This window comes from Chaetodon trifascialis, chromosome 5, assembly GCF_039877785.1.
Source record: "Chaetodon trifascialis isolate fChaTrf1 chromosome 5, fChaTrf1.hap1, whole genome shotgun sequence".
Taxonomy (NCBI): domain Eukaryota; kingdom Metazoa; phylum Chordata; class Actinopteri; order Chaetodontiformes; family Chaetodontidae; genus Chaetodon; species Chaetodon trifascialis.
Window position 1 is genome coordinate 23517242 of NC_092060.1, and position 63937 is coordinate 23581178.

The window sequence follows — 63937 nt, forward strand, 5'->3', positions numbered from 1 at the left end:
AAAAGACATTTTGCTTTGAAAGATAAAATGAAAGCATATGTAGATTTCTTGTCAAATTAAAATAGGTCACAGCTTTGCTAAATATGTAGGGGGAGGTCATTTTCTACACTTCAGCCAATCATGATGACTTCTACCTCTCAAACCTTGGTGATGTTGTGACTAAACTGTCACTTGGCTGAGAGGACGTCTGAGAGTTGTGCAAGACAAGCGTGCTGTGCAACAATGATGGCAGGACTGCCTGCTTTGATTCTTCTTGGAACCGTGCGTAAGTGCTACTCTTAACCATTGTGAGAAAAACACTAATGCAAAATACTGTATTTACTGCACTGTGTGTGAGAACACATTCTTAGGAATCAGACAAGGCGCAGTAATAATCTTTAAACACGTTTCATTGATTTTGTCCTCTCGTGTTGTATGTCTGTTATTGTTTGTCTCTTTTCGTCAGACTTGATTCAAAGCGCAGACGTTCCTCAGCAGACGTCTTTGGCTGTGGCTGAACTTGGTGGGAATGTTACTTTGCAATTTCAAGCTTCTGACGACAACGCAGAATTCTTTCATTTGTATAAGCAGTCTCTTGGATATTTGGTCCAATCAGTAGTTGCTGAGTATTATGGCAAAAGAACTATTAGTGAAGCATTTCGTGATTCACGCTTCACAGTCATAAAAAAGGATTCTCAGTATTTTTTCACCATCAGAAATGTCAGCAGAGAGGATGAAGCTACGTACCTCTTTCAAAATGGATCAGTGTATTCACAGAGTTTCAGTTCCGGTGTCTTCTTGGCTGTTAATGGTAAATTATCTTTCACTATTTGTTCCTATGTCAATGTTAATGCTGCATCCAGTGTGTAAGACAGAACACTACCACAGCTCCTTCATGCCTGTTTAACACCAGCATCATGTAATGTAGCTCTGTGTTGTGCATATACAGACTCAATGTCCTTTCTATGCAACAGTATTTCTCAAGTGCAACACAACATATGACAGTATTTTAATATAATAGTATTTTTATGGGCAGTAGTATTTTTATGGCATTTAGTATTTCCATAGTTGGTATATAATGTACATATACATGGTCGATTTTCTGTTCTGTATCCTGTACACTTTTTTTTTTTTTTTAATCTTGAGCTGCCTGTGCCACTGTTTTTGCTTTTTGTAATATTTGCTGCAGTAACGACTTAATCTGGTATCAGATCAATAAAGTCTTATCTGATCATTATGTATTTATGTCATATAGCTAATTTGGATAATTAATTCCTTTTTATGTTTTTTTTTTTTCTTTTCAACTGAATGACAGACCGTAATCAGCAGAAATCTGTCAACGTGAAGCAGAGTCCAGAGACAGCGTTAATCAAGCCAGGCGGCTCAGTGACTCTCAACTGTTCACTTCTCTCCAAGAACAAAGACAACAGAGTCCAGTGTCCAGGTGAACACAGCGTGTACTGGTTCAGACCTGGATCAGGAAAATCTCATCCAGCCATCATTTACACTCACAGGAACAGAAGTTATGAACAAAACGGGAGGAGCTGCCTCTACAGTCTGTCCCAAACTGTACGAGACTCCTCTGATACTGGGACTTACTACTGTGCTGTGGCCACATGTGGACAGATCCTGTTCGGTGAAGGAACTCAAGTGCAGACAAGTACGACTTTACGGTTGTGTTAAAATCAAACATTCATCTTGTATGCCTGCTTAAAGTGAACCTGAGTCTGGCAGATTATTAGTCTGTAGCTTTCTTCTGTTGGACTCACAGTTGTTCTTTCTCAGCAACGTTTTATAATTATTCCATGGACACCTTAAACGTTTATGTAATTCATTTACAAAAATTACTTTATGCTGACGTTGTCTTTGGCTCCATTTCAAGTTGCATTGATAAATCACACAGTGTTACACACACACACACACACACACACACACACACACACACACACACACACACACGATTATGTGTTGAGTCTTTGACCCAGAGCTTAAATAAAAGACGAGAATACTTCTGACTAAACATTAGAATCAAACACTGACTTATCAATTGCTCCTGTTGACAAAATGCCATTCATTTAGTAACTGATCATGCTTAATGTCTCTTAGGAATTGTCTGGGATTCAGGACCAGAGGTGGACCCAGTTGTCCTCGTGCTCGGAGCGCTGTTGGCCTGCTGTGTCACTGTGATTGTTGTCTTTATTTTTTACGTAAATCGAAGGAAAGTTTGCGATCAATGCAAAGGTGGGTTTCACCCTATTTTACTTTTCACTGCGGTTAAGCTTTTCGAGATGCCAGCATTATTTGGAAAATCCATCTGCATGTCTTCTTTGGGACATTTGTACTTCTGTCCAACAGCAGGCTAAATACTCTGAATGTAGAGGTATTGCACTTGAAAGAACGACACGACAGGAGGTGTCTTCTCAGCCTCTTTTTGTGGTTACATGTTGGTTTTTCTTGACTTGTATGGTGTTATGTCATTATGAACCTGAGGTCACTATACTCTTTGCTTAAATGTAAAATATTACTTTGTTAACATTCATATGTGAGAAATACAATATTCCCCAGCTGAGCTATGTCCCACCACAATATTTTACTGCAGCAGGAAATATTGTAAAGCTCTGGTGGAGTTCATCAGTGGTTATCAGTCGAGCACTGAAGCTGCACTGAGCACATGACAGGAGTGAGTGAGGGTTAGGGGGTTAGGGTTGAAAACTGAAAATGTTATTGAAGTCTTTTCTTTATCACACTGCTATGACTGCGGGAACCATCTCCCTCATGTGTACACACACTCTGAAAGCTCAGATTTTTCTTTAACAGGAGCAGTGAGTGCGTCCCATCATGTCGGACATGACAAGTCAACTGCGGATCAATCAAATGATCAGGTAAATACTGTATGCTCCTGGTAAATAAGCTTCTGGTAAATACAGTTTGCAGTGGTGTGTGGATAATCCTTTTTATTCATCAGATCTGGACAGAACACATCATGTTATACTTGTAACATGTAATAAACTGTTCAGTCAAAAGGTATAAAAACACTGATGATTGATTAGGAATATTTTAAATTATTACAGTGATATTAGAAAATACGTAAAATAAAGTATATTAAATTTACTGTAAAGTCGCTGGAAATCAGTCCTATCAACGTTTTAAGTCTTTCCTCTAGACTTGATCTTCATGCTCTTGGTGTGAATCTCTGAAATATTTCTCATCATATTACAATTTTTGCAGGACGGTGAAGCGCAGTCAGAGAACTACGCAGCTCTGAATTTATCTGCAAGGAAAGTGAAACGAGTGACGAAGAGGAGCGAGTCGCCACAAGAGTGTGTGTACTCTGTCGTCAGAGCAGATCACCACAGCCAGCAGCACCCCTCTCTACAGGCAGAGCACAGCCTGTGAACTGCTCCCCCGGCCTCTGCAAAGGGCCTCAGCGGACTGAGAGAGTGTTCACACGCAACACTTCACATATTTTATTCCCATCTGATGCCAGAGAGTGACACAAGGAGTTGAGTTTCAGTCAGAACGTGGACGTGGAATAACTGCATCTGTAATCATTCTTTTACTTGATAAACTTTGTTTTGTTTCCATGTCTGATTATGTAACTCTGGCACATCTTTGCACAGTGACAGATCATAGCAGTACAAATATTACAGTACACTTTTATTGACATAATTTGATGTAGTCAGCCTTGTGAATAAAAACAATAAAGGAAAAGCAGCAATATTCTAAAAGCAGTTATTTACAACAGGTTTACTGCCATATGGTGTGTGTCTGCAAATAAACTTTGAAATATCCTCTGATGTGACTTTCTTTCTCTTCCTGACACCAACAGGGCACTGTCTGTTACAGTACGCATTGTTTTTCTCTAATTTAAAATGTGTGAACTTCTCTCATATCTGAGCCACCTGTATTGATTCAGTGGACTGGATTGGTGTACCCCTAAAAACAATTCCAGGTGGGCCACAAATTTAACTGCATATATCCACAGTCAACAGCTAATGGCAATAAGCTGATTCCAACACCGTCCATGAAACCAAGACATTTTTCTTCTTGGTTTCCGAATTAAGAAAAACACAGTTACTGCATGAAAACATTACTTTTCCATGTTTTTGAGACCATTGGGGCTTTTTTTTTTAAATTTACCTTTATTATTGATCAGTGATGACAGCAAATGAAGGAGATCTCTGCATCTTAAGCCACGGGGCTCCTGCCATGTAATTACTCACATCTGCATGAAATAGACCCATTCAATCTAACACCTTTTAATCATATGGGCAAAATGTATTCAAATTATTTTTTCATCACCTGACTCAAAATGCCACAATCATGATTTGTATAAGATGCAAATGATCTTGCAAAATACACTTTGACTTTATCAGATCTAAGTTTGTCGACACAGTGCTCGATATCACAGATTATAATTGTGCGTTGTGGAATATTTGTTTTGCACCGATAGAATCAAATATGATCAATGACTGCAAATAATATGAAATCTCAGAGTTGTTTGGTCTGACACATACATCACGTTACATTGTGGTCGAGATTGGATTTTCGTGCATACTTGTTTTATAAGTTGCAGGCGGACAAAATTTCATCAATCTTACATCAAGAGGAGCTGATGAAAAAGATGACCTGGCAGTGATTTCAGGAAACTGAATTTTATGTTCACGTTTTGTAAAATTCAAGTAATAAAAAGTAAGCAATATATAACTTACGCTGTTTGAAGCTCCTGAAAGGTTGTTTTTTGTAGATGCTTCTTCTTACGATCACTCACACTTTTTACACTGAATGCTCCGAAAAAGTCAACTTGGACAGATGCATCATAAGCAGATTTACTGGAAAACTTTAATAATAAAATGCACACAGGACGAAAAAAAAAGTTAAAAGGATGTGATAAAATATCCTTTAGAATATCCAATATATATATATAATATTTGTGGCATTTTATGTCTTCTGATGTGCAATGAAAGCACCAGTGCTGACAAAGTGGTATATTTCCCTCCGAGTGTGGTGCATAAAAGTTATACACAGCCTCACTTATTAAATCCAGCATTTAGATTATTAATGCATTGCGAAGCTGTGAAATCACTGTAGATTGTCTCCTCCTTTCTTGGACTTCTTCTCCCTCTTCTCTGCCGGCTTCCCTCCTGGTAATGTATAGTGGTAATAAACCAAAGAATACTCAGTTCTCTAAGGGAATAAAGTGCAAAATCAAAAATGAGAGAGAGCTGATTTTAACACAAGCTGATAACTTTTCTAGCTACATCTTTGAAATCTTTACCTGCTGACTTTGCTGATCATCACTGGCTGCTGCAGCATTTGTTTGCAGAGTGGATTATTAAAAAAAGAAAAAAGAAAAAAGATAACAGACAGTAAAAAATTATGGATTTTACTGTGTTTAAGATGAAAAATTCTATAGGTTTGAATTATAGAAGGCACAAATCTGACTCAAGTGATTTTGGCTGTTGGGAAACAGTCTAATAGATTGTCTGAGTAACGTCTCTTACCTGTACAACAACAGGATTTTTTCCAGATGACATAAAAAAGGAAGACTACAAGAATCAGAATTATAGCCAAAGCAGCAAACAGAATCGGAGTCAGAATCAGAATCAGAATCAGAATCAGAATCAGAATCATACTTTGTCCAAAATCAAGTCTTTGTCTCAAAGATCTGATCGTTTGTGCTTCCTGAAAAAAATGAACACACATCAGAGAATCAAACTGTAACACCATGACAATACTTAAATATGTATCTGTAGTACATCTGAAACTTTTACTTACGCCCCACTCCGAGCATCAGCAGCAAATAAAACACGATCAGCGTTTTCTGGGTCATCCACTTGAGTCCACAGTTAAATGAAACATTATTAGAAGATGATTCACTTTAATATAACCATATGGAGAGGGAGGGAACTATGTCAGAGCAATCTGATTGGCCTCTCGTTATGTCGGTGTTTCACTGTGCACCGCAGTGGAAATAAACTGAAGCATCTTTCCAACGTGAACACATGAAAGAACAGCAGGCTATTGTTTCATGGTGGGTTTCTATAACTGACTCTGAAGTGAACGCCAAAGAGGAAATTTGATCTTAATCTGACTTTTCAGCTGATACTCACTCATATGATGAAGCTACTTAGGAAACATATAACATCTGAAGTGACATGTTGTTTTAACAACAAAGCTACAGTAAGCTAGTCACACAAGACTGGGAGAGAAAGTGCAGCCAAACTTTCAGTTCCAGCTCTGTGTGCAGGATGCACGTTCATGCCAGGCGTAAACAGGGTCTGAAAGCACTCGGCACACATGGCAAATTAACTATGGTGGACCTTTTTCAGAACTCTGTGGGCGTTTACAAACTGTGCTTGATTGACATGTCCTCACTCTTATGTTGCTTTTGTTGCACCTGTTAGCGAAATACAACATACACCATTATGATGCTTAATTGGACGGTGAGTTTGATGACATCACATAATTCCCAGCATACACCCAACTTCCACTTCACTGTGCCTCACAATGCAAAGCAAGTGCCGGAGTGGTTCCAACAACCAGCTGGGCCAACAACAGGAAGTCTGCCACAATCTTCATATGCTATTCCATCATTTGATCCACTTATGACACCTTTCTGAGGCAATAAATCAACCATGTCGATTTAGAATATGAGCAGTTTTACAAAAATCGCTGACAAATCTCGAAAGTGCTGCAACATTTTCAGAGCTGAGAAGCTCCATAGGCACTTGTGGTGGTATTGAGCTCGGCAGCCAGTCAGTCAGGCTCACAGACCCCACTGACCCCACAGTCACACAGACCACTGCAGCCAACACAGCAGACCTCAAAGCCAGGCCCTCGCACAAGTTGCAGGAAGTACTCTGCTCCCCTGAAGTTAGTAATACTTTGATTCACATTGCTGATTCCCTCACACCCCATTCCCTGTTCAACTCGCTGCTGCATGCTGTGGCCAACAGAGCACACGGCCCATCAATCTGGACAGTGAATTGTGGACAGTGACATGGCTGGATAGCACTATAGCACTTGAGTCTCGTTGTTAAACATACTGTCAAATTACATTTACAGTTTATCAACTGTACACCAGGTTATTAACTTTGAATCTCGCTAGCATAAAGTTAGCTTTCTGGCTCACAGCCAAAGGGTTCTTTGAGCTGAGTGAACTAGAAATATCTCTCGTTGCCAAGTGGCATCAAAGGTCAGTCAGTGTACTTGCATAGGAAAAAAGACATACAGCTCAAAGAGGACAAAAAAGACAAAATTGTCTTGATTGTTCCAGGTATTATTCATCCTCAGGTGTTCTTATGGAAACTTATTGGTTAACTTTAAAGTTACAGCTTGTGAAAAAAAATCTAAATGAATGGTTTTCATTTGCAAATGACCATAATGTAAGTGGGATAATGCCCTTCAGGGTGTCCCTTCACTGAGACGACACTGTGCATCAGATGGCTCTGTCCTCCCCATCGTCCATCAGTTCCTGATAATGAACACCTCATCTGACATTATCACTTACTCACACCAGTGTGTTGTGGTTTGTGGCCTTCATCAGGGTCAACATATTGTTGACCACAAGCCAAATCATGTTGGTTTGATGAGTGTGAACAGAGAGAAGCAACAAGTGTAAAATGTCATTTAAGACAGAAGCCCTGAATATACTTTGTGTCCTGCTTTGTGCTTTCACACACAGACACAAACAAACAAGCACTGACAGTCACCACCCACAAACAAGCGATGCATGGAAACTGAAGCACTGCTGCAACCGAGCTTCAGTGTGCGGTGTGAACACAAAGGCGCTTTCTACCTTTGTCATTCTGTCTGTATTAATAAAATCAACATGATATTATTTATTGCTATCACGACAACATACAGGTGCTAATCATTCACTGGTCCAGCCTTTTTGGTGAGAGCAGGAGTTTGAACTGTGATCTTAAAGTCTGCCTGATTATATAAGTTGGACAGTTTTGTTAAAGACACGCTGTGACAGACTGATAGCCTGTTCAAATGAAAGCTGAACGAATCAATAATCTGACATTAAAGTTTAAAGCAAATATGAAGTAGTATGAGGATTGTATATTTTAAGATTGCAGATGTCTTTGGGTGCATCTTTAAAAACACAACAATCATTTAAATGAGCACATTAAAAGGAAAGTAATACAACATAAATCATTTCAACTTCAACTAAAATTAGCCTGCTGAGACCTCATGTAGCTCTTCCCTCACTGCACATCCTGTTGCAGCCCATCATCAGGTCTGTTGTGAGTAAACAGCCTTGATGTTTGGTCAAAGCGTGGAGAAAAGGCCCACCGCAGCCTTTATCTGTCAGTGCAGCTTGTTGCTTGTGGCTTTGCTTGCTCTCACAGCAGAAATGCAGAAGGCCTTTATAAAGTGCTGTGAGATCAGAAAGTCGGAGGAGTTCATTAAATGGAGTCGCTGTCCTCTCACAGAAAACGCTCCCTGTGTGTTTCTGTTAGCTGTGCTTCTGTCTACAGTTGTGGGATGTTGTGGTGTCCAAGGACACAACAGTTCACTGTTTCAATGTGGGAGTTTCTTTATTATCAAAGGAAACAACACATATACACAGACATAAAGTCTAAGGAGTACAACTGTTTTGCATCACATTGATATAAAGATTGGAGCCTTGGGAGGATGTTAACAGCCATAAAACTACATAACAGATTCAATGGAGCCCTTGAAGAAGAGAAAACACAAAAAACTGAACCAAAATAATAGATATAAGATGCACAATGCAAGAGACTGATTACCATTATCATTAATTAGCATTTCCACTTAGATTATCAATCCATCACAAAGCCCTGACATCAGTGTAGATCGTCTCCTCCTTTCTTGGACTTCTTCTACCTGCTTTGCCGGTTTTACTCCTGATAAAGTTTGGTGGAGCATAAACCAAAGAATCTTCAGTTCTCTGAGGGAATAAAGTGCAAAATTGAAAATGGGAGAGAGCTGATTTTAACACAAGCTGATAACTTTTTAGCTACATCTTTAAATTATTTACCTGCTGACTTTGCTGATCATCACTGGCTGCTGCAGCATCTATTTGCAGAGTGACAACAGCTGTATTATTTAAAAAAGATGTGTATAATTATAGACAGGACAATCCTGAATCAAGTCAGTCTCACAGACTGTATGAGTAACGTCTCTTACCTTTACAACAACCACAGGATTTTTTCCTGATGACATAAAGAAGGGAGGCTGTAAGAATTAGACTTATAGCCAAAGCAGCAAACAGCAGACAGACAACTGTGTCGTCTTTCTGTGAATCACAAGTGCTGACAACTGGAACATGAAACAAACAAATAAATGAAGAAATAAATATAGATCACTGACTTGATAAGACTGTGACACCATAACCATTATAAAGAAATATTAAGAACTTACCTTCAACATCCAGTTTTGTTCCATTTCCAAATAACATCTGTCCACATGTGTCCACAGCACAGTAATAAGTCCCAGAATCAGAGGAGCTGATGTTCTCCTTGAAGAAGTTGTAGACACATTTCTGTGGAGAGCGATCCTCAGGACTCGTCTCACACTCATCACCACTGTTTCCATGAGCGTAAATGATACTGGGATGAGATTCATGTGATCCAGCTCTGAACCAGTACACACCGAGTCCTCCTGGACATGTTTTGTTCCCAGAGTCAGAGAGGACTGAACACTGCAGAGACACTGAGTCTCCTGGACGGACTGGATCAGATGGAGGGACTTCAATGACGGCAGTGATATCAGGTTCTGCTCCTGGAAATTAAACATAAGTCCACATGACTCAAATAAATACTGTGTGTATGATACTGTGGTTGAATGCTGCTGCACATTAACATAATAACACTGCTAGCAAATATTATGAATGTGTTTTTGATATATTTACCTTCAACTCTCAGAAACGCTCCTTTCAAAAACGCGATCTTGTAACGCTGTGAATTTGACTTTAAACAGTAGTAAAATGCGGTATCGCTCAGCTTCGTCTCTGTTATACTGAGGATGAATCTTTCAGGCTCTCGTGTGAAAGTAATGTGAGGAATTTCATTCACATCATCATAATCAAAGCTCAGTGCTCTTCCCAAGATTTCAGGCAACTTTCCAGGGATAAGCTTGATCCAGAAAAGGGTTTCAATGTCCCCAGATCTCTGGTGGGTACATGAGAGATTCACGCTTTGTCCAACACCAACAGTCTTTGTCACAAAGTTCTGATGGTCTGTGCATCCTGAAAGAAACACAGATGAGTGATTAATAACAGACACGTCTGTATATCTCTTCTAGATCACAGTCAGAATACAATGGATACATCTGACCTCTCCACAGATACTTACGTCCCACTCTGAGCATCAGCAGTATATAAAATATTATTGGCATTTTCTGTTCCTTCCACCAGAGAAACTACAGTAACTTCAGAGCGTATCATGAGACCATTTGCCTTAATGTAGGCATATCAAATGGGAGGGTCCAACTTTACAACAATCTGATTGGCCTCCTGTTACGTTGGCGTATCACTGTACTACCACAATGGAAATTAACCAAAAACTTTCCGACTGTAACACATGAAACACCAACAGCTCACCTTTGTCTTCTCACGGTGGTGTTTGGTTCCCATGGTGGGTTCCTACAGTCGACACAGACGGTCTGTTAGGTGAGACTTTGCAAACAAAAGATCTGTTGACATTATCTTTGTTCTGATTTTAAAAATTAAACTACAATCCATATTGACATGGTTTCAAAAATGGAAATATAATTATTAGTCTGAGACAGGATGCTGGCACTGCATCACACACACATTGACACTGAATATTAGCATTAATCACAACGGGCCTGTTGCAGAATTGCTCAATTGACCTCTTGCTTTTGAAGGTGCTTAATCATTATGTTTATTATTTCTGGTAGTGATTGTACTGCTGCTTTGATTTATGAATGTTATTACTTTTATTATTGGCCTGTTAGACAAGCAGGATGTGTTCACAAGCTCAAGATTCACTGAAGCCTTTAAGGTTTGATGGTGGGTCCACGGTGTAAAGAGGACGGAGATGGAGAATAATCTGATTCTGTAGAAGGGGTGAACTATAAATTGCAGACTTCTTGGCTTGTTGGCAGTGGTCGGCAAGTTAATCAACAATCCCTCTCTGGATGGACTGGGCCTCTGAGCAAGTTTTAAGAACGTATTTTCTGAATTCATTCATATTCTGCGGGTTGCATGGAAGCTTTGGCCCGCAGTCGACCAGCTGACAATGACAGATGTACAGTTTGTCATGTATTTAAAAATAAATAAAAACCATGTGTGTACCATCAATTGAAATTGGAATTTTGTCCATTTGATTTGTTCACATTTAAACAAGTCTAAGAGATGTTAACGACTCTGTGAGGTTGCATTTAGGCACAATATTGACTTAAGCTAAATGCTAATGTTGGCTTGCTAATATGCTGTTTAAAGCTGGTATACTGTTTACCATGTTTACCATCTCATTGCAGTTTAGCATGTTAGCATGTTAACAATTGTCAAATTAGCATTTAAGATACATTTCATCTGAGGCTGATGGGGATGTCATCACCAGGTTTTTGGTCATAAAATATTGGAGAAATTTATTTATTTATTTTAAATCTGCTGATGCTGTTAGATGAAAAGTCAGGAGCATCAACAGTTATTCCAATTCATGCTGAGGGGGACATGAAATGGTTATTGAGACTTTCCACTCAAAATCACATGCCAACCTGCTGGTGGCACTACAGAGAAGTCCGTAGATCACCATGCTAATTAGGATTCATCCTCTGGTCATGGCAATACATCTAATAGTTGCTGTTGCCATTGCGAAAGCCATTCTACGCTAGCACGGCTAAAAGTTAACCAGAGAAGTCACGACAACTTACAGGTGCTAATCATTCACTGGTCCATCCTTTTTGGTGAGAGCAGGAGTTTGAACTGTGATCTTAAAGTCTGCCTGATTATATAAGTTGGACAGTTTTGTTAAAGACACGCTGTGACAGACTGGTAGCCTGTTCAAACAAAAGCTGAATGAATCAATAATCTGACATTAAAGTTTCAAGCAAATATGAAGTAGTATGAGGATTGTATATTTTAAGATCGCAGATGTCTTTCGGTACATCTTTAGAAACATAAGAATCATTTTAATGAGCACATTAAAAGGAAAGTAATACAACATAAATCATTTCAACTTCAACTAAAATTAGCCTGCTGAGACCTCATGTAGCTCCTCCCTCACTGCACATCCTGTTGAAGCCCATCATCAAGTTTGTTGTGAGTAAACAGCCTTGATGTTTGGTCAAAGCGTGGAGAAAAGGCCCACTGCAGCCTTTATCTGTCAGTGCAGCTTGTTGCTTGTGGCTTTGCTTGCTCTCACAGCAGAAATGCAGAAGGCCTTTATAAAGTACTGTGAGATCTGAAAGATGGAGGAGTTCATTAAATGGAGTCGCTGTCCTCTCACAGAAAACGCTCCCTGTGTGTTTCTGTTAGCTGTGCTTCTGTCTACAGTTGTGGGATGTTGTGGTGTCCAAGGACACAACAGTTCACTGTTTCAATGTGGGAGTTTCTTTATTATCGAAGGAAACAACACATATACACAGACATAAATTCTGAGGAGTGCAATTGTTTTTCATCACATTGATAAAAAGATTGGAGCCTTGGGAGGACGTTAACAGCCTTAAAACTATATAACAGATTCAATGGAGCCCTTGAAGAAGAGAAAACACAAAAAAATTAAACAAAATGTATTAGATATATGATGCACAATGCAAGAGACTGATTACCATTATCATTAATTAGCATATCCACTGTTTAGATCATTAATCCATCACAAAGCCCTGACATCAGTGTAGATCGTCTCTTCCTTTCTTGGACTTCTTCTCCCTGATTTGCCGGCTTTCCTCCTGGTAAATTTTGGTGCAGCATAAACCAAAGAATCCTCATTTCTCTGAGGGAATAAAGTGCAAAATTGAAAATGAGAGAGAGCTGATTTTAACACAAGCTGATAACTTTTCTAGCTACATCTTTGAATTCTTTACCTGCTGACTTTGCTGATCATCACTGGCTGCTGCAGCATCTGTTTGCAGAGTGACAACAGCTGTATTATTTAAAAAAGATGTGTATAATTATAGACAGGACAATCCTGAATCAAGTCAGTCTAATAGACTGTATGAGTAACATCTCTTACCTTTACAACAACCACAGGATTTTTTCCTGATGACATAAAGAAGGGAGGCTGTAAGAATTAGACTTATAGCCAAAGCAGCAAACAGCAGACAGACAACTGTGTCGTCTTTCTGTGAATCACAAGTGCTGACAACTGAAACATGAAACAAACAAATAAATGAAGAAATAATTATAGATCGCTGACTTGAAAAGATGGTGATACTATAACCATTATAAAGAAATATGAAGCACTTACCTTCAACATCCAGTTTCGTTCCATTTCCAAATAACATCTGTCCACATGTGGCCACAGCACAGTAATAAGTCCCAGCATCAGAGGAGCTGATGTTCTCCTTGAAGAAGTTGTAGACACATTTCTGTGGAGAGCGAGCCTCAGGACTTGTCTTACACTCATCACCACTGTTTCCATGAGCGTAAATGACACTGGGATGAGATTCATGTGATCCAGCTCTGAACCAGTACACACCGAGTCCTCCTGGACATGTTTTGCTCTCAGAGTCATAGAGGACTGAACACTGCAGAGACACTGAGTCTCCTGGACGGACTGGATCAGATAGAGGGGCTTCAATGACGGCAGTGATATCAGGTTCTGCTCCTGGAAATTGAAAACACAAATATTTACCCACTTTCATGACAAAAATTAACGTTAAACATAAGTCCACATGACACAGATGGATACTGTGTGTATGATACTGTGGTTGAATGCTGCTGCACATTAACATAATAACACGCTAGCAAATATTATGAATGTGTTTTTGATATATTTACCTTCAACTCTCAGAAACGCTCCTTTCAAAAACGTAATGTTGAAACGCTGTGACTTTAAACAGTAGTAAAATGCGGTATCGCTCAGTTTTGTCTTTGTTACACTGAGGATGAATCTTCCAGGCTCTCGTGTGAAAGTAATGTGAGGAATTTCATTCACATCATCATAATCAAAGCTCTTTGCTCTTCCCAAGATTTCAGGCAACTTTCCAGGGATAAGCTTGATCCAGAAAAGGGTTTCAATGCTCCGAGATCTCTGGTGGGTACATGAGAGATTCACGCTTTGTCCAACACCAACAGTCTTTGTCACAAAGTTCTGATGGTCTGAGCATCCTGAAAGAAACACAGATGAGTGATTAATAACAGACACGTCTGTATATCTCTTCTAGATCACTGTCAGAATACGATGAATACATCTGACCTCTCCACAGATACTTACGTCCCACTCTGAGCATCAGCAGTATATAAAATATTATTGGCATTTTCTGTTCCTTCCACCAGAGAAACTACAGTAACTTCAGAGCGTATCATGAGACCATTTGCCTTAATGTAGGCATATCAAATGGGAGGGTCCAACTTTACAACAATCTGATTGGCCTCCTGTTACGTTGGCGTATCACTGTACTACCACAATGGAAATTAACCAAAAACTTTCCGACTGTAACACATGAAACACCAACAGCTCACCTTTGTCTTCTCACGGTGGTGTTTGGTTCCCATGGTGGGTTCCTACAACCGACACAGTCGACACAGACGGTCTGTTAGGTGAGACTTTGCAAACAAAAGATCTGTTGACATTATCTTTGTTCTGATTTTAAAAATTAAACTACAATCCATATTGACATGGTTTCAAAAATGGAAATATAATTATTAGTCTGAGACAGGATGCTGGCACTGCATCACACACACATTGACACTGAATATTAGCATTAATCACAACGGGCCTGTTGCAGAATTGCTCAATTGACCTCTTGCTTTTGAAGGTGCTTAATCATTATGTTTATTATTTCTGGTAGTGATTGTACTGCTGCTTTGATTTATGAATGTTATTACTTTTATTATTGGCCTGTTAGACAAGCAGGATGTGTTCACAAGCTCAAGATTCACTGAAGCCTTTAAGGTTTGATGGTGGGTCCACGGTGTAAAAAGGATGGAGATGGAGAATAATCTGATTCTGTAGAAGGGGTGAACTATAAATTGCAGACTTCTTGGCTTGTTGGCAGTGGTCGGCAAGTTAATCAACAATCCCTCTCTGGATGGACTGGGCCTCTGAGCAAGTTTTAAGAACGTATTTTCTGAATTCATTCATATTCTGCAGATTGGATGGAAGCTTTGGCCCGCAGTCGACCAGCTGACAATGACAGATGTACAGTTTGTCATGTATTTAAAAATAAATAAAAACCATGTGTACCATTCATTGAAACTGGAATTTTGTCCATTTGATTTGTTCACATTTAAACAAGTCTAAGAGATGTTAACGACTCTGTGAGGTTGCATTTAGGCACAATATTGATTTAAGCTAAATGTTGGCATGCTAATGTGCTGATTTAAAGCTGGCATACTGTTTACCATGTTTACCATCTCATTGCAGTTTAGCATCTTAGCATGTTAACAATTGTCACATGAGTATTGAAGACAAATTTCATCTGAGGCTGATGGGGATGTCATTAGCAGGTTTTTGGTCATAAAATATTGGACAAATTGATTTTATTATTTTTTTTAATCTGCTGATGCATCATCAGTTATTCCAATTCATGCTGAGGGGGACATGAAATGGTTATTGAGACTTTCCACTCAAAATCACATGCCAACCTGCTGGTGGCACTACAGAGAAGTCCGTAGATCACCATGCTCATTAGGATTCATCCTCTGGTCATGGCAATACATCTAATAATTGCTGTTGCCATTGCGAGAGCCATTCTACGCTAGCACGGTTAAAAGTTAACCAGAGAAGAAACTATCATTGCAAATGCCCCTCATAACAAATGATAATCTGCCCACTCTGCCTGTCAGTCATCTGAAGTGAAACACATGAGTAGACAAACTTCCATTTACTGTGCAGTACGTGCTTCATTGCTATTTAGCTGGCAGAGGCATATCCCAACACAACCACATGCATTAGGTGAGAGGCAGTAACAGCAGCATTCTACCAGAAGGCTGTAACAGACATTCACTTTTGGAGTTTTATTGATCTTAACTGGAGCTTTTTACTTGCTTTAAGGTAACTGCAGTAACATAAAGACATGCTTGTCCAACATATGATGAATCCCTTCACAATAATAGGGAACAAGAAAACCTGACGATCTAATGCAATGTACTCCAACACCAGAGACTATAACAACAAAAGATTACCATACAGTTAAAACAACAATCCCACACACATGCACACACAGTTAAATATAAAGGAGGGTGGACGAAGAGGAGGTAAGAACTGTAAATCTTGTTCAAAATAAAAGCTCTGTGGTAAGTACCTGCTTTGTGCTTTCAAGTTGTGCACACGGTCTCTTCACTGACAAACAAATGATGCATGGAAAGTTAGACAATGTTGTGGTTGGGCTATCAAAATAAGGCGTGAACTCAGTGGGGTCTTTTCTTCCTGTCTCGCTGTAAGTATTAGTGTCAGGAACGCGGGCTTGATCGCTGCTGTTTTACATTCTCTACAAGGCGAGTGGTGTGACACCATTACTGTTCCGATTTAACACGACAACACCTCAGAGGAGCAGCTCGAGCGTGCAGAGGGAGGACATACGCCTGCTCAGTCATGCCATGTCACCAGCGCTTTTCATTGCGCTTCTCTGCGGTTTGGTTGCTTCTCATTGGTAGTTGCTGAAAAAGGAGGGAGTGGTCTACATTCACTGGTCCCACCCACATCTTTGTGGTAAAAGCTCATGTTTGACTTGTTAGAAAAAAGCTTTGGTAGCCTTAAGATCTGCTTTACGCAGAGTCATTTTTCTCTCAGACGCAAGCCAGCCCTGTTCTTCTCTTGAAGTTAGCCACAGTAGCAATGAGCTCATTTCAGTTATGATATTAAGAATAAGAACTTTAACACAAACCAAATGTTTTGAGCTAACTTCCCTAATAGCCTATACAGCACAGAGGAATTTACCCTCTGCTGGAGATTTGCTTCAATCTAGACACACTCAGCCAGTAACAGGCAAATCCAAATTTTACCATTTAGATGTTAAAGTAAGAAAGCTGTTGTTGTGGCTCTGAATCCAGACTCCAGACCAGTTTGTGTGAAAATCATGTTGTCTTTCTGCTTGCACCGGTTTCCTCCTCCAGTCCAAAAGCAGTCAAGTCAAGCCGAAACGCTCAATGACCTGAGGTGTCAGCGTGACCTTGAGCTGATCTCTGTCTGAACTTGCCCACTTTTCAATTATCAACCTTTTAAAGCATGTATGTAATTTTAAATGGTGAATAATTAAAAGTTCAACTGAAACGAGCTTTCTGATGCCTCTTGTAGCTCTTCTGTCCTTGCACCTTTACTCTGACTGCACATCCTGTTGAAGCGCAGTCAGCTCTGCTCTGAGCAAACATCTTTGATGGTTGGTCAAAGGGCGGAGAGATGGCCCACCGCAGCCTCTGTCAGTCAGTGTAGCGGTTGAATGTGGTTTTGCTACAGACATGCACAGGGCTTTTACAGAGTTATGTGAGACCAGAAAGATGGGGGAGTTTATTAATTTGACCAGTTGTCCCATGACATTTTTCACAGGGTATATTTTCTTGTTAGTACATTTCTCTTCAGAAAGATTAATTATGTCCACAAAACAAAATGCTCCCCATGTGTTTGAGAAACATGCTTCTGCCTACAGGTGTGAAAGTTTTGGTGGGCAGAGACACAGCAGTGTCTACTCCTCTCTCTCTCTCTCTCTCTCACATACACACACACACACACACACACACACACACACACACACACACACACACACACACACGCACATCAAATACAACAAGAAATGTGCACGCAGTGTGTCTGTGATAGCCCTGTGAATTTGACGAGGTTGGACACTTGATACATAATATTTGTTGTCATATTGAAATATTGGAGGGATTAAAGTGATTCTGGCGAGTGATAATAAATCTGGAGAAAAAACATTTGTTTGACACAATAACAGATCGTGTCAGCTGTTTGGACAGTGTGCACAGTGTGCTTTATTAATTGACACAGTTTGACATCATTTAGTCACGTATCATATTCCCAAATAGTATGCATGGTCACAAAACAACAACAACCAGGAAACAACAACAAAAACCAAAACCAGATACCGATTCTGATACAGGCCTCTGATCCAAAATCAGTGTTCTTTCTCTCTAACTCTCTAACAGACCTGTTAGCTCACTAATCCAACCAAAAAGCCTTGACAACAGCGGAGATCCTCGCTTTCTCTGCTGCTTTTGGATCCTTTAATGCACCACTGTCATCTGTAATCATGGTGAAGATGACTGAGGAATAAACCCACATGTCTCCATCTCTCTGAGAAAATACATGAAGTGACAAAGTTAAAAAAAGCTGTCGCAGCTGTTTTAATAAGGTTAATCTGACAGTCAAATTCCTCACCTGTCGACTTTTCTGACCACCGCTGTATTTTTGCATGGCGACAGCAGCTGTATGATAAAACAGAAAACATATAGATTACAATAAATAATGATGGAGCAGCTTTGATTTCATCATGAGGAGAACTGTGAGTAACTTCTATTACCGTTGGAACAGTCAGACTTTATGCCGTAAATGAGGAGCGCTATGACAATCAGGCTTACAGCCAAGACAGCAAACAGCAGAAAAATAACTGCAACTGAACAGATACAGGGTTCTGAAACAAGATAAAAAGGAAACAATAACGAAAGATGTCAAAGACTAAAAGAAAATGATCTTTCATGTCACCTCCTGGTTAGATGAATTTAGATGTAAAACAAAAAAAGTGCTTATAGTTGATCTTAATAAGCTTGGTTTGAATGTATAATCTGACATTTAGAGTCAAAATTCAGATTTTCTAATAGAACAATGAAGCACTTACCTTCAACATCCAGTTTTGTTCCATTTCCAAATATTATCTGTCCACATGTGGCCACAGCACAGTAATAAGTCCCAGCATCAGAGGAGCTGATGTTCTCCTTGAAGAAGTTGTAGACACATTTCTGTGGAGAGCGAGCCTCAGGACTTGTCTTACACTCATCACCACTGTTTCCATGAGCGTAAATGACACTGGGATGAGATTCATGTGATCCGGCTCTGAACCAGTACACACCGAGTCCTCCTGGACATGTTTTGTTCTCAGAGTCATAGAGGACTGAACACTGCAGAGACACTGAGTCTCCTGGACGGACTGGATCAGATAGAGGGGCTTGAACGACCGCAGTGATATCAGGTTCTGCTCCTGGAAATTGAAAACACAAATATTTACCCACTTTCATGACAAAAAAAAAAAAAAAAAATAGAATAGACAAGATGTTTAAGTGTAATCTATAATCGACTGACACATTAACGTTAAACGTACGTCCACATGACACAGATGGATACTGTGTGTATGATACTGTGGTTGAATGCTGCTGCACATTAACATAATAACACTGCTAGCAAATATTATGAATGTGTTTTTGATATATTTACCTTCAACTCTCAGAAACGCTCCTTTCAAAAATGCAATATTGTAAAGCTGTGACTTTAAACAGTAGTAAAATGCGGTATCGCTCAGCTTCGTCTCTGTTACACTGAGGATGAATCTTTCAGGCTCTCGTGTGAAAGTAATGTGAGGAATTTCATTCACATTATCAAAATCAAAGCTCAGTGCTCTTCCCAAGATTTCAGGCAACTTTCCAGGGACAAGCTTGATCCAGAAAAGGGTTTCAATGTCCCCAGATCTCTGGTGGGTACATGAGAGAGTCACGCTTTGTCCAACACCAACAGTCTTTGTCACAAAGTTCTGATGGTCTGTGCATCCTGAAAGAAACACAGATGAGTGATTAATAACAGACACGTCTGTATATCTCTTCTAGATCACTGTCAGAATACGATGAATACATCTGACCTCTCCACAGATACTTACGTCCCACTCTGAGCATCAGCAGTATATAAAATATTATTGGCATTTTCTGTTCCTTCCACCAGAGAAACTACAGTAACTTCAGAGCGTATCATGAGACCATTTGCCTTAATGTAGGCATATCAAATGGGAGGGTCCAACTTTACAACAATCTGATTGGCCTCCTGTTACGTTGGCGTATCACTGTACTACCACAGTGGAAATTAACCAAAAACTTTCCGACTGTAACACATGAAACACCAACAGCTCACCTTTGTCTTCTCACGGTGGTGTTTGGTTCCCATGGTGGGTTCCTACAGTCGACACAGACGGTCTGTTAGGTGAGACTTTGCAAACAAAAGATCTGTTGACATTATCTTTGTTCTGATTTTAAAAATTAAACTACAATCCATATTGACATGGTTTCAAAAATGGAAATATAATTATTAGTCTGAAACAGGATGCTGGCACTGCATCACACACACATTGACACTGAATATTAGCATTAATCACAACGGGCCTGTTGCAGAATTGCTCAATTGACCTCTTGCTTTTGAAGGTGCTTAATCATTATGTTTATTATTTCTGGTAGTGATTGTACTGCTGCTTTGATTTATGAATGTTATTACTTTTATTATTGGCCTGTTAGACAAGCAGGATGTGTTCACAAGCTCAAGATTCACTGAAGCCTTTAAGGTTTGATGGTGGGTCCACGGTGTAAAAAGGATGGAGATGGAGAATAATCTGATTCTGTAGAAGGGGTGAACTATAAATTGCAGACTTCTTGGCTTGTTGGCAGTGGTCGGCAAGTTAATCAACAATCCCTCTCTGGATGGACTGGGCCTCTGAGCAAGTTTTAAGAACGTATTTTCTGAATTCATTCATATTCTGCAGATTGGATGGAAACTTTGGCCCGCAGTCGACCAGCTGACAATGACAGATGTACAGTTTGTCATGTATTTAAAAATAAATAAAAACCATGTGTACCATTCATTGAAACTGGAATTTTGTCCATTTGATTTGTTCACATTTAAACAAGTCTAAGAGATGTTAACGACTCTGTGAGGTTGCATTTAGGCACAATATTGATTTAAGCTAAATGTTGGCATGCTAATGTGCTGATTTAAAGCTGGTATACTGTTTACCATGTTTACCATCTCATTGCAGTTTAGCATCTTAGCATGTTAACAATTGTCACATGAGTATTGAAGACAAATTTCATCTGAGGCTGATGGGGATGTCATTAGCAGGTTTTTGGTCATAAAATATTGGACAAATTGATTTTATTATTTTTTTTAATCTGCTGATGCATCATCAGTTATTCCAATTCATGCTGAGGGGGACATGAAATGGTTATTGAGACTTTCCACTCAAAATCACGTGCCAACCTGCTGGTGGCACTACAAAGAAGTCCGTAGATCACCATGCTCATTAGGATTCATCCTCTGGTCATGGCAATACATCTAATAATTGCTGTTGCCATTGCGAGAGCCATTCTACGCTAGCACGGTTAAAAGTTAACCAGAGAAGAAACTATCATTGCAAATGCCCCTCATAACAAATGATAATCTGCCCACTCTGCCTGTCAGTCATCTGAAGTGAAACACATGAGTAGACAAACTTCCATTTACTGTGCAGTACGTGCTTCATTGCTATTTAGCTGGCAGAGGCATATCCCAACACAACCACATGCATTAGGTGAGAGGCAGTAACAGCAGCATTCTACCAGAAGGCTGTAACAGACATTCACTTTTGGAGTTTTATTGATCTTAACTGGAGCTTTTTACTTGCTTTAAGGTAACTGTAGTAACATAAAGACATGCTTGTCCAACATATGATGAATCCCTTCACAATAATAGGGAACAAGAAAACCTGACGATCTAATGCAATGTACTCCAACACCAGAGACTATAACAACAAAAGATTACCATACAGTTAAAACAACAATCCCACACACATGCACACACAGTTAAATATAAAGGAGGGTGGACGAAGAGGAGGTAAGAACTGTAAATCTTGTTCAAAATAAAAGCTCTGTGGTAAGTACCTGCTTTGTACTTTCAAGTTGTGCACACGGTCTCTTCACTGACAAACAAATGATGCATGGAAAGTTAGACAATGTTGTGGTTGGGCTATCAAAATAAGGCGTGAACTCAGTGGGGTCTTTTCTTCCTGTCTCGCTGTAAGTATTAGTGTCAGGAACGCGGGCTTGATCGCTGCTGTTTTACATTCTCTACAAGGCGAGTGGTGTGACACCATTACTGTTCCGATTTAACACGACAACACCTCAGAGGAGCAGTTCGAGCGTGCAGAGGGAGGACATACGCCTGCTCAGTCATGCCATGTCACCAGCGCTTTTCATTGCACTTCTCTGCGGTTTGGTTGCTTCTCATTGGTAGTTGCTGAAAAAGGAGGGAGTGGTCTACATTCACTGGTCCCACCCACATCTTTGTGGTAAAAGCTCATGTTTGAACTGTTAGAAAAAAGCTTTGGTAGCCTTAAGATCTGCTTTACGCAGAGTCATTTTTCTCTCAGACGCAAGCCAGCCCTGTTCTTCTCTTGAAGTTAGCCACATTAGCAATGAGCTCATTTCAGTTATGATATTAAGAATAAGAACTTTAACACAAACCAAATGTTTTGAGCTAACTTCCCTAATAGCCTATACAGCACAGAGGAATTTACCCTCTGCTGGAGATTTGCGTCAATCAAGACCAAATCAGCCAGTAACAGGCAAATCCAAATTTTACCATTTAGATGTTAAAGTAAGAAAGCTGTTGTTGTGGCTCTGAATCCAGACTCCAGACCAGTTTGTTTGAAAATCATGTTGTCTTTCTGCTTGCACCGGTTTCCTCCTCCAGTCCAAAAGCAGTCAAGCCGAAACGCTCAATGACCTGAGGTGTCAGCGTGACCTTGAGCTGACCTCTGTCTGAACTTGCCCACTTTTCAATTAGCAACCTTTTAAAGCATGTATGTAATTTTAAATGGTGAATAATTAAAAGTTCAACTGAAACGAGCTTTCTGATGCCTCTTGTAGCTCTTCTGTCCTTGCACCTTTACTCTGACTGCACATCCTGTTGAAGCGCAGTCAGTTCTGCTCTGAGCAAACATCTTTGATGGTTGGTCAAAGGGCAGAGAGATGGCCCACCGCAGCCTCTGTCAGTCAGTGTAGCGGTTGAATGTGGCTTTGCTACAGACATGCACAGGGCTTTTACAGAGTTTTGTGAAGCTTAAAAGTTTCTCTCAGAACACTGCTGTTGGATGCTGAATAGATTTTTTGCACAATGGTGACGCAAAGCAAGTGAACTATGCAGCACTGGATTTCTCCACAAGGGAAGTGAATAGAGGAAAGAAGAACAGAGAGTCGCACTGTAGAATATGTGTCCTCTATTGTTAGAACAGGTTACCACAAGCAGCATTACTCTGGTCTACAGGCCTGAGCACTGCTCCCCACATCTCTACAGATAGCATCAGCTCACCCCTCAACTGCCACCACACAGTGACAAGAAACAGCTCTTCACGCTTTGTTCACGAGTCTGCAGGACAGCTCAAGGAGTCCAGCTGTTTTGTTAATCGATTGCATGACCTGTATGCGAGTACTTCTGTCAGGTTACATGTTGTCAAAATGTCTGTGGACCTTTGCTTGGTTTTGATGTTTTATTGACATAAAAAGAAAAATTTATTTTGTCTTCACATACGAAATAACAGCAGCTTCAGTCATCACAAATGCTACAAGAAATGTACACACAGTATGCTGGTGAAGTTGTCATAGAAGCTTGATGATATTTATTGTAATATTTACATTTTTTATCAATAATTTCAAGAATTTGTCTATTGAAGGGGAAATCCATTGAGTAGAATGTTGCCTTTACAAATGTCCACATGAAACTGACAATAAATGCTATCAGAGAACTGCACAGAGTTGACCTGTTGAATCCACATGAAGTGTTCTGACAATAACATGAAGGAAAAAAAAACATGCACAAGTTCTCATTCATTTACAGGAGTATAGATAGCATAAAGGTCCACTGCAACATGGACTCATATCAAAATTCATGCTTTTAAAACCTGAAAACCTGTCTGTGTGGACTGATTGTGGTCATTTTGAAATTTTACTGCACTTTAATGCTATATAGCATAAATATGCTTTTGAGGAACAAAATAATCTTTATATTTTTCACTTCCGTTTCATGGTGGTGCCTCCTTTTTTGCATGAATTCAACAGAATACCTTCTCTCAGCAGATGTTATTTCGATACAGCTGAAGTCTTAGACACATGAACACACATCTTATCCTCCACCTAGCTCAGCTAACTCGCTGCAGCACATTAAACAGCAGGTAAACATGCCTGCAGAGATCACTTCAGTCCAGTTGCATGCTGGTCTTCAATAGCACTGACAACACACGGTCTGCCAATGACATGCAGGCGACAAGTTTGTTCTCTTGTTTGCTTCAGAGTAACATCTGTATGTGGCAGCCAGCTGCTGTCAGTCAAACACACTGGGACACTGAGACGACAGCAATTCTGATATTTCCTCAAAACCTCTTTTCTTCATTTTAATCATAAAAAACTATCAGGAATATACTAAAAAAAATGCAGCGATTTTAGAATATAGTGATGACTTAAATGTGATTTCAGTTGGACTTTAAGAGCTTGCATAAATGTTGGCCTGTTTGATCCTTGTTAAGTTTTTCATTAATTCTGCCCATTTTCAGACATAAAAAATGTTTGTTTTGCATAAAGTTACTTATACTGACACACCAGCCTGAAAATAAAGTTACTTCCTTATTTTTTTTAACCATGACTACTTTAGTTTTTAGAGACATTAGTTTTAAATGAGCATGATCACAATGTTTCCGGAGGTTTATTATTTTTAGAGGAGACATTCTTTAAGTCAAAAATGAAGCAGGCTCAAAATTACTTGTTGAGTCTTTGTTTTCTGCACTCTGATTTGGTGTAATAACTCGTTGTTTGACTCATGGGGATGAAAAACATCAAACTTAGAGGCACTGACAGATTTTGCTGGAATTGACTGAATGGCTAATCCAACTCAAAAGCCTTGACAGCAGCGTGGATCCTCTCTCTCTCTTCTGCTTTTGCACTCGTTTCACCTCTGCCAGTTTCCATTATGGTAAAGACGACAGCAGAATAAACAGATGTGCCCTTACCACTCTGGGAAAATACAACAAAAATTCTGTGAGATGCCGATCATGAAAGATGCATTTAAAAAGAAAAAAGGAACATTTTTTAAGAAGGTTAATCTTACCTTTAACTTCCTTACATGTTGATGTTGCTGTCCACCAGTGGTTACAGCGCCTGCTACCCAAACAATGAGATTTTTTCAATGACTAAATTAAAGAGGAACGGTTCTGTGGGTTGACTGATACTCAGCACTAACGTGAATCCAGTGAAGTTGACTTACCAGTGTGACGATCACAAGCCTTCATGGGACAAACAAGCAAAACTATAATAATAAGACTTATAGCCAAAGCAAGTAAAAACAATAATGTACTGGCTCTCTTAGAATCCCACATGATGACTGCTGAAAGATTAGAAAAACAAGAACAAATAATGAAAATAATTAGTAAAAGTGTAAACAGTACGATTCCGATATTTGTCACAGCTTCTCTTAATGGACTCTATCTGATTTCCAGTTAAATATTCAATTATGTTGGTTTCACCATTAATGAGATGGGCTGCAGTTACCTTCACTGTTGGGTTTTGATGTGTTTCCACAAACTATCTCTCCACATGTGGCCTTGGCACAGAAATAAGTCTCAGCATCAGAGGAGCTGACGTTCCTGAAGAAGCTGAAGGTACATTTCTTTGCTGAGAGTCCTTCGGGGTTCGTTTCATTGTCTTCAACACTGTTTCCTTGAACATAAGTAAAACTTGTGTGAGACTGATGTGATCCAGATGTGAAACAGCACACAGTGTGTACTCCTGGGCGGGTTTCGTTCTTAGAGTCAGAGAGGGCCGGACACTGAGGAGCCACCGAGTCTCCTGGAGTGACTGGATCAGATGGAGGGACAGTAGTGATATCAGGTTCTGGTCCTGTTGTAAAAATTAAACATTTCAAGCACTAATTTTCATGTAAGAGACACATTTCTACATTTTTTTTTTAACATTTATATGAGTTATATAAACATGTGCTAACTTTATAGATCAAGGAAAGAAATCAGAATTAACATTTGAAGCAATCTGAGAAATCAGTCTTTTTCAGCTGTATTTACCTTCAACTCTCAGGTCTATTCCTTTCAAAAATACTGGAATTTGTTGTATTTTCATACAGTAATAAACTGCAGCATCACTTAGCTTCAAGCTTTTTATAAGCAGAACGAATCCTCCGGGCTCCTCTGTGGCTGTAACATCAGGATCAACACTGTGAGAGCTAAATGCTCTTCGTAAGACCACAGGAAGGTTTCCAGAAACTTGTCTGATCCAAACCAAACCTCCAAAGGTCTCATAGCTACATGTCACTCTCACATAATGTCCAACACCAACAGTCTGTGTCTCAAAGATCTGACCTGTGCATCCTGCAAAGACATTAATTTAAATTAAAATCAGAGACAGAATCATGTTTAATCTCTTCTAAATTACTGTAAGAGAATGACAACACTTTAAATATATATCAGGAGTAAATCTGAAACGTTATCATATACTTACGCCCCACTCTGAGCATCAGCAGCAAATAAAATACAATCAGCATTTTCTGGTTATTCCACTTGCGACTGCTGTAATTGAAACTGCATTAGAAGACGATTCGCCTTAATATAACCATATCAAGTAGGAGGAAACAATTTCAGAGCAATCTGATTGGCCTCTTGTTACGTTTGCGTTTCGCGAGACTACCACAGTGGAAATGATCTCAACCATGTTTCCAACCTAAACACATGAAACAGCTTGAACAGCAAGCTTTTGTTTCATGTTTCATGGTGGGTTTCTATAACTGACACAGAGTAAACACAAGACAGCATTTGATTTGACTAAATGTGGCTTTTCATCTGATACTAATAAGGGTCAGCTGTTTAGGACACAAACTGATATCACCCTAAATGAAATCATTTACCCTGCGAGGTTTGTGTATTAGGAGAAAATAACATTCACTGCTCTTCCACCATGTTTATTGCAGTTGTGGCTTCAAAAACCCTAAAATAGATGGCAGGTACTAAAAATTTTTGTGATTCATGGTGCGGTATCGTCCTGACTTGGATGTCAATCAATTCAGCAAACCCATGATTATACATGCTTAAGGCATGATGAAGATTAAGCAACTAAAACTACTTGGTTTATGTTTGGAAATGATTTTGAGGAAGATCAAATAAACAACGATAACATGCTACATGAAACGTTACCACCTTATGAAGTTAACATGAACTTGTTGGCAGACATTTTTCGGTCCAAAACCAAAGTCTGAGAGAACGCTAACCGAATCGGACGTAGTTAATGTCACATACAGGTAGCATGGTCACAACTTTGCCAGTTTACCCTGATTACATGTGTGGGCACCTTGTACGTGACTGTCAAAAGGTATTGTTTTACATAGGTAATAAGTATATAGTTTTAACACACACACACACACACACACACACACACACACACACACACACACACACACACACACACACACACACACACACTACACCATGTCATCAGCAGTTATAAACAGAATAAAATTGGAGTCTTACCATTGATGATATCACCATGTCAAGCAGGACAGTCCAGCCAACGTGACCAAACCCAAACATTATCTCCAGATTTTGTCTGAACCCATAGATGGACTCGGGACAGGTTTCCACTATGTAGTCCACAGCTGTCAGCATTTATATTAAAGTGTGATCAGTGCTTTACTATTGTATGTACTTAAGTGTCTCGTGAAGGGTGATGCATTCACTTACTGACGTATGTGCTGAAATGCATTTGAACAGTGACGCAACTGTTTAATATAAGGGAAAATGCGAACAAGCTATACAGTCAGTGACTAATAGTCTTTCAACTGAACTGAGAGGAATAATTTGAATCACCAAAGTGATTCGTGGTTTCCTCTTCCAGCTGAAAATATTGATCTGCTTTGTGTGGAAGTAACTCAGATGAGAGCAGGGAGGGGGGACCAAATCGGTAAAGGTGCTGGCTGCAAACTCTAAAACACTGATAAGAAAGAGCTGAGGGGAGCTGCAGGATGTTGATTCTCTGAGGTTTCGTTTTTACGTGCGACCTCTCTTGCACACAGGTTTTTCATGAGATCAACTGATGGTGTAAAATCAGAAAGACGGAAGAGCAATCTTGCAGTATAATGGAGGTCAGCCCATCCATTGGTGGACTGTGTTGGGAATTGCTGGTACACCATCCTACCACTATACCTGCTAAACTCCTAGTTGGGGTGAAAGACAGGAAAGCCATTTTGTCACATGGCCATTACAGAAGCCCATTCACCTATGGAAAACTTAAAGTTTTTGTTTTGTTGCTGCTGTGTTGATGTGAAGGAGGGAGTATGAAGGAGTGTGTACAGGGGCAGAAAATAGGCGCCTGAAAGGATCAAAACCGCAGTGGCATTCACCAACATGCTGGGGTTTGTGGCCATCAGCCAGGCCAACATATTGGTGACCACAAGCAAAACATGTTGGTTTGTCAATGACGTGAAATAAATAAGGTGCTGCTTGAGGTTTGACAGTTTAAAAAAAAACGTAAAATATATTTAAATGAGTCATTGCACATAATACACACAGTTAAATATGGAGAAGGGCGGACAGAAGAAAAGCAAGAAGTATACAGTGTAAAGTCCTGCAGTAAATACTTTCATGTTCTTTCTGTCCTGCTTTGTGACAGACACAAACACACATGTACAGTCACCACTGACAAACAAGTGATGAATGGAAACTTAAGCCTTGCTGTGGTTGGGCTTCAAACTCAAGTGTGAATACAAAGGGACTTTTCTCACTCACTCTGCATGTTAGCCTCAGGAAACTGGGCTTCACTGCTGCTATGCCTTTTTTAGAAGGCAAGTTAAATAATTTATTCTTATTAATCTTAATATCACAACAATTTGCTGGAGTAATTAAAGGTCTTTCTATGTCTGGATGATTTTATATCACACTTTTCTGCAGTTGGATTCTTTTGATTGGTAGTTGATGTCAGAGGGAGGCGGTGCTAATCATTCACTGGTCCCACCCTGGTCTTTTTTTGGCAAGAACAAGACTTTGAGCTGTGATCTGAAGTTAGATCTGCCAGATTATGAGCAAAAGATTTGACCGCTTTGTGAAGTGTGTTCCAGTGTGCATGACTTGGTGATGGCAGCCTGTGCAAATCCATGGTGAATGAATCCTTAAATTTGCATTCAAATGCTGATATGCATGCGTGCTATTTCAAGATCACTAATGCATATGCTTGTAGATCTTTAAAAACACAGTTTCTAAACACTTTGTGTGAAAACATTAACCTGCAAGAAAAACTACATCAATAATTTGTTCAACTAAAAATAGCTGCTGACACCTCTTGTATCTTTTCTCTCTTTGCAACCCCTCTCTACATATCCTGTCAAAGCACGCTGTCGTTTCTGTTTCTGAGTAAACAGCCTTGATGGTTTGTCAAAGGGTGGAGAAATGGACCACTGCAGCCTTTGTCAGTCAGTGCGGCTTGTGGCTTTGCTTGTTGTTTGCAGTGTAGACATGCAGAAGGCCTTTTACAAGGTGGTGTGGGACCAGGAAGATGGCGGGGTTGATTTTTTTTCAATAGTTGCCCGTAAATATTTTTTTTTTACGTAGTATAAGGATTTCTTGTGTCTAAAGAAAGATTAATTGGGGCAAGGCAGTAAACACAGTCAGGTACAGAAGTCTGAGGTAGTTACCGGACAGCAGAGGAGCAGATGAAGTCAAAAGTAGGAAGGGTCGATAGAGAGAAGGCAGTTCCATGACAATTGCTGGAGATTCTTGCATGAGGGTGAAGAACAATCTGGCAACAAATAAGAGTGGGAGAGCCTTTTAAGTACTGCACTGATTGGAGATGAGTCTCAGGTGTGTGCTCAGGTGGGCGTGGCTGAGCAGGTGTGCAGATGAGGGAGAGAGTGGCAGCAGGTATGGAGCTGGCAGACAGTGATGCAGTTTGCTTTGCGGTCCCCAAAATCCTGTGACCTGTAGTATTAAACTGCACTTGTTGTTACCACCAGTGACCACAGGTGTCGCCAAATCATCCAGGACTGAAATCTTCAGCTTTAACAACTGCCACAGCAAAGCCGTGGGCCTCCTCTGCCATGTATCTCTTAAGTCACCTTGCACCAGATTTCATTGTAATCCCTCTAGTAGACATTTCACACAACACCAAAAATTTAAACCTTCCAATGGCACCAATGGCAATCCATAGAGCCACATGACTGACCACCACCGTGGCTGAAATAGACATTTGACACACAAATTGCTGTCTGCATGAGTTGGTGTGATCAAATAGTCAAATTAGGGTGATTAAAAGATAATTAGGATCCATTTTGTTAATGATTATCAGGCTGTCTGTTCTTCTGTCCACGTCTGCCTCGACTTTCTTGTATTTCTCTGCATCTAACAGTCAAACACAAACCAAACAGAAACCAACTTCGTGTAAATAATGTTACTAACCCACAATAAAACACTATTAAATCTCTGTCCTTTACCATAACTAATTACTGTCTTGATTTGCAAATTTAATTTAGACTGTTACTTACTTGACAGTGAGGAGAGTAATTATGGTTTCAGGGATATTTATTTTTCAATCTAACATTCAGATCTCAAGTTAATTTAGGTCCCCTATGAGGTTTTTATTTTCCTTTTGTTTTGGAATTGTCAGTTTTTATTCATGTATATTCTGTTTCTGTTCACAGTGCTTGTTTGCTGTTTTGACAAATGTGAGTAAAAGGCTTCACTCTCAAGTCTTAATAAAAAAAGAAATTGAATTTGTAGTACATTAAGACAGATAGACGTAAGTGTGGTAACACGTCAGCATGTTTTAGAAATTCAAATAAATAAGAAAATAAAGCAACTTAAAAAATATGATGCTATTTGAACATTTAGTTGTGTCAATTGTGTCTAAAACATTAAAAAAGATATTCATTCAATCTCAATTTCTTATAGAGGTTGCATCAAGCAAAGATTGAATTATTGTGTTCAAAATAAACAAACGATGGTCAACACAAACAATTTCATCTGTTATTATTATACTATCAATATACCACACTGTTATCGCTATTGTTTTTCATTGCATTGATACATATGGAAGTTAAGAGCTTTAAAACTGCGTATCAGACAAAAGAGACCAATCGGCAAACTTCCTGAACCTTCCATCGCTTTCGAGCCGAATCTTTCAAAAAGCCTGTTTGAGTCAAAACATGACAAAGACTTGAGCAACAAAATGCAAAAAAAAATGAATTAAGACAGAAAAGAGACAAACAATGTTGAAGGACATCACCAAAAGCTGTGCTGTTTTTCCATCAGTATAATTGAGTTTTGTAGAATCACAGGACAAAAAAATTGTACAATGATTGCAAACAGATTGGACAAAACACATATTTTTTATCGGTATCAGATGTGAAATTGAATTTTCCGTCTGTGTGTGCTAGACAAAAACTTAGATTAGCTTTAACTGGCAAATCGATCGTTAACCTATCGCATCACGTCCTGACATCAGCGTAGACTGTCTCTTCATCTGCTGTTTTTATATTCCTTCTCTCTGCTGTGCGAGCGTTCCTCTTGGTGAAGGCTGGTGCAGAATAAACCAATGAGTTCTTCTCTCGCTGAGTGAATATATGGAAAAATGTTATGAGATGGCAGATGTTAACATTTATGAATGGCAGTAACTTTTCCAGTGCATTATTTTCTTTAGTAACCTTACCTGCTCAGTTTCCTGATCACCTCTGGCTGTTGCAGCATTTGCTTCCAGAACAACAGCAGCTGCATTATCAAATCAAAAACAACGATGAAAGATTAAAAATGCTTTTAAGATTTGAGAATATTTGGCTTTATAAATACAACTGACTTGACTTAATATTAAGTATATTTTTGCAAAATGCTGTTTGGTAGATGTAGAAACTTCTGTTACCGTTGCAACAACCGCAAGATTTTCTCTTGACGGTATAAATCAGGGAGACGATAACAGTCAGACTCATAGCCAAAGCTGCACATAACAGAAACAGAACTGTATTCTTCTGCAAATCGCTCATGCTGTGCACTGAAACAACATGAAAAGGACAAAAGTTAATAAATACTCTGATAAGATATAACCATGCATTAGGAACAAGTGTTTTGCGGCAACATCTTAAGAGATTATTCAAAATTAATGATTATTATGATTGAGATTTATATGGAAATGTTCAGCACTTACCTTCAACCTCGAGTTTTGCTCCATTTCCAAATATTATCTGTCCACATGTGGCCACAGCACAGTGATAAGTCCCAGCATCAGAGGAGCTGATGTTCTCCTTGAAGAAGTTGTAGACACATTTCTGTGGAGAGCGAGCCTCAGGACTCGTCTCACACTCATCACCACTGTTTCCATGAGCGTAAATGATACTGGGATGAGATTCATGTGATCCGGCTCTGAACCAGTACACACCGAGTCCTCCTGGACATGTTTTGTTCTCAGAGTCAGAGAGGACTGAACACTGCAGAGACACTGAGTCTCCTGGACGGACCGGATCAGATGGAAGGACTCCATTGATGGCAGTGATATCAGGTTCTGGTCCTGGGAAATACAAACATGAAAATAAGCATGCGTTACTCACTTTCATGACAATAAAAGAGTCAAAACTGTTAATTATGCATACACAGACTAATATAAACTGTGGACAAATTCTATATTGATTTATCCATGTAGGAACATTTAACTATGCAAACTGGTGTTAGAAAGAGTGCTTACCTTTGATCCTCAGAAATGTTCCTTTCAGAAGAGCCATGTGAAGTTGTTTTACTTTTAAACAGTAGTAAACTCCAGTATCGCTGAGCTTTGTTTCACTAATATGCAAAATAAATGTTCCAGGCTCTTGTTTGGCTGTGATGTGACCAGTCTTGTTCACACCATCATAAGCAAAAGTCAAGGTTCCTCCCAAGATTTCAGGCAAGTTTCCAGAAACAAGCCTGATCCAAAATAATTGCGTTGAAACCCAAGATGTCGAGCGTTCACAGGTCAGAGTCACATTTTGTCCAAAATCAACAGTCCTTGTCTCAAAGATCTGATCGTCTGTGGATCCTGAAGAATAAAACAAAATGAAGAACCACAGATCAGTGAGCAGAGAAAGAATCATGAATGCCCTCTGCTGAATTACTGTAACACCATGATAATACTTCAAATATGTATCTGTAGCACATCTGAAACGTTTACACATACTTACGCCCCACTCCGAGCATCAGCAGTGAATAAAACACGATCAGCATTTTCTTGTTCATCCGCTCGAGTCTACAGTCAAATTAAATATTAGTAGAAGACGATTCACCTTAATGTAACCATATCGAGAGGGAGGGAACTATTTCAGAGCAATCTGATTGGCCTCTTGTTACGTTGTTTTTTCACTGTGCACCGCAGTGGAAATTATCTCGACCATCTTTTCAACCTAAAAACATGAAACAACACCAACAGCAAGCTTTTGTTTCATGGTGGGTTTTTTATAACTGACACTGAGAGTAAAGACAAGAGGCGATTTGTTTGATCTTAATGTGAACTACATGATCCAGAACAATGCAATTAAAAACATTTTCCTTTGTATTTTAACAATATTTAGTCAACTTTCCAAGTGATCCTCGCTCAGATCAAGCTGTTTAGGAAACACACACATATCATTATATGGTATCAAGTCAAAAGTAAAGATTGTAGGGGAACACCAGCAATTTAGCATTGCTCTAACAAAAAGTTGCAGGACTTGAGACCTGAGGCAGATTTTACAAAGAATAGTCAAAGTTGAAGAAACAGAGGCTCAGATATCTTAATTTTAAGTTCTTAGTATGAGTCCAGCTCCAGAACACTGGATTCTACATCTCCTGTGTCCTTTATGCCACTTACTGCCTGTATTTGTGGACATAATTGAGGATTTCAATATTTTTCTGTGTTAGATTGGATTTGATCAAAGCATATACAATTTGCTCAACGAACAGAAGAACAACAATGAACTTTTTAACTGAACTTGAGTTAAACATGAATTAACTGATCTGTTTGATTTGTGTGCACATAAAAACGATGTATCCAGCCATTAACCACAGAGATAAACAAAGATCTTAAATAATCAAATGTTCCACAAGATCACAGAATGACCTTGTGACCCGCCCACTCTGCCTGTCAATCACATTGCAGGAAGTGCACAGCATGCAGAGCTGAGGAGCTGTCAAACTATTCATCCTCTGTACTCACTTCACTTCTTTTCACAGGGCTGGTGAAAGGCAGCAGCAGAGCGACACTTTGTGTAGACACTAGAAAAGTAATGACGTCATTTACAACAGAAGCCCTTTGCACCTTCTGTCCTGCTTTGTACTTTCACACCCAAACAGACACAGACATGCATTCACAGCCACCACACTCAGAGACATAATGCATGGAAACTTAAGCCTTGCTGTGGTTTGGCTTCCAACTAAAGTGTCAATTTAACACTGCTTTTCTAACTTGCTCACTGTTTTAACCTCAGGAAGCTGAGTTTTACCACTGTTTTGCCATATTTAAAAAAGCAAGTGGACACTGCAGTATATAATTTTTATTCATATTATTAATATCACAACAACTTGGTTTGACAAACACAGCTACCCAGTCATGTTATGGCTGTTTTTAAGGCACTTTTCTGCAGTTTGGTCCTTTTGATTGGTGGTTGCTGTCAGAGGAGGGGGTGCTACTGTTCATTGGTCTTTTTAGGAAGAGCAGGAGTTTGAGCTTTGATGTTAAGCTTTCCCGATTAGCTGCTAACAGGTTTCACATGCTTGCTAAAGTCTGCTCCACTTTGTGCATCACCCTGTGCAGTGATGGACTGGCAATGTGTCCAAAATAATGGTAAATGAATCAATACATTTATATCAAAATGAAAACTAAAACAAACTGATATGAGGATTGGATATTTTAAGATCACTGCATCTTTAAAAACATAATTTTTGAATGTACATTTACCAGGTAGAAGAACAAAAAGATTTAATTTTGTTCAACTAAAATTAGGCTGCTGAGACCTCGTGTAGCTCTTCCCTCCCTGCACATCCTGTTGAAGCCCATCATCAGGTCTGTTCTGAGTAAACAGCCTTGGTTGGTCAAGGGGTGGAGAAAAGGCCCACCACAGCATTTGTCAGTCAGTGTATTTTGTTGCTTGTGGCTTTGCTCTGTCTCAGTGCAGACATGCAAAGGACTTTTACAAAGTGCTGTGAGACCAGAAAGATGGAGGAGTTCATTAATTTGACCAGTTGTCCCATAACGTTTTTCACAGAGTATATTTTCTCGTCGGCACATTTCCCTTAAGACAGATTAATTATGTCCACAAAATAAAATGCTCCCCATGTGTTTTTGCTAGCCATGCCTCTGACTGCAGGTGTGAAAGTTGTGGTGGACAGAGACACAGCAGTGTATGCTTGTTTCTCTCTCTCTCTCTCGCTCGCTCGCACACACACACACACACACACACACACACACACACACACACACACACACACACACACACACACACACACACACACACACACACACACACACACACACACACACACACTTTGTGTCCTGACGTACACATGGTGAAAATGTGGAAGGAAACCAAAGATGATAAGACCTTTGTCAGAGCAGATGTTTAGACTTGTTAAACACAGGTACTGAGAATGGGGCTTTAGTTGAAGACCTTTCTGATAATGTTTTTGCACGAGCATGGTTTGGAGGACAAACTTAACATTTGACAGATAAATGCTTCAGACTGCTCACATGCTAAATGCACTGCAGACGGTTGGGTCATGAACTGGATCAAATGTACAGTGTTTTGGCACTAATGGATGCAGATGTAGTTTTTGGTTTGTTTGGATCTCTGTATCATGTGTATGTGTACTGTGGGATATCTCCTGATAGGTGTACTATAAAGTAGATATAACTTCATCTTCAGTCATCACAAATACGACAAGAAATACATGCAGTGTGTCTGTGATAGCCCTGTGAAACTGACGAGGTTCAACACTTGATATTTATTGTCATATTGAAATATTGGAGGGATTAAAGTGATTCTGGCGAGTGATAATAAATCTGGAGTAAAACCAACATTTGTTTGACACAATAACAGATCGTGTCAGCTGTTTGGACAGTGTGCACAGTGTGCTTTATTAATTGACATTGACAGTTTGACATCGTTTAGTCACATATCATACTCCCAAACAGTATGCGTGGTCACAAAACAACAACAACCAGGAAACAACAACAAAAACCTAAACCAGACACTGATTCTGATACAGGCCTCTGATCCAAAATCAGTGTTCTTTCTCTCTAAATGTAACATCTGTAAACCTCTCTGACATCTGATCCACCTAATTTATGAGATATATAAGAGGATTTTATCCAAATATAGAAGAGGATTGTATTTGTGCAGTGACCAGTGCAGGATAAGCAGATATATTCAATGGATGGAAAATTTCATCCACACATTTTATTCATCTGAATCCATCTAATTCAATTCAATGTGTTTCAAATGTCAAATCTTAATATATACAATATAATATGTAAATCATTACCTAATAGCCACCGTGTCAAAAACTGTTTGTCTCTAAGCAGACTAACATCAAATTGATCGTACAGCACCAGCTGATGACAAACAGACCTGTTAGCTCACTAATCCAAACAAAAAGCCTTGACAGCAGCGTAAATCCTCGCTTTCTCTGCTGCTTTTGGATCCTTAAATGTGCCACTGTCATCTGTAATCATGGTGAAGATGACTGAGGAATAAACCCACATGTCTCCATCTCTCTGAGAAAATACATGAGATGACAAAGTTAAAAAAACAGTAACTTTTCCAGTGCATTATTTTCTTTAGTAACCTTACCTGCTCAGTTTCCTGATCACCTCTGGCTGTTGCAGCATTTGCTTCCAGAACAACAGCAGCTGCATTATCAAATCAAAAACAACAATGAAAGATTAAAAATGCTGTTTTAAGATTTAAGAATATTTGGCTATATAAATGCAACTGACTTGACTTAATATTAAGTATATTTTTGCAAAATGCTGTTTGGTAGATGTAGAAACTTCTGTTACCGTTGCAACAACCGCAAGATTTTCTCTTGATGGTATAAATCAGGGAGACGATAACAGTCAGACTCATAGCCAAAGCTGCACATAACAGAAACAGAACTGTATTCTTCTGCAAATCGCTCATGCTGTGCACTGAAACAACATGAAAAGGACAAAAGTTAACAAATACTCTGATAAGATATAACCATGCATTAGGAACAAGTGTTTTGCGGCAACATCTTAAGAGATTATTCAAAATTAATGATTATTATGATTGAGATTTATATGGAAATGTTCAGCACTTACCTTCAACCTGGAGTTTTGTTCCATTTCTAAATAATATCTGTCCACATGTGGCCACAGCACAGTGATAAGTCCCAGCATCAGAGGAGCTGATGTTCTCCTTGAAGAAGTTGTAGACACATTTCTGTGGAGAGCGAGCCTCAGGACTCGTCTCACACTCATCACCACTGTTTCCATGAGCGTAAATGACACTGGGATGAGATTCATGTGATCCGGCTCTGAACCAGTACACACCGAGTCCTCCTGGACATGTTTTCTTCTCAGAGTCAGAGAGGACTGAACACTGCAGAGACACTGAGTCTCCTGGACGGACCGGATCAGATGGAGGGACTTGAACGACCGCAGTGATATCAGGTTCTGGTCCTGTGAAATACAAACATGAAAATAAGCATGTGTTACTTTCATGACCAAAGAGTTAAAACTGTTAGTCTGAACAGACTACTTTAAACTGTGGACATGTACTATATTAATTTATGCATGTGGGAACATTTAACTATGCAAACTGGTGTTAGAAAGAGTGCTTACCTTTGATCCTTAGAAATGTTCCTTTCAGAAGAGCCATGTGAAGGTGTTTTACTTTTAAACAGTAGTAAACTCCAGTATCGCTGAGCTTTGTTTCACTAATATGCAGAATAAATCTTCCAGGCTCTTGTTTGGCTGTGATGTGACCAGTGTTGATCACACTATCATGATCAAAAGTAAAGGTTCCTCCCAAGATTTCAGGCAAGTTTCCAGAAACAAGCCTGATCCAAAATAATTGTGTTGAAGACCAAGATGTCGAGCGTTCACAGGTCAGAGTCACATTTTGTCCAAAATCAACAGTCCTTGTCTCAAAGATCTGATCATCTGTGGATCCTGAAGAATAAAACAAAATGAAGAACCACAGATCAGTGAGCAGAGAAAGAATCATGAATGCCCTCTGCTGAATTACTGTAACACCATGATAATACTTCAAATATGTATCTGTAGTACATCTGAAACGTTTACACATACTTACGCCCCACTCCGAGCATCAGCAGTGAATAAAACACGATCAGCATTTTCTTGTTCATCCGCTCGAGTCTACAGTCAAATTAAATATTAGTAGAAGACGATTCACCTTAATGTAACCATATCGAGAGGGAGGGAACTGTTTCAGAGCAATCTGATTGGCCTCTTGTTACGTTGTTTTTTCACTGTGCACCGCAGTGGAAATTATCTCGACCATCTTTTCAACCTAAAAACATGAAACAACACCAACAGCAAGCTTTTGTTTCATGGTGGGTTTTTTATAACTGACACTGAGAGTAAAGACAAGAGGCGATTTGTTTGATCTTAATGTGAACTACATGATCCAGAACAATGCAATTAAAAACATTTTCCTTTGTATTTTAACAATATTTAGTCAACTTTCCAAGTGATCCTCGCTCAGATCAAGCTGTTTAGGAAACACACACATATCATTATATGGTATCAAGTCAAAAGTAAAGATTGTAGGGGAACACCAGCAATTTAGCATTGCTCTAACAAAAAGTTGCAGGACTTGAGACCTGAGGCAGATTTTACAAAGAATAGTCAAAGTTGAAGAAACAGAGTCTCAGATATCTTAATTTTAAGTTCTTAGTATGAGTCCAGCTCCAGAACACTGGATTCTACATCTCCTGTGTCCTTTATGCCACTTACTGCCTGTATTTGTGGACATAATTGAGGATTTCAATATTTTTCTGTGTTAGATTGGATTTGATCAAAGCATATACAATTTGCTCAACGAACAGAAGAACAACAATGAACTTTTTAACTGAACTTGAGTTAAACATGAATTAACTGATCTGTTTGATTTGTGTGCACATAAAAACGATGTATCCAGCCATTAACCACAGAGATAAACAAAGATCTTAAATAATCAAATGTTCCACAAGATCACAGAATGACCTTGTGACCCGCCCACTCTGCCTGTCAATCACATTGCAGGAAGTGCACAGCATGCAGAGCTGAGGAGCTGTCAAACTATTCATCCTCTGTACTCACTTCACTTCTTTTCACAGGGCTGGTGAAAGGCAGCAGCAGAGCGACACTTTGTGTAGACACTAGAAAAGTAATGACGTCATTTACAACAGAAGCCCTTTGCACCTTCTGTCCTGCTTTGTACTTTCACACCCAAACAGACACAGACATGCATTCACAGCCACCACACTCAGAGACATAATGCATGGAAACTTAAGCCTTGCTGTGGTTTGGCTTCCAACTAAAGTGTCAATTTAACACTGCTTTTCTAACTTGCTCACTGTTTTAACCTCAGGAAGCTGAGTTTTACCACTGTTTTGCCATATTTAAAAAAGCAAGTGGACACTGCAGTATATAATTTTTATTCATATTATTAATATCACAACAACTTGGTTTGACAAACACAGCTACCCAGTCATGTTATGGCTGTTTTTAAGGCACTTTTCTGCAGTTTGGTCCTTTTGATTGGTGGTTGCTGTCAGAGGAGGGGGTGCTACTGTTCATTGGTCTTTTTAGGAAGAGCAGGAGTTTGAGCTTTGATGTTAAGCTTTCCCGATTAGCTGCTAACAGGTTTCACATGCTTGCTAAAGTCTGCTCCACTTTGTGCATCACCCTGTGCAGTGATGGACTGGCAATGTGTCCAAAATAATGGTAAATGAATCAATACATTTATATCAAAATGAAAACTAAAACAAACTGATATGAGGATTGGATATTTTAAGATCACTGCATCTTTAAAAACATAATTTTTGAATGTACATTTACCAGGTAGAAGAACAAAAAGATTTAATTTTGTTCAACTAAAATTAGGCTGCTGAGACCTCGTGTAGCTCTTCCCTCCCTGCACATCCTGTTGAAGCCCATCATCAGGTCTGTTCTGAGTAAACAGCCTTGGTTGGTCAAGGGGTGGAGAAAAGGCCCACCACAGCATTTGTCAGTCAGTGTATTTTGTTGCTTGTGGCTTTGCTCTGTCTCAGTGCAGACATGCAAAGGACTTTTACAAAGTGCTGTGAGACCAGAAAGATGGAGGAGTTCATTAATTTGACCAGTTGTCCCATAACGTTTTTCACAGAGTATATTTTCTCGTCGGCACATTTCCCTTAAGACAGATTAATTATGTCCACAAAATAAAATGCTCCCCATGTGTTTTTGCTAGCCATGCCTCTGACTGCAGGTGTGAAAGTTGTGGTGGACAGAGACACAGCAGTGTATGCTTGTTTCTCTCTCTCGCTCGCTCGCTCGCGCACACACACACACACACACACACACACACACACACACACACACACACACACACACACACACACTTTGTGTCTTGACGTACACATGGTGCAAATGTGGAAGGAAACCAAAGATGATAAGACCTTTGTCAGAGCAGATGTTTAGACTTGTTAAACACAGGTACTGAGAATGGGGCTTTAGTTGAAGACCTTTCTGATAATGTTTTTGCACGAGCATGGTTTGGAGGACAAACTTAACATTTGACAGATAAATGCTTCAGACTGCTCACATGCTAAATGCACTGCAGACGGTTGGGTCATGAACTGGATCAAATGTACAGTGTTTTGGCACTAATGGATGCAGATGTAGTTTTTGGTTTGTTTGGATCTCTGTATCATGTGTATGTGTACTGTGGGATATCTCCTGATAGGTGTACTACAAAGTAGATATAACTTCATCTTCAGTCATCACAAATACGACAAGAAATACATGCAGTGTGTCTGTGATAGCCCTGTGAAACTGACGAGGTTCAACACTTGATATTTATTGTCATATTGAAATATTGGAGGGATTAAAGTGATTCTGGCGAGTGATAATAAATCTGGAGTAAAACCAACATTTGTTTGACACAATAACAGATCGTGTCAGCTGTTTGGACAGTGTGCACAGTGTGCTTTATTAATTGACATTGACAGTTTGACATCGTTTAGTCACATATCATACTCCCAAACAGTATGCGTGGTCACAAAACAACAACAACCAGGAAACAACAACAAAAACCTAAACCAGACACTGATTCTGATACAGGCCTCTGATCCAAAATCAGTGTTCTTTCTCTCTAAATGTAACATCTGTAAACCTCTCTGACATCTGATCCACCTAATTTATGAGATATATAAGAGGATTTTATCCAAATATAGAAGAGGATTGTATTTGTGCAGTGACCAGTGCAGGATAAGCAGATATATTCAATGGATGGAAAATTTCATCCACACATTTTATTCATCTGAATCCATCTAATTCAATTCAATGTGTTTCAAATGTCAAATCTTAATATATACAATATAATATGTAAATCATTACCTAATAGCCACCGTGTCAAAAACTGTTTGTCTCTAAGCAGACTAACATCAAATTGATCGTACAGCACCAGCTGATGACAAACAGACCTGTTAGCTCACTAATCCAAACAAAAAGCCTTGACAGCAGCGTAAATCCTCGCTTTCTCTGCTGCTTTTGGATCCTTAAATGTGCCACTGTCATCTGTAATCATGGTGAAGATGACTGAGGAATAAACCCACATGTCTCCATCTCTCTGAGAAAATACATGAGATGACAAAGTTAAAAAAACAGTAACTTTTCCAGTGCATTATTTTCTTTAGTAACCTTACCTGCTCAGTTTCCTGATCACCTCTGGCTGTTGCAGCATTTGCTTCCAGAACAACAGCAGCTGCATTATCAAATCAAAAACAACAATGAAAGATTAAAAATGCTGTTTTAAGATTTAAGAATATTTGGCTATATAAATGCAACTGACTTGACTTAATATTAAGTATATTTTTGCAAAATGCTGTTTGGTAGATGTAGAAACTTCTGTTACCGTTGCAACAACCGCAAGATTTTCTCTTGATGGTATAAATCAGGGAGACGATAACAGTCAGACTCATAGCCAAAGCTGCACATAACAGAAACAGAACTGTATTCTTCTGCAAATCGCTCATGCTGTGCACTGAAACAACATGAAAAGGACAAAAGTTAACAAATACTCTGATAAGATATAACCATGCATTAGGAACAAGTGTTTTGCGGCAACATCTTAAGAGATTATTCAAAATTAATGATTATTATGATTGAGATTTATATGGAAATGTTCAGCACTTACCTTCAACCTCGAGTTTTGCTCCATTTCCAAATAATATCTGTCCACATGTGGCCACAGCACAGTGATAAGTCCAAGCATCAGAGGAGCTGATGTTCTCCTTGAAGAAGTTGTAGACACATTTCTGTGGACTCGTCTCACACTCATCACCACTGTTTCCATGAGCGTAAATGACACTGGGATGAGATTCATGTGATCCGGCTCTGAACCAGTACACACCGAGTCCTCCTGGACATGTTTTGTTCTCAGAGTCAGAGAGGACTGAACACTGCAGAGACACTGAGTCTCCTTGACGGACCGGATCAGATGGAGGGGCTTGAACGACGGCAATGATATCAGTTTCTGGTCCTGTGAAATACAAACATGAAAATAAGCATGTGTTACTTTCATGACCAAAGAGTTAAAACTGTTAGTCTGAACAGACTACTCTAAACTGTGGACATGTACTATATTAATTTATGCATGTGGGAACATTTAACTATGCAAACTGGTGTTAGAAAGAGTGCTTACCTTTGATCCTTAGAAATGTTCCTTTCAGAAGAGCCATGTGAAGGCGTTTTACTTTTAAACAGTAGTAAACTCCAGTATCGCTGAGCTTTGTTTCACTAATATGCAGAATAAATCTTCCAGGCTCTTGTTTGGCTGTGATGTGACCAGTGTTGATCACACTATCATGATCAAAAGTAAAGGTTCCTCCCAAGATTTCAGGCAAGTTTCCAGAAACAAGCCTGATCCAAAATAATTGTGTTGAAGACCAAGATGTCGAGCGTTCACAGGTCAGAGTCACATTTTGTCCAAAATCAACAGTCCTTGTCTCAAAGATCTGATCGTCTGTGGATCCTGAAAACAAAACAAAATGAAGAACCACAGATCAGTGAGCAGAGAAAGAATCATGAATGCCCTCAGCTGAATTACTGTAACACCATGACAATACTTCAAATATGTATCTGTAGTACATCTGAAACGTTTACACATACTTACGCCCCACTCCGAGCATCAGCAGTGAATAAAACACGATCAGCATTTTCTTGTTCATCCGCTCGAGTCTACAGTCAAATTAAATATTAGTAGAAGACGATTCACCTTAATGTAACCATATCAAGAGGGAGGGAACTATTTCAGAGCAATCTGATTGGCCTCTTGTTACGTTTGCATTTCATGGCATGACCACAGAGGAAATAAAGTGAACCATCTTTCCAACATGAACACATGAAACACCAACAACAGCAAGCTTTTGTTTCATGTTTCATGGTGGGTTTCTATAACTGACACTGAAGTGAACACCAAAGAGGACATTTGATCTTAATCTGACTTTTCATCTGATACTCACTCATATGATGAAGCTCTTTAGGAAACACGTATGACATCCTCAATTGACCTACTAAATGATGGATGACTGACATCTTGCACAAGGTGAGACCATGTGGCTAAAGCTACAGTGTTAGTCACACAAGACTGGGAGAGAAAGTGCAGCCAAACTTTCAGTTCTAGCTCTGTGTGACTTGGTTGTCCGCTTGTGATCAGATCACCCAGGATGCATGTTCATGCCAGGCGTAAACAGGGCCTGAAAGCACTCAGCAACCATGGAAAATTAACTATGGTGGACCATTTTTTCAGAACTCTGTGGGCGTTTACAAACTGCACTTGATTGACATGTCCTCACTCTTATGTTGCTTTTGTTACACCTGAAACTGGTATTTCCTGAGATCCTGTCTCTTTGTGGCCAAACACTTCCAGAGTCGGGATGAGGCTGGATTTGATTCCCAGTATGTCACTGACACACCTACCCAGTCATGTTATGTCATGACTGTTTTTAATGCACTTTTCTGCAGTTTGGTCCTTTTGATTGGTGGCTGCTGTCCGAGGAGGGAGGTTGTGCATCACCTTGTGCAGTGATGGATTGGCAGTGTGTCCAAAATAATGGTGAATGAATCAATACATCTACATTAAAATGAAAACAAAACAAACTGATATGAGGATTGGATATTTTAACATCGCTGATGCATGTGATTGTAGAGCGTATCTTTAAAACCATCATTTTTGAATGCACATTAAGCAGGAAGAAAAATGAAAACATTTCAACTTGTTCGACTAAAATTAGCCTGCTGAGACCTCATGTAGCTCCTCCCTTGCTATATATCCTGTTAAAGCCCATCATCAGGTCTGCTCTGACTAAATACCACACCTTTCACCACAGCCTTTATATGTCAGTGTAGCTTGTTGCTCGTGGCTTTGCTTGTTCTCACTGAAGACATGCAGAGGACATTTACAAGTGCTGTCGGACCAGAAAGATGTAGATTATAAATTTGACCAGTTGTCCCACAACAACAGTTGTTGTCCCACAACAACTTCATCCGGGACTACAGTAAAATCGCTGCACCTCTGACGAAGCTAACTTCTTCTAAGGTGAAATTTAGCTGGTCAGCTGACGCGGGCAAGGCTTTCAGTAAGTTGAAGGAGCTCCTCACCATGGCTCTGGTGCTCGTGTTGATCGAACTGGGTAAGCAATTCATTGTGGAGGTGGATGCTTCAGACACGTGTGTTGGGACTGTCCTGTTTCAAAATACGGGTCCAGAGAACCGCTTGCAGCCTCGTGCTTTTCTCTCCTGTCATCTCTCCCCTGCAGATTGTAATTATGATGTGAGAAACCAGAAGCTGTTGGCCGTCAAACTGGCTTTAGAGGAGTGGAGACACTGGCTGGAGGAAGCTGAACAGCCATTTGCCTGGACTGATCGTAAGAACCTGTCGTACATTACTGTAAGTCAGCGAAGTCTACTCAACTCTAGACAAGCCAGGTGGGCGCTTTTCTTCAGCAGATTTAATTTCACCCTCACTTACAGACCAGGATCCCAGAACACTGAGCCAGATGCCCTCTCCTGCCAGTTCTCCCCATCTGAGCCTGACGCAACTCCCAATGACACCATTCTGACTGCTGGTCAGGTCGTCACAGCATTCACCTGGGACACAGGTAACGGTCCTCTAAATAAACTCTTTGTGCCTCAACCAGATCCTAGGTGCTGCAATGGACTCATGCTACCCACCTTGCTTACCACCCTGGAGCCAACCGAATCATCTCTCTCCTTTGCCATAACTTTTGGTGGCCCTCTCTGGAGGCAGACACACGTGAATATGTCGTCGCCAGCACCATCTGTGCTCGGAGCAAAGCCTCTCACCAAGTCCTGGCTGGACTCCTCCACGCTCTGCCTGTCCCCAGGAGACTATGGTCCCATATAGGCCTGGACATTGTCACCAGTTTACCATCCACCAAGGGTAACATTGTCATTCTCCAGACAAGCAGTAGAGAAATCTGGCTTTCTTCACCCCTGGTTGCCAGTTCGTTGTGATCCTTCTCGTGTCAAGCGTTTTCTCTGTTTTCTCTATTGCCTACCAGCCATTTCCAGTGTCCCGCTCTGCCTCTACCTTCCAGTTGTGTTTTCCTGTGTTTCCAGCTCATCGAGAGTTCGCCTTTAGTTAAGAGACTTGTGAAATAAATGTTCCTTTTTTTATACCCTTATTCTGTCTACCAATCTTCATCATTGTGTCCAGTCAATATTGCAAAAGCACAAACAGATTGTAATTGTGCGTGGTGGAATGTTTGGTATTGCACCGATATATTCAAATATGATCAGTGACTGCAAATAGTATTAAATCTCAGGGTTGTTTGGGCTAACACAGACATCATGTTAGATTGTATTTATGACTTGCAGGCTTTTTGGTTTTTGGTATTACATTGGTTGAGAGTGGATTTTCGTGCATACTCATTTTATTTGTATAGTAGCACGTGGACAAAATCTCAGTAAAATGATTGCATTAAGAAGTATGACAGGCGAGCAAATGACCCAAGTGCCGTACCAGCCACTCACTGAAGATGACAGATGATTGTGTTGTGTCCACTGTTTGGACTGCTAAAATCACTGACAGACTTCAGCGGAGGAGAAACAGACCTCGAATGAGGAAATAGATCTCTCTTGCCCTACAGGTCCAAGGTCTTGCCCGCCGAAGGAGCAACAAACCAAGGAAAAAAGCAAGGAGATTGGATCAGGGTGGAACAGGGTCCGAAACCAGGAATCAGGCAAGAAATAAATTCTGGAGAGTCAGGCATGAAGCTCAGACAATCTGGCACCGAGCTGGTGAAACACTGTTCCTTAAATGCCCTGGCTGATGAGTCTGATGAGACCCAGGTGTGCAGGGGAGTGGGGTGTGGCAGAGAAGTGCTGTCAAAATGATTAACTGACAGTGATTTCAGGAAACTGGATTTTGTGTTCACATGTTTTGTAAAATTCAATAAGTAATAACAAATATAAACAATGTAAAACTTATGCTGTTTCAACCTTCTGAGGAATTGTTTTCTGCAGTTGTTGCTACTGCGTTGCAAACATTTAACAAGACATTCAGTCACTCACACTTTTTTACACTGGATGCCTCGAAAAAGTCAACTTGGGTAGATGCATCATACGCAGATATGTCGGAAAACTTTAATAATAAATTACACACAGGATGAAACAAAATTAACAAGATGTGATACTACAAGTGAGTACTACAGACTGTTACAATAATATTTGACTATTAAATGTGTTATTTTTGCATCATGATGATTCATTTCCTTTTGTGAAATGCTGAAATAGCAGGACTCAAAAAATGTTTGGACAAAATTTCTAAATATTATGCATAAAATGTCCTTTAGAATATCCAATTTATATAATATTTTATGTCTTCTGAAAGCACAAGTGCTGACAAAGTGGTGTATTTCCCTCCCAGTGTGGCGTATACATACAGGATCACTTTTTAAATCCAGCGTTTAGATTATTAATCCATCACAAAGCCCTGACATCAGTGTAGATCGTCTCCTCCTTTCTTGGACTTCTTCTTTGATTCTCTTCTGATTTGCCAGCTTTCCTCCTGCTCATGTTTGGTGCAGCATAAACCAAAGAATCTTCATTTCTCTGAGGGAATAAAGTGCAAAATTGAAAATGAGAGAAAGCTGATTTTAACACAAGTTGATAACTTTTTCTAGCGACATCTTTGAATTCTTTACCTGCTGACTTTGCTGATCATCACTGGCTGCTGCAGCATCTGGTTGCAGAGTGGATTATTAAAAAAAAAGAAGAGGAAAAGATTTTACTGTGTGTGTGATGAAAAATTCTATAGGTTAGAATTATAAAAGGCAAAAATCTGAATCAAGTGATTTTGGCTGTTGGGAAACAGTCTAATAGGTTGTCTGAGTAACGTCTCTTACCTTTACAACAACCACAGGATTTTTTCCTGATGACATAAAGAAGGGAGGCTGTAAGAATTAGACTTATAGCCAAAGCAGCAAACAGCAGATAGACACCTTTGTCAATTTTCTGTGAATTACCTGAAACATTATGAAAAGAAAAACAATTATCTTAAGTCAATATAAGTAATAGATAATTGACTTGATAAAATTGTGATACTATAACCATTACAAAGAAATATTCAGCACTTACCTTTAACCTCGACTTTAATTCCATTTCCAAATATTATCTGTCCACATGTGGCCACAGCACAGTGATAAGTCCCAGCATCAGAGGAGCTGATGTTCTCCTTGAAGAAGTTGTAGACACATTTCTGTGGAGAGCGAGCCTCAGGACTCGTCTCACACTCATCACCACTGTTTCCATGAGCGTAAATGACACTGGGATGAGATTCATGTGATCCGGCTCTGAACCAGTACACACCGAGTCCTCCTGGACATGTTTTGTTCTCAGAGTCAGAGAGGACTGAACACTGCAGAGACACTGAGTCTCCTGGACGGACCGGATCAGATGGAGGGGCTTGAACGACGGCAATGATATCAGTTTCTGGTCCTGTGAAATACAAACATGAAAATAAGCATGTGTTACTTTCATGACCAAAGAGTTAAAACTGTTAGTCTGAACAGACTACTTTAAACTGTGGACATGTACTATATTAATTTATGCATGTGGGAACATTTAACTATGCAAACTGGTGTTAGAAAGAGTGCTTACCTTTGATCCTTAGAAATGTTCCTTTCAGAAGAGCCATGTGAAGTTGTTCAAACTTTAAACAGTAGTAAACTCCAGTATCGCTGAGCTTTGTTTCACTAATATGCAGAATAAATCTTCCAGGCTCTTGTTTGGCTGTGATGTGACCAGTGTTGATCACACCATCATAATCAAAATTAAAAGTTCCTCCCAAGATTTCAGGCAAGTTTCCAGAAACAAGCCTGATCCAAAATAATTGCGTTGAAGACCAAGATGTCGAGCGTTCACAGGTCAGAGTCACATTTTGTCCAAAATCAACAGTCCTTGTCTCAAAGATCTGATCGTCTGTGGATCCTGAAAACAAAACAAAATGAAGAACCACAGATCAGTGAGCAGAGAAAGAATCATGAATGCCCTCTGCTGAATTACTGTAACACCATGACAATACTTCAAATATGTATCTGTAGTACATCTGAAACGTTTACTCATACTTACGCCCCACTCCGAGCATCAGCAGTGAATAAAACACGATCAGCATTTTCTTGTTCATCCGCTCGAGTCTACAGTCAAATTAAATATTAGTAGAAGACGATTCACCTTAATGTAACCATATCGAGAGGGAGGGAACTATTTCAGAGCAATCTGATTGGCCTCTTGTTACGTTGTTTTTTCACTGTGCACCACAGTGGAAATAAAGTGAACCATCTTTCCAACGTGAACACATGAAACACCACCAACAGCAAGCTTTTGTTTCATGTTTCATGGTGGGTTTCTATAACTGACGCTGAGAGTAAATACAAGAGACGATTTGTTTGATCTTAATGTGAACGACATGATCCAGAACAATGTGGTTAAAAACATTTTCCTTTGTATTTTAACAATATTCAGTCAACTTTTCAAGTGATACTCGCTATGAGCCAAGCTGTTTAGGACATGCGTCTTGTTAGTAATATTTCCAATTTGTATATTTGTACAAATATACATTGAAGGATTGAAGAATTTATCTGCCAACACTGAAATCAAAGGTATTTCCTGAGATCCTGTCTCTTTGTGGCCAAACGCTTCCAGAGTTGGGATGAGACTGGATTAGATTCCCACTGACACACCTACCCAGTCATGTTATGTCATGACTGTTTTTTATGCACTTTTCTGCAGTTTGGTCCTTTTGATTGGTGGCTGCTGTCTTTTTAGCAAAAGCAGGAGTGATGTTGAACTGTGATGTTAAGCTTTCCTGATTAGCTGCTAACAGGTTTCACATGCTTGCTAAAGTCTGCTCCACCTTGTGCATCACGTTGTGCAGTGATGGACTGGCAGTGTGTCCAAAATATTGGCAAATAAATCAATACATTTACATTAAAATGGAAAAAAAACACATGAATTGATATGAGGATTGGACATTTTAACATCACTGATGCATATAGTTGTAGTGTGTCTTTCTTTAAAAACATAATTTTTGAATGCACATTAAAAAGGAAGAAGAATGAAAACATTTCAACCTCGATTAAATTAGCCAGCTGAGACCTGGCTAATAGTCACTTCTAGACTCAGTGCTCTCGATTCTTCAACACTTGATTCACCTGTAGCACGTTCTTAAATTGTCAAGTTAAAACTGTTAACCTTCCTTTAACTCCTGTCTAATATGTCTCCGCTCTGTATTTTGGGTCCTAAAAACTATGCAAACTCTAACAGTTTTACTTTTGGTTCATCAAGGACATGAGCAGAGTGATTTCTCCTGACAAGGTTAACCACTATCTCCACCATGTTTTCTTTGACCCCAGGAAAGACCTTGCTTTTTCTCAAATCAAGAGTCTTTTCACTTCCTACCCTAGTTGAGCCAGACCCCACTTGCCAACTCATCATTGAAGTATATGACACTGAGTGGGGGCTTTAATCTCTCAGTGCTCAGGCCCAGATCAAAAACTCCATCCCTGAACCTTTTTCTCCCAAAAGCTTTTCATCAGCAAAGATAAACTATGATGTTTGGAACCAAGAATTGTTGGCAGTAAAATTGGCATTTGAGGAATGGCTGCATTGGTTGACGGGTACTGAACAGCATTTTCTGAACAGGACCTGAATAGGACCTTGAACTTCTCAATATCAAACCGCCACACCTCTGATGAACCCCTTCGTGTGCAGACATCATTCTTCCCTCACCCTGTGTGTTGGCAGCAGTGACTTGGGAAATCGAATCAGAGGTGAGAGGCCCAACTCACCACAACCCAGATAAAGGCTCTCCAAGCTGTCTCTTTGTGCCTGACAGTTTGTTCGCAGTTTTGCAAAGGGCTCACCCATGCAAATTCAACTGTCACCCTGGACAGTATCAAGAGATACTTTGGTGACTGACTCTGTCTCTGCTTGCTCCATCTGTGCCCAGGGGAAAACTTCACATCCTACTCCAGTTGGTCTGCTGTGTCTGCTGCCCATCCGCAGTCGTTCTTGGTTTCACATCGCACTTGACGTCGTCACAGACCTCATTATAGCTTTCCTCACTATAGTCAACCACTTGTTCAAGGTGGTTCACTTTGTAGTCCTTTCCAAGATCCCCTCCATCAGACAGACTGCTGCTCTGCTAGTAACACATGTGTTCAGACTCCAGGATATTCCCACAGATATTGTCTCAAACAGAGGTCTACAATTAATTTCCCTAGTGTGGAAAGAGTTTTGTCAACTCCTTGGGACTACTTTCAATCTGTTCTCCAGTTTCCACCCTCAGACGAATGGCCAGGCAGACAGAGCCAATCAGGACCTAGAAACAGCAACAAATCCTTCCTCCTGGAGTTCCCATTTGGTTTTGATTGAGGATGCTCCCAACTCTCTCACTGGTTCTCCTTCAGGTCTGTGTCCATTTGAGTCACCTCAAAGTCACCAGCCTCACGTTTCCCTTGGAAGACGGAGAGGTTGCTGTCCCCTCCGTCCAGATGCAATGTTGCCGCAATCTCTGGAGGAAGACTCGAGCTGCTCTGAGGACTGAACCGGACTGTACCGGACCCCAGCACCCACATACACTCCAGATCAGTATTTGGTTATCTTCCAAAAATATTCCTCCTGTGACTGACTCTAAGAAACCCTCACCTCGCTTTATTGGGCCTTTCTTGGTGGAGAATGTGAACACGTCAAATATGTCAATCAAATCCGAAACATGATTTTTTTTTCTAAGTGTGGAATTTCATTGTTAAAAAAATTACATTGTGTGTTTTCTTGAGGTGTATTTTCCTCAAAATATTTGAAACACCATTTTATTTTGGCACAAATCGTGCATTGTGTTTATACATTGTGTGTATGCTAGCAGAAAATAGTGTGTATACACACACACACACACACACACACACACACACACACACACACACACACACACACACACATATATATTTTTTTTAAGTGATTAAAATAAATAAAAAAAACTCCATATTGTGACCTGTAAATACACAGTGTGTCAAAGGGACAGGCTTTGGTGTTCAGTCATTAACTCAGCACAAAACATAAAAACTGGTTATCACACAAATAAGAAATTCAGTAATGTTACTAAAAAGACATTTTGCTTTGAAAGATAAAATGAAAGCATATGTAGATTTCTTGTCAAATTAAAATAGGTCACAGCTTTGCTAAATATGTAGGGGGAGGTCATTTTCTACACTTCAGCCAATCATGATGACTTCTACCTCTCAAACCTTGGTGATGTTGTGACTAAACTGTCACTTGGCTGAGAGGACGTCTGAGAGTTGTGCAAGACAAGCGTGCTGTGCAACAATGATGGCAGGACTGCCTGCTTTGATTCTTCTTGGAACCGTGCGTAAGTGCTACTCTTAACCATTGTGAGAAAAACACTAATGCAAAATACTGTATTTACTGCACTGTGTGTGAGAACACATTCTTAGGAATCAGACAAGGCGCAGTAATAATCTTTAAACACGTTTCATTGATTTTGTCCTCTCGTGTTGTATGTCTGTTATTGTTTGTCTCTTTTCGTCAGACTTGATTCAAAGCGCAGACGTTCCTCAGCAGACGTCTTTGGCTGTGGCTGAACTTGGTGGGAATGTTACTTTGCAATTTCAAGCTTCTGACGACAACGCAGAATTCTTTCATTTGTATAAGCAGTCTCTTGGATATTTGGTCCAATCAGTAGTTGCTGAGTATTATGGCAAAAGAACTATTAGTGAAGCATTTCGTGATTCACGCTTCACAGTCATAAAAAAGGATTCTCAGTATTTTTTCACCATCAGAAATGTCAGCAGAGAGGATGAAGCTACGTACCTCTTTCAAAATGGATCAGTGTATTCACAGAGTTTCAGTTCCGGTGTCTTCTTGGCTGTTAATGGTAAATTATCTTTCACTATTTGTTCCTATGTCAATGTTAATGCTGCATCCAGTGTGTAAGACAGAACACTACCACAGCTCCTTCATGCCTGTTTAACACCAGCATCATGTAATGTAGCTCTGTGTTGTGCATATACAGACTCAATGTCCTTTCTATGCAACAGTATTTCTCAAGTGCAACACAACATATGACAGTATTTTAATATAATAGTATTTTTATGGGCAGTAGTATTTTTATGGCATTTAGTATTTCCATAGTTGGTATATAATGTACATATACATGGTCGATTTTCTGTTCTGTATCCTGTACACTTTTTTTTTTTTTTTAATCTTGAGCTGCCTGTGCCACTGTTTTTGCTTTTTGTAATATTTGCTGCAGTAACGACTTAATCTGGTATCAGATCAATAAAGTCTTATCTGATCATTATGTATTTATGTCATATAGCTAATTTGGATAATTAATTCCTTTTTATGTTTTTTTTTTTTCTTTTCAACTGAATGACAGACCGTAATCAGCAGAAATCTGTCAACGTGAAGCAGAGTCCAGAGACAGCGTTAATCAAGCCAGGCGGCTCAGTGACTCTCAACTGTTCACTTCTCTCCAAGAACAAAGACAACAGAGTCCAGTGTCCAGGTGAACACAGCGTGTACTGGTTCAGACCTGGATCAGGAAAATCTCATCCAGCCATCATTTACACTCACAGGAACAGAAGTTATGAACAAAACGGGAGGAGCTGCCTCTACAGTCTGTCCCAAACTGTACGAGACTCCTCTGATACTGGGACTTACTACTGTGCTGTGGCCACATGTGGACAGATCCTGTTCGGTGAAGGAACTCAAGTGCAGACAAGTACGACTTTACGGTTGTGTTAAAATCAAACATTCATCTTGTATGCCTGCTTAAAGTGAACCTGAGTCTGGCAGATTATTAGTCTGTAGCTTTCTTCTGTTGGACTCACAGTTGTTCTTTCTCAGCAACGTTTTATAATTATTCCATGGACACCTTAAACGTTTATGTAATTCATTTACAAAAATTACTTTATGCTGACGTTGTCTTTGGCTCCATTTCAAGTTGCATTGATAAATCACACAGTGTTACACACACACACACACACACACACACACACACACACACACACACACACACACGATTATGTGTTGAGTCTTTGACCCAGAGCTTAAATAAAAGACGAGAATACTTCTGACTAAACATTAGAATCAAACACTGACTTATCAATTGCTCCTGTTGACAAAATGCCATTCATTTAGTAACTGATCATGCTTAATGTCTCTTAGGAATTGTCTGGGATTCAGGACCAGAGGTGGACCCAGTTGTCCTCGTGCTCGGAGCGCTGTTGGCCTGCTGTGTCACTGTGATTGTTGTCTTTATTTTTTACGTAAATCGAAGGAAAGTTTGCGATCAATGCAAAGGTGGGTTTCACCCTATTTTACTTTTCACTGCGGTTAAGCTTTTCGAGATGCCAGCATTATTTGGAAAATCCATCTGCATGTCTTCTTTGGGACATTTGTACTTCTGTCCAACAGCAGGCTAAATACTCTGAATGTAGAGGTATTGCACTTGAAAGAACGACACGACAGGAGGTGTCTTCTCAGCCTCTTTTTGTGGTTACATGTTGGTTTTTCTTGACTTGTATGGTGTTATGTCATTATGAACCTGAGGTCACTATACTCTTTGCTTAAATGTAAAATATTACTTTGTTAACATTCATATGTGAGAAATACAATATTCCCCAGCTGAGCTATGTCCCACCACAATATTTTACTGCAGCAGGAAATATTGTAAAGCTCTGGTGGAGTTCATCAGTGGTTATCAGTCGAGCACTGAAGCTGCACTGAGCACATGACAGGAGTGAGTGAGGGTTAGGGGGTTAGGGTTGAAAACTGAAAATGTTATTGAAGTCTTTTCTTTATCACACTGCTATGACTGCGGGAACCATCTCCCTCATGTGTACACACACTCTGAAAGCTCAGATTTTTCTTTAACAGGAGCAGTGAGTGCGTCCCATCATGTCGGACATGACAAGTCAACTGCGGATCAATCAAATGATCAGGTAAATACTGTATGCTCCTGGTAAATAAGCTTCTGGTAAATACAGTTTGCAGTGGTGTGTGGATAATCCTTTTTATTCATCAGATCTGGACAGAACACATCATGTTATACTTGTAACATGTAATAAACTGTTCAGTCAAAAGGTATAAAAACACTGATGATTGATTAGGAATATTTTAAATTATTACAGTGATATTAGAAAATACGTAAAATAAAGTATATTAAATTTACTGTAAAGTCGCTGGAAATCAGTCCTATCAACGTTTTAAGTCTTTCCTCTAGACTTGATCTTCATGCTCTTGGTGTGAATCTCTGAAATATTTCTCATCATATTACAATTTTTGCAGGACGGTGAAGCGCAGTCAGAGAACTACGCAGCTCTGAATTTATCTGCAAGGAAAGTGAAACGAGTGACGAAGAGGAGCGAGTCGCCACAAGAGTGTGTGTACTCTGTCGTCAGAGCAGATCACCACAGCCAGCAGCACCCCTCTCTACAGGCAGAGCACAGCCTGTGAACTGCTCCCCCGGCCTCTGCAAAGGGCCTCAGCGGACTGAGAGAGTGTTCACACGCAACACTTCACATATTTTATTCCCATCTGATGCCAGAGAGTGACACAAGGAGTTGAGTTTCAGTCAGAACGTGGACGTGGAATAACTGCATCTGTAATCATTCTTTTACTTGATAAACTTTGTTTTGTTTCCATGTCTGATTATGTAACTCTGGCACATCTTTGCACAGTGACAGATCATAGCAGTACAAATATTACAGTACACTTTTATTGACATAATTTGATGTAGTCAGCCTTGTGAATAAAAACAATAAAGGAAAAGCAGCAATATTCTAAAAGCAGTTATTTACAACAGGTTTACTGCCATATGGTGTGTGTCTGCAAATAAACTTTGAAATATCCTCTGATGTGACTTTCTTTCTCTTCCTGACACCAACAGGGCACTGTCTGTTACAGTACGCATTGTTTTTCTCTAATTTAAAATGTGTGAACTTCTCTCATATCTGAGCCACCTGTATTGATTCAGTGGACTGGATTGGTGTACCCCTAAAAACAATTCCAGGTGGGCCACAAATTTAACTGCATATATCCACAGTCAACAGCTAATGGCAATAAGCTGATTCCAACACCGTCCATGAAACCAAGACATTTTTCTTCTTGGTTTCCGAATTAAGAAAAACACAGTTACTGCATGAAAACATTACTTTTCCATGTTTTTGAGACCATTGGGGCTTTTTTTTTTAAATTTACCTTTATTATTGATCAGTGATGACAGCAAATGAAGGAGATCTCTGCATCTTAAGCCACGGGGCTCCTGCCATGTAATTACTCACATCTGCATGAAATAGACCCATTCAATCTAACACCTTTTAATCATATGGGCAAAATGTATTCAAATTATTTTTTCATCACCTGACTCAAAATGCCACAATCATGATTTGTATAAGATGCAAATGATCTTGCAAAATACACTTTGACTTTATCAGATCTAAGTTTGTCGACACAGTGCTCGATATCACAGATTATAATTGTGCGTTGTGGAATATTTGTTTTGCACCGATAGAATCAAATATGATCAATGACTGCAAATAATATGAAATCTCAGAGTTGTTTGGTCTGACACATACATCACGTTACATTGTGGTCGAGATTGGATTTTCGTGCATACTTGTTTTATAAGTTGCAGGCGGACAAAATTTCATCAATCTTACATCAAGAGGAGCTGATGAAAAAGATGACCTGGCAGTGATTTCAGGAAACTGAATTTTATGTTCACGTTTTGTAAAATTCAAGTAATAAAAAGTAAGCAATATATAACTTACGCTGTTTGAAGCTCCTGAAAGGTTGTTTTTTGTAGATGCTTCTTCTTACGATCACTCACACTTTTTACACTGAATGCTCCGAAAAAGTCAACTTGGACAGATGCATCATAAGCAGATTTACTGGAAAACTTTAATAATAAAATGCACACAGGACGAAAAAAAAAGTTAAAAGGATGTGATAAAATATCCTTTAGAATATCCAATATATATATATAATATTTGTGGCATTTTATGTCTTCTGATGTGCAATGAAAGCACCAGTGCTGACAAAGTGGTATATTTCCCTCCGAGTGTGGTGCATAAAAGTTATACACAGCCTCACTTATTAAATCCAGCATTTAGATTATTAATGCATTGCGAAGCTGTGAAATCACTGTAGATTGTCTCCTCCTTTCTTGGACTTCTTCTCCCTCTTCTCTGCCGGCTTCCCTCCTGGTAATGTATAGTGGTAATAAACCAAAGAATACTCAGTTCTCTAAGGGAATAAAGTGCAAAATCAAAAATGAGAGAGAGCTGATTTTAACACAAGCTGATAACTTTTCTAGCTACATCTTTGAAATCTTTACCTGCTGACTTTGCTGATCATCACTGGCTGCTGCAGCATTTGTTTGCAGAGTGGATTATTAAAAAAAGAAAAAAGAAAAAAGATAACAGACAGTAAAAAATTATGGATTTTACTGTGTTTAAGATGAAAAATTCTATAGGTTTGAATTATAGAAGGCACAAATCTGACTCAAGTGATTTTGGCTGTTGGGAAACAGTCTAATAGATTGTCTGAGTAACGTCTCTTACCTGTACAACAACAGGATTTTTTCCAGATGACATAAAAAAGGAAGACTACAAGAATCAGAATTATAGCCAAAGCAGCAAACAGAATCGGAGTCAGAATCAGAATCAGAATCAGAATCAGAATCAGAATCATACTTTGTCCAAAATCAAGTCTTTGTCTCAAAGATCTGATCGTTTGTGCTTCCTGAAAAAAATGAACACACATCAGAGAATCAAACTGTAACACCATGACAATACTTAAATATGTATCTGTAGTACATCTGAAACTTTTACTTACGCCCCACTCCGAGCATCAGCAGCAAATAAAACACGATCAGCGTTTTCTGGGTCATCCACTTGAGTCCACAGTTAAATGAAACATTATTAGAAGATGATTCACTTTAATATAACCATATGGAGAGGGAGGGAACTATGTCAGAGCAATCTGATTGGCCTCTCGTTATGTCGGTGTTTCACTGTGCACCGCAGTGGAAATAAACTGAAGCATCTTTCCAACGTGAACACATGAAAGAACAGCAGGCTATTGTTTCATGGTGGGTTTCTATAACTGACTCTGAAGTGAACGCCAAAGAGGAAATTTGATCTTAATCTGACTTTTCAGCTGATACTCACTCATATGATGAAGCTACTTAGGAAACATATAACATCTGAAGTGACATGTTGTTTTAACAACAAAGCTACAGTAAGCTAGTCACACAAGACTGGGAGAGAAAGTGCAGCCAAACTTTCAGTTCCAGCTCTGTGTGCAGGATGCACGTTCATGCCAGGCGTAAACAGGGTCTGAAAGCACTCGGCACACATGGCAAATTAACTATGGTGGACCTTTTTCAGAACTCTGTGGGCGTTTACAAACTGTGCTTGATTGACATGTCCTCACTCTTATGTTGCTTTTGTTGCACCTGTTAGCGAAATACAACATACACCATTATGATGCTTAATTGGACGGTGAGTTTGATGACATCACATAATTCCCAGCATACACCCAACTTCCACTTCACTGTGCCTCACAATGCAAAGCAAGTGCCGGAGTGGTTCCAACAACCAGCTGGGCCAACAACAGGAAGTCTGCCACAATCTTCATATGCTATTCCATCATTTGATCCACTTATGACACCTTTCTGAGGCAATAAATCAACCATGTCGATTTAGAATATGAGCAGTTTTACAAAAATCGCTGACAAATCTCGAAAGTGCTGCAACATTTTCAGAGCTGAGAAGCTCCATAGGCACTTGTGGTGGTATTGAGCTCGGCAGCCAGTCAGTCAGGCTCACAGACCCCACTGACCCCACAGTCACACAGACCACTGCAGCCAACACAGCAGACCTCAAAGCCAGGCCCTCGCACAAGTTGCAGGAAGTACTCTGCTCCCCTGAAGTTAGTAATACTTTGATTCACATTGCTGATTCCCTCACACCCCATTCCCTGTTCAACTCGCTGCTGCATGCTGTGGCCAACAGAGCACACGGCCCATCAATCTGGACAGTGAATTGTGGACAGTGACATGGCTGGATAGCACTATAGCACTTGAGTCTCGTTGTTAAACATACTGTCAAATTACATTTACAGTTTATCAACTGTACACCAGGTTATTAACTTTGAATCTCGCTAGCATAAAGTTAGCTTTCTGGCTCACAGCCAAAGGGTTCTTTGAGCTGAGTGAACTAGAAATATCTCTCGTTGCCAAGTGGCATCAAAGGTCAGTCAGTGTACTTGCATAGGAAAAAAGACATACAGCTCAAAGAGGACAAAAAAGACAAAATTGTCTTGATTGTTCCAGGTATTATTCATCCTCAGGTGTTCTTATGGAAACTTATTGGTTAACTTTAAAGTTACAGCTTGTGAAAAAAAATCTAAATGAATGGTTTTCATTTGCAAATGACCATAATGTAAGTGGGATAATGCCCTTCAGGGTGTCCCTTCACTGAGACGACACTGTGCATCAGATGGCTCTGTCCTCCCCATCGTCCATCAGTTCCTGATAATGAACACCTCATCTGACATTATCACTTACTCACACCAGTGTGTTGTGGTTTGTGGCCTTCATCAGGGTCAACATATTGTTGACCACAAGCCAAATCATGTTGGTTTGATGAGTGTGAACAGAGAGAAGCAACAAGTGTAAAATGTCATTTAAGACAGAAGCCCTGAATATACTTTGTGTCCTGCTTTGTGCTTTCACACACAGACACAAACAAACAAGCACTGACAGTCACCACCCACAAACAAGCGATGCATGGAAACTGAAGCACTGCTGCAACCGAGCTTCAGTGTGCGGTGTGAACACAAAGGCGCTTTCTACCTTTGTCATTCTGTCTGTATTAATAAAATCAACATGATATTATTTATTGCTATCACGACAACATACAGGTGCTAATCATTCACTGGTCCAGCCTTTTTGGTGAGAGCAGGAGTTTGAACTGTGATCTTAAAGTCTGCCTGATTATATAAGTTGGACAGTTTTGTTAAAGACACGCTGTGACAGACTGATAGCCTGTTCAAATGAAAGCTGAACGAATCAATAATCTGACATTAAAGTTTAAAGCAAATATGAAGTAGTATGAGGATTGTATATTTTAAGATTGCAGATGTCTTTGGGTGCATCTTTAAAAACACAACAATCATTTAAATGAGCACATTAAAAGGAAAGTAATACAACATAAATCATTTCAACTTCAACTAAAATTAGCCTGCTGAGACCTCATGTAGCTCTTCCCTCACTGCACATCCTGTTGCAGCCCATCATCAGGTCTGTTGTGAGTAAACAGCCTTGATGTTTGGTCAAAGCGTGGAGAAAAGGCCCACCGCAGCCTTTATCTGTCAGTGCAGCTTGTTGCTTGTGGCTTTGCTTGCTCTCACAGCAGAAATGCAGAAGGCCTTTATAAAGTGCTGTGAGATCAGAAAGTCGGAGGAGTTCATTAAATGGAGTCGCTGTCCTCTCACAGAAAACGCTCCCTGTGTGTTTCTGTTAGCTGTGCTTCTGTCTACAGTTGTGGGATGTTGTGGTGTCCAAGGACACAACAGTTCACTGTTTCAATGTGGGAGTTTCTTTATTATCAAAGGAAACAACACATATACACAGACATAAAGTCTAAGGAGTACAACTGTTTTGCATCACATTGATATAAAGATTGGAGCCTTGGGAGGATGTTAACAGCCATAAAACTACATAACAGATTCAATGGAGCCCTTGAAGAAGAGAAAACACAAAAAACTGAACCAAAATAATAGATATAAGATGCACAATGCAAGAGACTGATTACCATTATCATTAATTAGCATTTCCACTTAGATTATCAATCCATCACAAAGCCCTGACATCAGTGTAGATCGTCTCCTCCTTTCTTGGACTTCTTCTACCTGCTTTGCCGGTTTTACTCCTGATAAAGTTTGGTGGAGCATAAACCAAAGAATCTTCAGTTCTCTGAGGGAATAAAGTGCAAAATTGAAAATGGGAGAGAGCTGATTTTAACACAAGCTGATAACTTTTTAGCTACATCTTTAAATTATTTACCTGCTGACTTTGCTGATCATCACTGGCTGCTGCAGCATCTATTTGCAGAGTGACAACAGCTGTATTATTTAAAAAAGATGTGTATAATTATAGACAGGACAATCCTGAATCAAGTCAGTCTCACAGACTGTATGAGTAACGTCTCTTACCTTTACAACAACCACAGGATTTTTTCCTGATGACATAAAGAAGGGAGGCTGTAAGAATTAGACTTATAGCCAAAGCAGCAAACAGCAGACAGACAACTGTGTCGTCTTTCTGTGAATCACAAGTGCTGACAACTGGAACATGAAACAAACAAATAAATGAAGAAATAAATATAGATCACTGACTTGATAAGACTGTGACACCATAACCATTATAAAGAAATATTAAGAACTTACCTTCAACATCCAGTTTTGTTCCATTTCCAAATAACATCTGTCCACATGTGTCCACAGCACAGTAATAAGTCCCAGAATCAGAGGAGCTGATGTTCTCCTTGAAGAAGTTGTAGACACATTTCTGTGGAGAGCGATCCTCAGGACTCGTCTCACACTCATCACCACTGTTTCCATGAGCGTAAATGATACTGGGATGAGATTCATGTGATCCAGCTCTGAACCAGTACACACCGAGTCCTCCTGGACATGTTTTGTTCCCAGAGTCAGAGAGGACTGAACACTGCAGAGACACTGAGTCTCCTGGACGGACTGGATCAGATGGAGGGACTTCAATGACGGCAGTGATATCAGGTTCTGCTCCTGGAAATTAAACATAAGTCCACATGACTCAAATAAATACTGTGTGTATGATACTGTGGTTGAATGCTGCTGCACATTAACATAATAACACTGCTAGCAAATATTATGAATGTGTTTTTGATATATTTACCTTCAACTCTCAGAAACGCTCCTTTCAAAAACGCGATCTTGTAACGCTGTGAATTTGACTTTAAACAGTAGTAAAATGCGGTATCGCTCAGCTTCGTCTCTGTTATACTGAGGATGAATCTTTCAGGCTCTCGTGTGAAAGTAATGTGAGGAATTTCATTCACATCATCATAATCAAAGCTCAGTGCTCTTCCCAAGATTTCAGGCAACTTTCCAGGGATAAGCTTGATCCAGAAAAGGGTTTCAATGTCCCCAGATCTCTGGTGGGTACATGAGAGATTCACGCTTTGTCCAACACCAACAGTCTTTGTCACAAAGTTCTGATGGTCTGTGCATCCTGAAAGAAACACAGATGAGTGATTAATAACAGACACGTCTGTATATCTCTTCTAGATCACAGTCAGAATACAATGGATACATCTGACCTCTCCACAGATACTTACGTCCCACTCTGAGCATCAGCAGTATATAAAATATTATTGGCATTTTCTGTTCCTTCCACCAGAGAAACTACAGTAACTTCAGAGCGTATCATGAGACCATTTGCCTTAATGTAGGCATATCAAATGGGAGGGTCCAACTTTACAACAATCTGATTGGCCTCCTGTTACGTTGGCGTATCACTGTACTACCACAATGGAAATTAACCAAAAACTTTCCGACTGTAACACATGAAACACCAACAGCTCACCTTTGTCTTCTCACGGTGGTGTTTGGTTCCCATGGTGGGTTCCTACAGTCGACACAGACGGTCTGTTAGGTGAGACTTTGCAAACAAAAGATCTGTTGACATTATCTTTGTTCTGATTTTAAAAATTAAACTACAATCCATATTGACATGGTTTCAAAAATGGAAATATAATTATTAGTCTGAGACAGGATGCTGGCACTGCATCACACACACATTGACACTGAATATTAGCATTAATCACAACGGGCCTGTTGCAGAATTGCTCAATTGACCTCTTGCTTTTGAAGGTGCTTAATCATTATGTTTATTATTTCTGGTAGTGATTGTACTGCTGCTTTGATTTATGAATGTTATTACTTTTATTATTGGCCTGTTAGACAAGCAGGATGTGTTCACAAGCTCAAGATTCACTGAAGCCTTTAAGGTTTGATGGTGGGTCCACGGTGTAAAGAGGACGGAGATGGAGAATAATCTGATTCTGTAGAAGGGGTGAACTATAAATTGCAGACTTCTTGGCTTGTTGGCAGTGGTCGGCAAGTTAATCAACAATCCCTCTCTGGATGGACTGGGCCTCTGAGCAAGTTTTAAGAACGTATTTTCTGAATTCATTCATATTCTGCGGGTTGCATGGAAGCTTTGGCCCGCAGTCGACCAGCTGACAATGACAGATGTACAGTTTGTCATGTATTTAAAAATAAATAAAAACCATGTGTGTACCATCAATTGAAATTGGAATTTTGTCCATTTGATTTGTTCACATTTAAACAAGTCTAAGAGATGTTAACGACTCTGTGAGGTTGCATTTAGGCACAATATTGACTTAAGCTAAATGCTAATGTTGGCTTGCTAATATGCTGTTTAAAGCTGGTATACTGTTTACCATGTTTACCATCTCATTGCAGTTTAGCATGTTAGCATGTTAACAATTGTCAAATTAGCATTTAAGATACATTTCATCTGAGGCTGATGGGGATGTCATCACCAGGTTTTTGGTCATAAAATATTGGAGAAATTTATTTATTTATTTTAAATCTGCTGATGCTGTTAGATGAAAAGTCAGGAGCATCAACAGTTATTCCAATTCATGCTGAGGGGGACATGAAATGGTTATTGAGACTTTCCACTCAAAATCACATGCCAACCTGCTGGTGGCACTACAGAGAAGTCCGTAGATCACCATGCTAATTAGGATTCATCCTCTGGTCATGGCAATACATCTAATAGTTGCTGTTGCCATTGCGAAAGCCATTCTACGCTAGCACGGCTAAAAGTTAACCAGAGAAGTCACGACAACTTACAGGTGCTAATCATTCACTGGTCCATCCTTTTTGGTGAGAGCAGGAGTTTGAACTGTGATCTTAAAGTCTGCCTGATTATATAAGTTGGACAGTTTT

At 39.7% G+C, this 63937-nt stretch overlaps 9 protein-coding genes across 9 annotated transcripts; 2 read left to right on the plus strand and 7 right to left on the minus strand.

Moving 5' to 3' along the window:
• Positions 1–408: 408 nt before the first annotated feature.
• LOC139331664 (cell adhesion molecule CEACAM1-like) lies at positions 409–3400 on the plus strand (the record flags this gene model as incomplete). Its single annotated transcript, XM_070963277.1, has 5 exons — positions 409–790; positions 1295–1639; positions 2086–2220; positions 2797–2861; positions 3208–3400. Coding segments are annotated over 5 exons (1095 nt in total), but the record flags the coding sequence as incomplete, so codon positions are not given.
• A 5382-nt stretch (positions 3401–8782) lies between these two features.
• Positions 8783–10350, minus strand: LOC139330967 (signal-regulatory protein beta-2-like). The gene is made up of 6 exons (XM_070962200.1): positions 10308–10350; positions 9866–10201; positions 9372–9735; positions 9142–9266; positions 8993–9051; positions 8783–8902 (listed from the first exon to the last, which is right to left on the minus strand). Exons 1-6 carry the CDS (start codon positions 10348–10350, stop codon positions 8783–8785), a joined length of 1047 nt encoding a protein of 348 aa, XP_070818301.1.
• A 2444-nt stretch (positions 10351–12794) lies between these two features.
• Positions 12795–20005, minus strand: LOC139330968 (uncharacterized). The gene is made up of 12 exons (XM_070962201.1): positions 19963–20005; positions 19527–19856; positions 18934–19293; positions 18619–18729; positions 18477–18523; positions 14606–14647; positions 14358–14409; positions 13922–14251; positions 13385–13748; positions 13155–13279; positions 13006–13064; positions 12795–12914 (listed from the first exon to the last, which is right to left on the minus strand). The coding sequence occupies exons 1-12, from the start codon at positions 20003–20005 to the stop codon at positions 12795–12797; spliced, it is 1983 nt and encodes a 660-aa protein (XP_070818302.1).
• Positions 20006–31568: 11563 nt separating this feature from the next.
• LOC139330969 (signal-regulatory protein beta-2-like) lies at positions 31569–33327 on the minus strand. The gene is made up of 6 exons (XM_070962202.1): positions 33285–33327; positions 32813–33142; positions 32275–32638; positions 31997–32112; positions 31790–31848; positions 31569–31691 (listed from the first exon to the last, which is right to left on the minus strand). Exons 1-6 carry the CDS (start codon positions 33325–33327, stop codon positions 31569–31571), a joined length of 1035 nt encoding a protein of 344 aa, XP_070818303.1.
• Positions 33328–36715: 3388 nt separating this feature from the next.
• On the minus strand, positions 36716–38454 carry LOC139330970 (signal-regulatory protein beta-2-like). Its single transcript, XM_070962203.1, has 6 exons — positions 38412–38454; positions 37940–38269; positions 37414–37777; positions 37136–37251; positions 36927–36985; positions 36716–36850 (listed from the first exon to the last, which is right to left on the minus strand). The coding sequence occupies exons 1-6, from the start codon at positions 38452–38454 to the stop codon at positions 36716–36718; spliced, it is 1047 nt and encodes a 348-aa protein (XP_070818304.1).
• Positions 38455–41798: 3344 nt separating this feature from the next.
• Positions 41799–43521, minus strand: LOC139330971 (uncharacterized). Its single transcript, XM_070962204.1, has 6 exons — positions 43479–43521; positions 43008–43337; positions 42497–42845; positions 42219–42334; positions 42010–42068; positions 41799–41933 (listed from the first exon to the last, which is right to left on the minus strand). The coding sequence occupies exons 1-6, from the start codon at positions 43519–43521 to the stop codon at positions 41799–41801; spliced, it is 1032 nt and encodes a 343-aa protein (XP_070818305.1).
• A 3790-nt stretch (positions 43522–47311) lies between these two features.
• LOC139330972 (signal-regulatory protein beta-2-like) lies at positions 47312–49001 on the minus strand. Its single transcript, XM_070962205.1, has 6 exons — positions 48959–49001; positions 48488–48817; positions 47966–48325; positions 47701–47853; positions 47533–47558; positions 47312–47440 (listed from the first exon to the last, which is right to left on the minus strand). The coding sequence occupies exons 1-6, from the start codon at positions 48999–49001 to the stop codon at positions 47312–47314; spliced, it is 1041 nt and encodes a 346-aa protein (XP_070818306.1).
• A 3395-nt stretch (positions 49002–52396) lies between these two features.
• On the plus strand, positions 52397–55388 carry LOC139331814 (cell adhesion molecule CEACAM1-like; the record flags this gene model as incomplete). The annotated part of the gene is made up of 5 exons (XM_070963447.1): positions 52397–52778; positions 53283–53627; positions 54074–54208; positions 54785–54849; positions 55196–55388. Coding segments are annotated over 5 exons (1095 nt in total), but the record flags the coding sequence as incomplete, so codon positions are not given.
• Positions 55389–60770: 5382 nt separating this feature from the next.
• LOC139330973 (signal-regulatory protein beta-2-like) lies at positions 60771–62338 on the minus strand. The gene is made up of 6 exons (XM_070962206.1): positions 62296–62338; positions 61854–62189; positions 61360–61723; positions 61130–61254; positions 60981–61039; positions 60771–60890 (listed from the first exon to the last, which is right to left on the minus strand). The coding sequence occupies exons 1-6, from the start codon at positions 62336–62338 to the stop codon at positions 60771–60773; spliced, it is 1047 nt and encodes a 348-aa protein (XP_070818307.1).
• Between the last annotated feature and the right edge of the window lie 1599 nt (positions 62339–63937).

Bases quoted from the DNA above. Each gene is read 5' to 3' on its own strand.
- LOC139330967 (XM_070962200.1), bottom strand. From the start codon at position 10,350: ATGCCAATAATATTTTATATACTGCTGATGCTCAGAGTGGGAC. The intron at 10,202-10,307 runs GTAAGTATCTGT...TGTTTCTTTCAG, and splicing joins GCTGATGCTCAGAGTGGGAC to GATGCACAGACCATCAGAAC. The intron at 9,052-9,141 runs GTAAGAGACGTT...TAAATAATACAG, and splicing joins ATCCTGTGGTTGTTGTAAAG to CTGTTGTCACTCTGCAAATA.
- LOC139330968 (XM_070962201.1), bottom strand. From the start codon at position 20,005: ATGCCAATAATATTTTATATACTGCTGATGCTCAGAGTGGGAC. The intron at 14,410-14,605 runs GTGAGCTGTTGG...CTCTGGTGGAAG, and splicing joins ACCACCGTGAGAAGACAAAG to GAACAGAAAATGCCAATAAT. The intron at 14,252-14,357 runs GTAAGTATCTGT...TGTTTCTTTCAG, and splicing joins GCTGATGCTCAGAGTGGGAC to GATGCTCAGACCATCAGAAC.
- LOC139330969 (XM_070962202.1), bottom strand. From the start codon at position 33,327: ATGCTGATCGTGTTTTATTCACTGCTGATGCTCGGAGTGGGGC. The intron at 32,113-32,274 runs GTGCTGAACATT...GCACAGCATGAG, and splicing joins AAACTCGAGGTTGAAGGTAA to CGATTTGCAGAAGAATACAG. The intron at 31,849-31,996 runs GTAACAGAAGTT...TTGATAATGCAG, and splicing joins ATCTTGCGGTTGTTGCAACG to CTGCTGTTGTTCTGGAAGCA.
- LOC139330970 (XM_070962203.1), bottom strand. From the start codon at position 38,454: ATGCTGATCGTGTTTTATTCACTGCTGATGCTCGGAGTGGGGC. The intron at 38,270-38,411 runs GTAAGTATGTGT...TTTATTCTTCAG, and splicing joins GCTGATGCTCGGAGTGGGGC to GATCCACAGATGATCAGATC. The intron at 36,851-36,926 runs GTAAGGTTACTA...GTATTTTCTCAG, and splicing joins GTGATCAGGAAACTGAGCAG to AGAGATGGAGACATGTGGGT.
- LOC139330971 (XM_070962204.1), bottom strand. From the start codon at position 43,521: ATGCTGATCGTGTTTTATTCACTGCTGATGCTCGGAGTGGGGC. The intron at 42,846-43,007 runs GTAAGCACTCTT...TGTATTTCACAG, and splicing joins AACATTTCTAAGGATCAAAG to GACCAGAAACTGATATCATT. The intron at 41,934-42,009 runs GTAAGGTTACTA...GTATTTTCTCAG, and splicing joins GTGATCAGGAAACTGAGCAG to AGAGATGGAGACATGTGGGT.
- LOC139330972 (XM_070962205.1), bottom strand. From the start codon at position 49,001: ATGCTGATCGTGTTTTATTCACTGCTGATGCTCGGAGTGGGGC. The intron at 47,854-47,965 runs GTAAGTGCTGAA...ATAATGTTTCAG, and splicing joins AATTAAAGTCGAGGTTAAAG to GTAATTCACAGAAAATTGAC. The intron at 47,441-47,532 runs GTAAAGAATTCA...TTATTCCCTCAG, and splicing joins ATGATCAGCAAAGTCAGCAG to AGAAATGAAGATTCTTTGGT.
- LOC139330973 (XM_070962206.1), bottom strand. From the start codon at position 62,338: ATGCCAATAATATTTTATATACTGCTGATGCTCAGAGTGGGAC. The intron at 61,724-61,853 runs GTAAATATATCA...TTTAATTTCCAG, and splicing joins AGCGTTTCTGAGAGTTGAAG to GAGCAGAACCTGATATCACT. The intron at 60,891-60,980 runs GTAAATAATTTA...TTATTCCCTCAG, and splicing joins ATGATCAGCAAAGTCAGCAG to AGAACTGAAGATTCTTTGGT.